Source organism: Meleagris gallopavo, chromosome 7 (assembly GCF_000146605.3).
Source record: "Meleagris gallopavo isolate NT-WF06-2002-E0010 breed Aviagen turkey brand Nicholas breeding stock chromosome 7, Turkey_5.1, whole genome shotgun sequence".
In the NCBI taxonomy this organism is placed as follows: domain Eukaryota; kingdom Metazoa; phylum Chordata; class Aves; order Galliformes; family Phasianidae; genus Meleagris; species Meleagris gallopavo.
The window spans coordinates 26482586-26554305 of NC_015017.2; the positions used below are offsets into that span (position 1 = coordinate 26482586).

Consider the following 71720-nt stretch of genomic DNA (forward strand, 5'->3'; position numbering starts at 1 on the left):
ACTAGTTAAGCTTTAATGAAAAGAGACTTCAGCTCCATGGTATACATCAGGGCCCAGATTGCGGTGGATTCTAATATCTGCAGACCAGAATTAGTTCCCAGAGGATAAATTAGGCAAAAGTTTCTAGCTTTTCCCCTTTTTCTTAGTTCTCCAGCCCAACTGTTGCTGTGTAAGAAGTAATGCCATGAGCACATGAAAAGCAAGATGTCTACTGGACTTTTGTCCAGTACAGTTGAATTTTTAAGTACAATTATTACCTGTTTATCTCTTATTCCCTGTAAAAGTCTTGAACAGAGAGCTGATCACGGTTTCACCTTTCATGGTGAAACCAGTGTCAATAGCTCCCAGATCAGTTTAGTCACTTGTTAAAAAGCAAACTTCTAAATTCCGACTGAGTTTCCAGCCATCATTGTGAAAGGAATCATGTATACACATGTAACCAAGGTCAGGAAAGTTCAATCCATCCCTCTGGGCCATCAGTGAGGAGATGACCAGAATGTAAGAGTCTAACATGGAACTGAGTCAGCTTAGATATTTTGCAAGCCCTGTCTTTCTAAGAGAGTCCCATGGGACCTCTATTGAGGATGAATACACTGAATTCTGGGACTGTAGTGAATGAGAATGACAGCCGCTTCATGTTCCTCACCAGAGCATCATCATGTGGCATTGCCTGGTGAGTCAGAGGGAAAGGCCTGCTCTCACCAACACCACTTCCTCCATGTCCTGGGATTTGCTCTGCAAGTCATCTATTCAGGGTTTGGCTAGGTCTTGACCTCTCTCGGCATTTGAGAGCTAAACCTGGTATGACTCCAGATTTCCCACAACTGCGTCTGGTTTGAATCCTGTACCGCAAGAATAAGAAATCTTCAAATAGATGTTTGTTTGTTTGTTTAAGAGACAGCTTCTGCCAAATGAGAGGAAGGTGAGAGGTGAGAGCACTGGGGTCTGTAGCTTCTTTCCCTTCAGGTCCAGGATCCTATCAGCTTGCTTTCTCCACACTTGATATCTGCCATGCAGGGTTTGTGTTTTTGTTGAAGCATGCGATGGGTTTTGATAAGAATGATGTTGAGCAGAGCAGAGACTTGGGCTTTGTTTCCATACAGAGATTGCATTGCTTCGGGTATATCAAACTGGTGCAGCGTGTTGGTTGTGTGACCTGCCCCAAGGTAATTCAGTGAGTAAATGGAACAGACGAGGACAGAAAATTCCTCGAGATGCCCTGCTCTGAAGAGCAGATCATGCTTCCTCCCATTAAAACTGCACCGAGTTCAGTGGTTTCCTGTTCCTTCATTTGGTTTCTGACTGCATTGCCAAACTGGCCTTTATCCAGATTCTGGTTGCTGTGATTGATTTCATTGCTTTGCCTTTCCTAAACCCAACCCCAGCCCTACCATCTCTATGTTCAGTGGTGGCTTTTGTCCCAGGAAGGGCAATTTTGTGGTTCACACATTCACCAGCAAAATTACTGCAATCTGTGAACTTCCAGTGCAGTGAAGATTTGTGTGTTCGTGTGTTTGTGTCTGTGCAGTTTCAGTGTGCCCTTCTCCATCCGTTACCATCCTCAGTGGGTGAAAACCACACTGATAACCTCTCTGCATATGATGCACTGTGGTCTGTGCTCCTCTGAATGCTTTTAAATTTCAAATGAAAGAGCCTCCAGAATCTGGGAGCAAATCTCAGCACAGTGGAGCTAGAGATTAAAGTGAAACTGGAGACTTTTAGGTGGCCTTATTTTCCTTTGTGCCTTTATTTTTTTTTGGGGGGGAGGAAGGAGGGGCTGGAAGCTTTTACAGCAGGTGTCAATGGTTGTACTAATCTTCACAGTGTTTGTGAGTATCAAATGTGTACTGAGCACTGAGCAAGAGTAAGTATTTTGCCATTACATTGTGAACGACTTTAAAACTTGCACCGTTATGTGATCCACATAAAGTGAATTGTTAATAGTAGAAGTTAGCTTCTGGACAGTTGAACTTCCTTGATTTTTAATAATGCTGTAGATTATTTAAACCATAAAACATTTTTAAAACCTGATTTACTTTCACATGTATGCCCTTTGCTTACTTTAGCAAATTAAGTGGAAGATGCAATAAAAGCAAAACCCCAAACATACGAAGTGCGAGTCCAGTGTAAACTCATAGACATCCAGTCCAGTGGACATTTACGTAGACATCCAGCTCCCATCAGCAGCTGGCTTCTGCTTGAATGCTCACAAGAGCTCACACCCCACTGCAAGCAGCATGGGCTGCACAAGATACTTGAAGGTGCTAAGAGAAGACTAAAAATGGGATTTTCAAAGGCTGCTACCACATGGAAAGCCTGGCCTTCAGGATTTTGGCATGGCTTTGATTTTCAGGGTTGGTTTGTTTGTCACTGATGTCTAAGTAGGTTAAATAATCCACTGCACCTGAGCAAGTCTGTTTTCTCATTCCCAGACTGCAGTGCAATGGCCCTATGTTTGCCTTTTCCAAAACTGGAGATGAATGTTTAAATTAAATTTTGTGCTGAATTATTAAAGCCATTGCAAAATGTTTTCATTAAAATATGATTATGTTTAATAGCCCTTCTTTTGAATTTTAAATAGAACCAATACTTTGTGACTTAATTACTCAGCAATAGCTCTTTTTTAAAAATCATTTTTACCTTACGGTAATAAAATTATTGTATTTACATAGTTCCAACCTAAGCACATCTCATTTTACCAACTAAGACCATCATTTAAAGGGCACACAATGTTAACATCTTTTTGGCTCACGTGAGACTTTACATCATGCTTTTCCCAAAGAGAGCACTTTGGGAATCTGATATCTGAGGCTGGGATGGGCTCATTCAAGGCTCTCAGCTGAGTACTGGAGGCATTGAATTTCCTGTCTTTTCACAGCTGAGCTTAATGCCCTGCTTTTGACTGACCTGAAGGGGAAGGTATGGGGCATCATAAGTTGGTGTGGGGCACCACACACATGGAAGTCATGTGAGAGCAGTGGCTGGGAGAAGTGAGGCCATGACATGTGAATGGAGGTTTCTGGCTCATGGTGGCATGGCGATGAGCTGTGCTGTGCTCACATGTCCCCTCCTCATTGGCTGGTACGTGTCATGTCTACTGGACCCTGACATAGCCATGACGGATGCACGAGGGCGGGCTATTCCTTCCTCCTCAAAAAGCCATGTGTGTGCGTGTATAGCTCTCCAGCTACAACAGCGATCAGTGATGACTCTTTGAATGTTTTTCTGCATTTGCATTTACAAAAACTGGATAAGCCTTTAAAAAAAAAATCTGATAAGTAGCAGGCAATTGAATTAACCACTGTTGACTGTATTGCTGTCTCTTAACAAACTCCATCTGTATGGTCTCCCTTTGTAGACACAATTTTATAACTTAATTTCCCTACCAAAACATCAGTGTTTACTTAGTGAGAAATCTGTTCTTTGTCAGCTTAAAACAGTGATTTCTTTATTACCACTCTGCGCAGGGAATGACAGCACAGAGTTGGCACTGGAGCAAGTCTGGTTGAGTCTACAGCGTTGTAATGGAAACAGGGTGAACTGAGGGTCAAGTATAATGGGATTTGTATACAGAAATGTGTCTGCATAAGGAATAGCTGCATAAGATAAGAGAATGAAAGATGAGGCCCTCAGGTCTCCGTTTGCGTGGCAGTGAGCTGCTGGCAGCAGGAGGGAGGTGTAGGTACTTAGAGCTGTTGACTTGGGGAGATGTGGTTACCTGGTGCTGGCAGAGTAGAGATGACTCCATTTCATGCCTGTTCGGGTACTAGCTGGTAGAGGGGGTTGGTGGATGGATGGGGTGGCAGTTGGTGATTACTCTGTGAATGTCTTCTATGTAATTTTTATTGATATCAGGAAGCACAGGGTCAATGAGGGGTTTTCAAGCTATTACAGTCTGTGGCCTCCCTGAAAATTTTCAGTGGGGCTGTCAAGCATGGTATAGTGAATTTAGCCTGAATGATAGGAGGCTTGCAGGGTTTTTTTGCTGTCTTTCACATCACCTATAGAAGTTCTTCGTGATTCCCAAAGGTTTTGCAAACCACAGGTTGAAAAGCACTGGTGTAACTTTTCAGCAGTAAATAGATGAAGAACATCAGCTCCCTGCTCCTTAACTGAGAAAAATGTAAGAATTTCCATTGTCATTGTTAACTGAAAGAACAGGAGAGCAGCTGTTGAGAATGACACAAATGGATTTTGAGGCGGTACGTGGTTGATGATACAAAACACCGCATCCCTTCTTATCATGGGTTGAAGATCTCAGGGGCAGCCTGGCTCCTTTGAAGTCTGTATGAGTTGTACAACTATGCTGCCAGTGCTGAGGTTTTACCATAGGACTGGGCTTTGGCTTATCACGTTTAATTTCCCTTGCAGTAGAGCCTTCGTCAGTGTTACACTGCAAGCTGGAGATGATAGAGAAAAGCCAGGTGTTTAATGCAGTCAATTGGAATGAGGTCCTGCTTTCTCTGAATTGTGTTAATCTTTTCCCTATGGAAAATTAACTGCTGAGTATTGACCATTTTTTTAAAAACATGCATGTTTCATTCCGCTTCACCTTTTTTTTTTCTAATGAATTAAAAAAAAAAGTTTCAAAAAAAGAGATTAGAAGGAAGAAATTAGTATGGAAGAGTATTGTTAATTCTCTTACTTTGACAGAAAACACAGGGCATTTCAGAGAGAAAAATCTCGCTGGAAATAAAAAGGCTTTTCTCCTTGTAGTTGTTTTATCAGTAAAAAACTTTTGCCTAGTTCTGCTTTTCAGCATGTAATTACTAGCTGTTCCACATCCTCATAGCAAAGGAAAGGATGGTTAGATCAGCCAGCCCGCTGGATCAGATCTTACATTACATCTTGAGCTCTTTGAGTGCCATTAGCATTTCCTTTTAGAAGCGAAGAAATATTGACAGTTTGGTAGGTTATCTTGCATTTTACTGCACGTTAGGGCACTTCAAAGTCTTTATGTAGTGATGGGAACTGTCATGAAGTAGATGTGAAAGGGGCCTTTGGTCCAACTAAACCTGTCAGCAAGAAGATTTAGGGCAGATGGTTATTATTAGAAATCAATGTATTTATTATATATTGTTCGTGAATATTTCCCTTTAGAGGTTTCTGTGAGTGCTGTTGCTGTTTAAAATGTGTCAAATGGCAATAAAATTAATTCCTACTGAAAACCCGTCAGGCTCCAACCCAAAGCTTTGCTATTATAGGAATGTGTGTCTTTTACTTCTTTGTGCTGTGATGCACCAGAGACAGGTACACGTGGCACAGCAGCAGCATATCTGGGGTGTGCGTGCATGAGATATTTCTGTGTGGGTATCACAAGCACCTGTTCCTACAGAACTCCTCTGACTGCTGTGTCTAAAAAGGCTTTGTAGAGATCTGTGGTGTACCTGTCCCTGTTCCTTTTTCTTCCCCTTTGTTAACCATCTTTCTGGTACTTCCAGTTGGTTACAACAGCTTACTGCTGTCTAGAGCAAGCATGGCATCTTTCTAAAGCATGAAGTCCAGTGGTTTTCCCATGTACTTTGGAAGAGAGAAATAAGAAATTTTAGGCATTTTATAATTAATTGGGTGTAAGTTTTCCTTCCTCAGTGTCTTACTTAGTTACAGGATTTCAGGAGGTTGGGTTATGGGAAGAGAACATTCCCAATGGAAAAGGAAGGTATTAGCAGCAATATTAATGCTGGAAGACACTACCTTGGAACAAAGATTCATTTTCCATTCACCCCATGATTTACAGCGCATTCCAACCAAGTGATTTGGCTATGGTCTTCTGGCATAACATTGTTTGCCCTTTCCCTGACATTTTGCATATAAAGAAAAGTTATGAGCTTCTTGGGCATTCAAGGTACCAGGAAATGCAGGAGTCTACCTAATTTGTTAACATGAAATTATAGATGTCTGACATAGACTCCGTTAGTTAACATTGGTTGGAGTAATGCTGCAGCCGGTTGATTGTATTACAGTCATGATGAAGAGGAATGGTCCCTTTTTGCCTTTCTGGGATATGACGGGTACAGAGCCAAGGCAGATTTAAAGTGTAATGAATGAATAAGCGTTTTCCTCAGTTTGCTTGACTCTTCCATGAGCTCTGCTGCTGCGCTGTTGTTGCTACTGATGTACCGTCTCCAGGACAGGTCAATGCCAGCACAACATGGAAAAGGACTTTTCAGAAATACTGTAGGTACAGTCTTTAAAATGTTAAGCTGCTCCATAGCATGTGAATGTCATTTTCTTTTAAGGCAGAAAAACAACACCCAGAAGTAGCATGGCAAGAAGACACTAGACAGGGATGAAAAATTCAGATTTCCTCCCCACATACACGCACTTCCCATTTGTTTTCCCAAGCTTATTGTCTTCACAGCTATGAGCAAAATACTCACTCAAAAGTGCTTATATCGTTACCATGTGTCCCAAGGGAAATCAATCAGATGCAGATAAACAGCTGTGTCACATCCAACACATCTTTCTAGCATCCATTTCCCACACTCCCCTTGGTTGAACATCTCTTCAGATCCCCCTCATCCTCTTGCTCAGCTCTGCCTTTGAGATTTGGTCTGTGCCTCCACCTGGCACCATCTTACTCCTCACTGCTTCCCACTTTGCTAGCCTCCTACAATCTGCAGTTGCTTCCCAGCCCTTATCCCCTCCCTGCCATGAACTCGCAGCATCTTTACCCCACAGCTTTCTTGTGGCTTTCAGAACCAGATTCTCATGTCTGGTGGCTTGAACCAGAAATTCACACACCTCCAGGTTTGCATCACTCCTTCGGTCTGTCACTGGATTGCTTTCATTGGCTCTTCCATGCCATTGACTTCCATGACTTCTATCTGTGCTTCCTTTCATGCCTTTTCTCCCACCCTCCTTCTCTCTCTTCTCCTCAGCCACCTTTCTTGAAGTTCCCCTTCTTAAAATATTCTTCTTCTTAAATATTCTGAAGGCTTTCATCATTAATCTCTCAAGAAACTATCTTTGAGACTCATCTACCGTGCTTTGATTTATTCATTGTGTTGTGTTTTTTTTGGCGGATATCTCACAAGAACTGAGGTGGTCATCCTTCTACCTCCACTGCTAAAGGAAAGCTTGTGTGAAAAGGTGGGCTTTCAGAACGTAAATTAAAAGATCGTGTAAGTAAGGTAATTGGATAAAAAAGTATATTAAGATCTGAAACAGAATGTTTACTCTCTTTGATGTGTTTTGGGAACATATGTCTGCAAAGTGGGCTGTGAGGCTGATTAAGTATAAAACAACCCAGGAAAAAATCACCACTGTTAAGCTTAAATCAAAGATCTCTCCTCAAGACACTAATTTGATTTGGGTTTGAAGGTCCCATATCAACTCTGATTTCTACCTTTGATGTCTGACTTCTTTGTCTGTTGCATAATGGAGGGCAATCTTAGTTATTTAAAATACATGTTTTTCTTCCATTTTAATAGCAAATATTATTATTGTTGTATTGTATTGCGGTTGTGCCTTTAATGTCAGCCAAGGCTAGACCCTCGTTGTGCTAAATGTTGTGTAAATAGAATAAAAATCTGTATGTAGATAGGACAGTTTCTATTCTGAGGACCACTTCCTATGCAGGGTTACTTCTGCTGCCAGCTTTGCTCCTTCCAAGCAATGCTGTGGTCCCCAGATGCTGTGAGCAACCCGTGAGCTCAAGAACATTGCTAACTTCTGGTGGACCTTAGGTTAAAAAAAATGTTGAAGTTCTAAATGAAAACACTTTTTATTTCATTGATTAAAAATATTAACACAGCCACATTGAGTGGATTTAAAACCTTTGTTACATTTGTTCTTGGTTCTAGGTATTTTAACCTAGTCAGGAGTGTCTGAAAACAGAATGGTCTTTCATAAGGCAAAATAAAGGATGTTTGGCTTTATCTTTAGCTTTAGAGCTAAAAAAAACACAAACATCTTTCTTACTTGGAACAAATATATAAAATTGACCTCATGGTATAGAAGTTGCATAAAGTCCTGAATACGTTTTTCTAAGAAATGGAAAAAAATTTACTAAGGAACTGTACCCACCATAGTTTACTATGCTGTTTCCATGGTGTGGCTGGAAAACAGAGTAATCAAACAGTTGGAGGCCCATTCTTGTTCCCCAAGCCAGAGTCAGTGGCAGAGTTTCCTTTGACTTCAGTGGTACAAGATTAGACTTCAAGGCATAATCTTTAAAGGCATTTAGACAACTACCATTGCCAATGGGTGTGCAATGGGATTTTTCATAACGCCTAAATAAATCCTTCTAAAAGCAGGGCCCTAACCACAAATCCACAAATAAGGGTTTTTATATTCAGAGATTTTTGTGTGTGAAGACCCACAGCAGCTACCACAGTTATCTGATCTAACATCTGTGACACCAACCATAGAACTCCTTCCCCTTTCATTTCTACACTGGGATAAATTACTCTTTCCGACTATTAAACTCCAAACCTCCAAACACTTAAAACACATCTTTTAGAAAAACATCTAGTTTTGCCATAAAGTATTGCAGCAGCGCTGTATTTACCACTTTCCTTCATAAACTGTTCTAATGAGAATTTGCCCTCACTGTTTAAATATATATATATGTATATATATTAATTATTTTTCTAGTTTTCAATGCCTCAAGGCCATATTTGAGGGGAAAGAAGAAAATGGGAACTGCTCAAAGCATGCCCCTTACATTTCTGCAGAGAAGCTGTAGAAATTTTTATCCAGCTTCACAGCGAGAGCATTAGTTGCTGAATTGGTAAAGGTAACTTCAATTTTCTGTAATATCCATTTTTGTGAGTATAAAGAAATAATGTATTGATCTCATTTTAAAGCTGAGAAAATACAGGAAAAACAAAGAAACATCCCAGCAGGGGAGGGCTGGGAGTTAGCGGTGATTTGTCTCGGGTCTCCTTCTTCCCAGTGGGCCATGAAGCTGCCATCTTCAGACTTCCAACTCCATCATGCAGCATTGGGTTGCTTTTTTGGACTGTTAGAACTTTGCTGTGGTGCTGGGAGAGCTCTTTCACATCATTGTCAGGCTCTCAGGCAGGCATATAAGGTCAGGACAACTTCCTCCTGGCACACCACGATCTGCGCATCCTTTGCTTTCTAAGTGGAAAAAAATGGGAGGGGGGCAATCTTTGTGAATGATGAAACACCATATGAATTATATCATTGTGGCCCATGTTTGACCTCTGAAAGGTACCTTGTTTTGAGGGTTTCATCCTGAGGGTACCGCTCAAGTCGCGACCTTTCGCCCTTCCTGCTGTAACAGACCTTAAATCAGAAATAAACAGAGGTGAAGTCAAGGGGCTAGCAAGGGCTGTTTAGACTGAACCATTTAACTGGGGTATTGTAGGTTTCCTACTGTGCAAAGCAGTGGCATCCCATACATAGAGTGTCTGCCATGAGAATGGTCCCTTTCTGGGTTTCCCTATGGTTCTTCTACATCTCCCGCGGACCTGGAGAGGTGTTCTGGGTACTAAGGGCTTGTGAAAATGAGACCAGGATGTTTGATTTGTCTTAAGGAACAAAACCAAGGATTTTTATGTGGAGTTTGGATGTGATCATTGGTTTTAAAAGCATTTTTCTTTTTTCTTTTCTCATAGCAAAACTCTACAGGCAGTGTTACCCCCACAAGAGCAGTTCTGTTCCTAGCTTCCATTCCTGGGTAGCCACTATGCACTTTTTTTATTGCACACCAAAACAATTGCCTGTAACTGTCCATATTCCATTAAGCATATGGAAAAGTATTCAGCCCTTTGTTTTCTGCTGAATGAATGCATTTGGCATGTAAACATTAATTTAGACTAGTCATGGGATGTCAGTGTTAGTTAATTGTCCCCATTTTTCTGGGTTTTATTTAAATGATGGAGATTATTTCAGAAATGTGCAACTTCTTCATTGCTGGACGTCCTTTGTGGGAACTCCAGACCCACAGTGAGATGGTTCAGGGTTTGGGGATGGCTGGTACATGGCAAGTAAATAGTGCAAAGTTGTGTGCTCTCTGGGGGGTGCTACCCGTTGCCCTGGCAAAGCTCTGTAAAGCATCAAGCATAGCACACTTCCAACAGCATTACCCCGCAGCCCTTAGATGGGGTCAGTTAATATCTCCCCAGCATCAGTATAAGCAGGGAAGGGAGAGCGTCTTCTGGTGGATGGAGAAATTAATCGGGGCTTGTGCACTTCATCAGAGATACAACTTTCTGTATGAGTCCTGAGCATTGATGATCAAACATGGGCATCTTGCCACTGCTGTGGGGAAAACAGGTCCCCGGCTCCCATTAAATTTAATGGCATTTGGACACGTGATTCCCTTAGCCTGTTTGAAAACCAAAATCCCAGTTCAGAAATCCATTGGAAGAGTGGTAATGGGATGGCATGATCTCGGACTGGGAGTTGGACAAGAAATAATGCCAGAGAGACAACTAGAAAGAGAGGAAAAGACAAGTTCTTAGGGAACTAGGTGCAGAGGAGCCATGGTCCTGGCCTATTCCTGTAGGACACTACTAGAAGACACATTGTTTTGGGATATTCTCTGGTGGAGTTGTACGTGTATCACAGCAAGACGTGATCACTGCCTGATCTCACTCAGAGCCAGGCCTGAATGAGAGCGTGATTATCGTGACACACAGGTGGGGAGATGTGGCAAGCAGAGGCTTTACGCAGAGCCGTCAGGAGGAGCTTGCTCTCCAACCTGGTCTGTAGATGCAGGGCCAGCCTCCTGTTGAAATACTGCCCGGGTCTCCAGCTGCATGTGTTTTGGGTGAATTCTTGATCTTTTTCCCAGTGTTACCTTTTTGGCCAGGGTGGAGTTTTCCTGTTCTGAGGGACTCCAGAGTTTCTGCCCAATTTAGCGCAGAGAAAATGAACAGCAAACCCTTCATATTGTTATATACATTTTAGATGTGGGCCTCACAGTTTGATCCACAGAGGCTCGAAAGGCTCATAAACCTGGTAATACATAGTTCCAAGCCTGCATCAAAGAAGTTCACAGCCCTTTTGGGAGAAGCTGTGAGTACTGATGAAAGAGGGAACTTATTGTATATGTAAGAAAACTTCTTTCATGGCTTATGTATTAAGGCAGTCTCTGTGGCCCAGGGAAGATTGGGGCTGCTTTTAATTTACATCCCCCCTCACTTATATTAAGACTTCGTCAGAATAAAAATTAGTCAGATGTTTTCTTAATGACATCATTTTTTTTTTTTAATCCTGTTTCATTTTTTCCAGATGAGGCAGTGGAGATTATTAGAAATGAATTGAAACTAAATCTGGAACAGAGACTTTGATTCACTTCTCCCTCCTCCCCGGTAGAAATAAATTGGTCGGCTCTGTGCTCGGCCGCCGTTATTAGCGGCCTTGGCAGAAAACAGCCCACAGACTGCAGCCAGGCTCTCCTGACGTCATGGTGAGAGGTGCTGAGCAACAGCTCACCTCGGCACTTTCAGAGGCCGGCGTCAGTCGCCCTGTAAATTGGGTAACAAAATACCGTAACAGCGCAGGTGGGGAAGTTATGAGATCTGAAATAGCAATGCCATCATAAATTTGTCTTCTGGTGCTGTGAAAGAAACCAGGCTAGATCCCGCTGGGGATCCAACAACCTGAAAGAAGGTTATAGCAAGGTGAAGGTCAGCCTCTTTTCTCAGGTAACAGAGACAGGACAAGAATAATGGCCTTAAGTTGAGTCAGGGGACGGTCAGGTTAAATATTAGGAAAAATTTATTCCTTGAAAGAGTGGTGAGGTATTGGCACAGGCTGCCCAGGGTGGTAGAGGAGTCACCGTCCCTGGCGCTGTATAAGAACTGTGGAGATGTGGCACTGGGTGATGTGGTCTGGAGCAGTCACAGATATGGGTTGATGGTTGGAGTGGGTCATATTATTGGTCTTTCCAGCCTTACTGATTCTATCGTTCTGTTATTCCTCTGGTGGAACCCAGGCCTTGGTGTGAGGAGCGCTCAAGTTGGCTGCACATCACTGCAACACCATTGCTGAGCTTTGCTTCACTGCCTTCTATTTCACACCAGCAAGCTATGGTGTGGAGTGCTACAGAAGAGTACTTTGAACTATAAATATTTTAAAAGACATTTAATTTACTACACATCAGCAGAAAGTGTTCAAAAAGCCACAAGGTTTACTAATTTATCAGAAAGACAGAGAAACGCACAGAAGATCAAACAAAGACAAACATGCTCGTAAACTGCTGAATAGGTCTGCAAAGCTCATATTACATTTCTGTGTGGTTTTGTTGATATGCAAGCATTATAAATAAATTACAGTGCACCTGAGCTGTTGATAAGGAGGGTGGGACCTGAGGTGCAGGTGGTGTACCTGAACTTCTCAGGCCCCAGCACCAGCCCCGTGTCTGAGTGGCTCCACTCCCAGCAGCCTGCTACTACAGCAAAGTCTAACGCAAAGCAGATGTAGCTCTTTCATTTAGCCTGCCTGCTTTGGTGTCTAGCTCAAATTCTCCATTTCTCAGGTCAAGACGTTTTTCTCCTCTCCTTGTACCCTCTGTGGTTTGTGTAAGAGGATGGAGGATGTGGCAGGAAGATATCTGTGTGCTTACTATTCCATCCTTGCCCACCCTGTGAAAACCACTCAAGTGCTAAAATGTGCTTCTGACTATCTGTTACCTGCGGATTCCCCAGCCTTTACTGACTGCTTTCTCGGGTAACACTTCGCCTAGGGAAGATCAGCATTTAGCAGTGGTGGCCCCCAGAAAGCATGCAATAAAACCTCTCCTGAACTTTTGCCCTCTGAACCGTAAGGCTGACCTGTCAAGGAGGTTTGTGCAAGCTCTGATTGACGTGAGTGGGAGGGCTATGTGCCCAGGGCTGCCGAGACAGAGCCATTCATGTGGCCAAGTAGCAGGCTGGAGGCCTTGGATGTCCCTGCGTCTTCATCCTCCCCACACAGGTGCTGGGTTGGCTCCGTGCACATAGAAGCTGCTCTAGCCCCAGATAGCCCCAGCACAAGGCACACCATGCAATGTTTAACCCCCCCCCCTCAACCTCCTTCCCCGTGAGTCCAACCAGTAGGGTTGGAGGAAGGACAGACAGCCACAGGTGATTGTATTTCTTTGTTTCCTCTCCAGGCCTCCTCCCCTGAGCGGCAGCCCCGTCATCTCCGACATCTCCCTCATCCGTCTGTCTCCTCACCCTGCTGGGCCTGGCGAATCGCCCTTCAGCCCACCGCACCCCTACGTGACGCCCCACATGGAGCACTACCTCCGCTCTGTACATGGCAGCCCAACGCTCTCCGTCATCTCTGCTGCCAGAGGGCTCAGCCCCGCTGATGGTAAGAGACCTGCCCCACCACATCCTGCCCATCCCACCATGACTGGGATGCACACATCATGCTGTTCGTACTGCAGCAATTTTGTAGGTCACCAGCACTGATGTGCAGCTCAGAGATTTACAGCTGTGAAGGCTCCACAGCTGCTCTCTGAAGTGGGAAAGCTGTCTCCTTTTCTTCTGCATTTTTTTCTTCTCTTCCTCTCCTTTAACTACACATTTGTTTTGTATCATTGCACTGAGAAAGCAGAGCGTGAGAATAGCTATTACCACTGGATCGTATTATAAATATTTTGCTTAAAGTATGTTCCTTTCTGCAGAGCTCTCTGCTCTCTTATGAGCTGCCTCACTCTGATGTCTCTACCAGGAACCTTGCTCCTCTCCAACAGGGTCACGATTGCCTAGGTGCTGCCTGGGATATCTTCCCTTGGTTTCATCTCCTGGGATGTGCAGAGCTCCAGGGCAGAGGAGAGGGCTATGCTTTTTTCCACACTCCTGAGCTGCTTTGCTGAAGCTCTCAGGAAAAGGCGAGGGTGTGTGGAGGTAGTGGTACCCACCCACTCTGGACAGACCACACCATGGTCAGTGTGGATACCAGGTTCCCTGTGTCTGGGGCCAGGGGACAAGAACGGCCGAGCAGGGAAAGGGGAAAACACAAAGCTTTTCTGGGAGAGTTCCAGGACCCCTTTTAAGAGGTTTGTTTTTAAGGACTGAGATAGGTCTTCAAATCCTAGCATCCATCAGCTCCTGAGCCACCACGGGGACAAACAAGGCACACCGGAGTGCAGCAAGGCCCTGCTTTACTGTCTGAAACTAGTAAGCCATTTTCTGTGGGTAAAAAACATTGCTACAGTAATGGGGAGATAGATGAGAAGCCTCCCTCCCTCTCCTAAAATGAGGTCATGATGTAGGGTGCTTCCTCTCCATGGCCTCACCATGATGAGTACCTGAGTTCCTTGCTGCACTGAGCTGTGAGTGCGTGTGCTCTGCACCATCCTCCCCCATCAAAGCTGGTTTTGTTATTTGCTATGAAAAAGAGGCATTGTGTTTTGGGTTTCTTTTCTTTTCCATTTTTATTTTTTTAAGGCTGCTGTAAATAAGTTAATGGGGCAAGCGGGTGGGAAGGCAGGTTTGAAAAATTACAGCTGGAAGAAAGAGAGCGTAATTGGCTTTGGCAGCCAAAATGGTTTTATGCTGCCAAACACTAAACCTAGCTCTATGCATTAGACCTTGGCTTTAATTTCCTCACACCGCTATCGGGAACTGGGTTGCATTTGTCTTTCCTCCCTAATAAGCAGGGATGTGGATGCTGACAGGGTTACTGCTGCCGACGGCCAGGCCCTCTCCCCCCTTCCCAGGGCGACGGCTGCGTCCGAACGGGAGGATTATTAAAAGAGGGAACGAGAGATTGTTTATAAATTTGCGGAAATAGAGGAATGCAGAGGCCCCAGCTTAGTTTCTTTTGTCCACAAAAAACACGCCCAAGCACACGTCACAACCACGCTGAGTGGGGCTGTGCAGAGAGGGCTGGTGAGGGTGCGGGGGGAAGGCGGCCGCCCACCTCGGTGCCGAGGTCTAACATCCTCTGGGAACCTTCTCTCCATGTTCTCCTCTTCACTCTCGGCTTCGGCAGTGGCTCATGAGCATCTGAAGGAGCGAGGCCTCTTCGGGCTGCCCCCACCGCCACCAGGAGCCAACCCAACCGACTACTACCACCAAATGACGCTGATGGCCGGCCACCCCAACCCCTACGGGGACATCCTGATGCAGAGCGGTGGAGCAGCCAGCACGGCCCACCTCCACGAGTACCTCAGCCCTGTTGATGGTGAGTAGCAAACCACGCCACCAGAATCTGGGGCATTCAGGTGGGACTGTCCTCCAGGTGGAGGTTGCTGAATGAGGTTACCCTACCCTGCTGAAACCCATAGGCGTTACACTGATTGTTGGCTTGAAACATTATCTTTTTCCATACATCTATATATAAAATATACCTAATTTAAAACAGATACGCTGCAGTGCTTTTGGAAGGGCTGCTGCACAGGCAGGAGGTAGCTGATCCAGCAGAAGGGCAACGTTGCCGTCCCCTGCCTTGGCCATGGGCAACCACTGTGTGCCCCAGGCTGTGCTCCAGCTCCCACTTCCTATCCCACCGTTTGGTCTGGCCAGTGTCTGGGCTATGGGCTGGTGATGTCCCCTTATTGCCATGTTCACCAACCTCCTCTGAGTTTGAGGCCTGTCGGGGTGGCTGTAAAACAAACCCCCCAAGGAGGAAAAGTATGTTAACAGGGAGCCATGGTGGGGAGGATTGTGTTCGTATTTCGTGGGAGAAAAAAACTGCTGGAATGCTGTATTTATACTACTATAAGTCATTAGAAACCCAGAAAGTTCTGGCTCTGCTAAATGAAGAAGTAAAATGATGTTAGGGACGGCATGCTGAGTCACCCCCAGCCTGGCCACTGCCCTGACATGATGGGTAATGTTTATGTGAAAGACTGTCTGAAGGCTTTTTTCATCTGAGATTTTTAGAGCTGCTAGAAATTTCTTTCCCTTTATGCTGTGTCTTGTAAGAACTGGGGTTGCACAGATATGGAGATTGGGGATTACTTCTGCTGCAGGAAAGAGAAGGCTCAGCTTTCAGCTCCCAGCTTCTGTCTGCTGGATTTGCGTTGTGGACCATTATAATTTTTGGAGTGGAGTTCTGCATCATTTCATTACCGCTTCAAAGTTTCTGTTGTTGAGCTTTTAAGATGAAAGACTGTGGTCTTGCTGCTTCCTAAAGTGACTGGTTTAGAATGATAAAAGCTGCTCTTGGCTGTTCAGTGATAGTGACTTTATGGATATTTCTAACTAAAAAAATCTAGTTCTCGTCACAGCTGCTGCCAAAGTTTTACCTGAATAGTCCTTTTCTGTTCCTAGACTGATTGGGAAATTGTGTCCTGGGTCGAATGGGAGAACATGTGTTCCTTGATGCCATCCTGCTTCTAACACCCAAAATATGTTCAGAGTTTCTCTTCCATGAAGCAGCTTGTCGGTAAAGCTGCTCGCTGTCTTCCATCTGAGGGGTTAATCTCTGTGGTTATAGCAGATGGGTGCAAATCGGCTCTGCCAAGTTCTCTTTGGGCCCTTGAACAAGACTCCTTCCTCCTTGCCTCCTTATTAGTCCATCTCTGACCAGCAGTGCCTTGCTGAAATGCCAGATAAACAGCCAGTAAGAGAAGCAAACACAATTGTTTTCATGCTAGCGCAGGCTCAGTACATCAAAATGCCCATCCTCTGAGTTTGCTGAAAATCCATCTTTATCCAAAGTCATCTGAGCTGCTCCCCTGAGCAGAAGACTCTCTTCCTTCCTGGCTTCTGAAAATGGCTCTAGAGTAAATCACATAACAGAGGTCTTGATTTCATGCAGCCATGCTAATAACCATGACTCTTAAGAAAGCCAGAGCTTGCCAGACATTATTTTGATCTCTCAGTAAAGCTTTGTTAATCAGTAACTGGTAAGGTTTTTCTGGACCTTCATGTGCTCTGAACGAGATGAAATCTTTCATACATCATAAGGATGCAACATGAGATATGGGAAGGCTACTTTTTAAGAATGTGAGTAGGAGCAGCAGCCCAACGTCACATTCTATACATTCAGCTTCACCCATCAGCCCAGAGAGGCTACTGCTTTGGTTTATCCTCCTTCACTGTCCCTACACGTGGTGCTGTTGCAGGTACTGGAATCACCTGTGGCCCATTGAGGCATATAAAAGCATGTTGGAAGTCAGAGGAACTTAAAATCATAAAATCATTAAGGTTGGGAAAGACCTCTAAGATCATCTAGTCCAACTATTCATCTACCACCACTAAACCACGTCCCTAAGTACCACAACTTAAATATTCTGTTTTCCATTTTAGCATTTCTTATCATCAAATCTGCATCCTGAGACATCGAGGTGCCTTACATAGGTTGGCATTTTGTTGGTGGGCTTAATGTGTTATCCCCAGTGAACTGTTCTGTCTGATTATGGAGGCTCAGTGCCAGCATGAAGAGAGAATCGTGCATTACTAAGAGAGTTAAATGAATTACTATGAAGTTCTGTCCGAAGAGCTGGAATATCCCTCTTTGTTTAGAAAGCTATTTCAAAAATTCAAATCAGTAGGGACTAAAAAGATAGTTGAACAGATAATTTAATAAGGCATCCTCTTATGGTGTTTTTCTGAGATGAGAATACGGGTAGCAAGCATAAAACCCCAGTGAGTCACTGTCTTGCAGCATCTTTCACTGAGAGAGCTGTTTTCTTCCCAGAGTCCTAGAATGTAAGAACTTCACAAAAATTATTTTACTAGTTGCTGAAATGCAGGTGGTTCCTGTTAGACCACATGCAGCACATCTGTGACAAATCTGGCACCTGCAGCAGCAAAAGAGCAGATAAGTGTATTAGAATAATAATTAAAAGAAAAGGCCTGTTCATTGTCACATCACCTGTGGAAGTCCACGATAGTGAGCATGATCCTTCCATAGACCTGAGCCCTTCATATTACTCATATCACACTTCTTGGAAAATCTCTCTTCTCACACCTGTTTTCACTGCATTAGGTGTGTAAAAAGATCAGAAAAGTAATTGGGCATCAGTGTCAGTTGCAGCCTGTTGCAACTGACCAACTGTCTGTTGATTGTTTATGTGGTGACTGAGCGAGGATACCCCAGAGTTGCATCTCTTAGCAGGTCTTTACTGTGCCACTGCATCAGTAGTTAAACCACTAAAGTAAACCAAATCTAAGCGCTATGCACCAGACTGCTTCAGTCTGCAGGCCAGTGCCAGTGAAAATTAATAACCCTCCAGTTAGCTGTCCTGTTGCATTCTGTCCATCCAAGCAGGGACTCTAAATCCAAGAACAGAACTTGAATCCAGTCTTAAATCTAGTTGTCAGAAAGCCTGCATTTTCAAATCAAATGTTAACTCCTCTCCAGTGTCACAGCATTCCTGGTGGAACACTTTTGAAACTAACTGGCAGTATCTGCTCACCAGAGCAGATCTCTTTTCTAGACATGGGTGCCATGCGGTGGATTATTCCATGTAATGGGATGGGGAAGGCACCCATGGGGCAAGAAAGTCTGAATGAAGAGCTCTCATTGTTACCTGCAAACCTTCAGGAAATGCCATTTCCTCTAACCTGACTTGATGCTTGTACTCATATAGCTCTGTACATCAGAAGATCTGTGAATATTGTACAAAGCAAAGCTGTTTCACCATTGGAGACCCCGCAGAGAAAGGAGACAATATGATCATTGCTTATTGCATTAGCTACTCCAGGAGCAAGATCTAGGTCTTTGGAATAAGGATTCTCATGGCCAGAGAGGAAAGAAGAGTTTATCTTTAAAGCCATCACTTCTGTTAGCCACAGTGTTGGAAGCGTGTTTGGGTTGTCCTTACTGATTATAGGAATGGTAAAAAAGTGTCCTGAATCCACCTTATGTCCAGGTGGCATGGCAGTCACAAATGTTTTGACTTGATAAAATCGGTTTAATTGGGAAAAGGCTTTGTTGAGCACAGGACAGCCAATGGGCCGGCAGCTGGAACAGTCATCACCTGGGATATGGGCAGACATTCAAGCAGGACTTCATTCCCCCAAGTCAAACAGTGATTCAGCCTACACTGTCTTCCGTCAGTCACTGTTGTTGGAACCTTTCTACTACAAGCAAATGATTTAATAGTCATCAGGGTAAGGAGCTGGGCTGGCAGTACAGCCAGGCCGTCACTGCAGTTAGCAGTGTGAGAGGTGGGTTTAGGACTCCCCTCCAACAGATTCACACAATGTGACTGCTCCATTCGGAGGTTTGGAGCCTCACAGTGACCTGGGAAAAGTGCCTTGTGTGGGCCAGGGGCCCAGCACACGGGATGTGCAGGCTGAGCCTTCTGCATCACAGATGCCATCCCAACCCAGCCAGCTGCCAGCTACTCGGGCAGACGGCCCGCCCTGCGGTTGCTTCCTTAACCACTCTGAGAGATCTTTTTTTTGTTGTTTTCTTTGTCCCAGCACAGAATGGAAACTTGCTGAAGTCTCAGAAAAGGTTCAGAGAATGTGAAACGATTTCCCACCCAGTTCTAGCCAGCAATCCTGTTTTCCTCCCTAGAAAAATATGTGCAGAAGAGAGAAAAAGTCCCAGAGCATCCCATAAGCAGTCTGTCTGGAGTTCTGCTGCGCTCTGGTTTCTAAAGAATTCAATTTACATATGCAAGTTGGGTCATCTAAACAGTTACCTTGTGGATTGGGAGTAGAAGAATGCAGCCTTGTCTTTCAGCGAGGATTTGAGGGAAGCATTAGTATTCCTTGAACTGTGAAGCTGATCAGGCCCTGGGGAGGGCAGAAAGGAGGGTCCCAGGACAGCATCTGGTGCCAGAACAAATGTCCAGCATCTGCTGCAGTCTGAGTGAGACGTGTGCTGCTGCTGCCCAAGGGGAGAGGGGAATAAGGAACTGGCTGTGCACCGAGCATTAGTCTCTTCTTGCTGTTACCTGTTGATGAAAGGACCGTCCGTGGATTTACTCTCATTATGGGAGGAGGGGGTATTCCTGAATTCTTTGGGCTTGGTGCAGGGAAGCGGTGGCCATGATTGTGTTTTAGCAAGGAATTGGTGAACATTTGCAGCCCATGTGCTTTGTGGGCTCAGCTTCTTGGAAGGAAGTTTCCCCAGTGTCCTTCTCTGATCAAGACCACGTGCTGCTGTAGTGTCCTTTGGATGGCCCACAGCCATGATGAATGTTCCCACCACAGGCTGCCCCTCGTGAAAATGTGAGGTGTGCCCTATGTCACTGGCCCCCTGTGGGTAAATCAAAATTTGGGAAGAAAATCAGTTTCTGACTAATTTGTGGATGTGATAATTCACAGACCCAGTACCAAGTATGGGCTGTGGCCCATAACTTCTTTCTGAGCCTTGGTGAAGAAAATTGGCATTCAGGGGAAAGCGACTGAAGGTTAAAAGGTCTCTGAGATAGAGAGGCACGGAGAAGTTTGTTTTAAAAGTGGAAATTCAGGCAGATTAATGAACTTTTAAATCATTCCTTATTTTTGTTTCAACTTCTGAAACAAAGCTTCTGAACAAACCTTCTTTCAGAACAGCAGCAGCCAAATTCACATTTTTGTTTGTTTGCTTCAAGAGTGGTGAAGGGGTGCTCTGACCACCCTGGTGCTGAATACTCTGAGGCACTCTGTCTCCATCTCTCTGAAAAATGGATCCCTCTTCATCTCCTTCTCAGGGCATTCACTGCTGGAAAAGTTTTGTGCAGTTTTTCCTTTGAAACATCACTGGATCTCAGGCAATATAGGATTTTGCTCATGTATTCAAATGACTGTCAGTCAGCTCGCTTTGAGCACCTTGTCTATGTTGCAGCTCCCCTAATGTTTGTCTTTGCTGCTGCCTGTTTCCACTTGATGTTCATGTTTCATGTCCTCAGATCAGGGGATTAGGCCACTTTTATTAAGAATGATCTTAGTGCTGTTAATCTGCTTTTGAGTAATAATTGTGGAAAGATTCCCCCTTCTTAACACGGTCATGAGTGCTTCCTTGTGTGGTTCAGTTCCTTTTACATTTCAAGATGCTTCCCTTCTTGAGTGCTGCTATTGAGAGGAGACGATTGTTCATCTGTAGCACAATTTTAGGTCACAGCTTTCTCTGAAAACTTGCAAGATCTCAGAGGTTTTTGTGTAAAGCATGAACCCAACCTACTGGATCTACTGTCAAACATTCTGTATAGCCCAACAGTACTTGCAGGAGCTAAATGAGAGCAGACACTAATGCAGTGGATATTACTGGTTTGGGGCAGGAGAAGTCCCAGGCCAGCTTGCCAATCTGACAGCTTTCAGCAGAGCTTTACACAGGGAAAGAAGGACTTGCCTGTGCGCAGCCAGGAGGGTGCCCAAGCTGGTTGCACCAGTGAAAGCAGGGCTTCTGTTGGATGTCAGGACTTCTTCCCTCTGCAAATTAATGGTGACCAATGGCTGAACCGGCACTGTGGACATAAATCATTGGAAAGAGCAGCGAGAAATGAGTACAAGGCTTTTCTTTCTATTTAGTAATTTATCAAGGGAAGTGGCACATTAATAAACAGATCTCCCTTGAGGTGTGGGAGTAACAGAGATAAATATGACTGTCAAATCTGGCCTGCTTCCTTCTGTTAGAGAAGGAGAAGACTGTGGGAATGCAAATGCAGAAAGCAATAACTATATCTGGAAAGATGCATATTATTTGTAGGACAGAAACATTGACAACTCAGCCAAGATGGAGCCCCATTGTATTTGGTAGATGCAACACATAGGAAATAAAACACAAACCCTATCTAAAGGAGTTCATCTGAATGTATGGCATTGGGAAATAGGGATGCAGAAAGAAGAAGCAACTTGCTTAAGGCGATGTAGTTGGGAAGGGCTGGGAACAGCACGCAGGTCGTCCAGGGTATGTAATGAATGAGGATGCCTTATTGCCAGGAAAATAAATTAATGAGTTATCATCAGTGATAGTAAATGCATTATTATGTTGTGGACAGAATACTGTTTTCACCTTTACAACTTGGACCCTTGTGGTTGTTGTTCTGGGTCCCTGCCAGAGCCCACATTTCATGAACTAAGTGTGAAATTTGGGTATTTTCCAATCCCAATTCCAAAGTCTTTACAAAGGAACTTTGTTTACTCACTTTGGTCTTGCTTCCATAGCACCTTGGCACAGCGGCGTCTGCTTTTCCAGCTCCTGAGGGAAGCACCACTTACTGTGTAAGAATGGGGCACGACAGGGCTGGCCACAAGCATTCAGAAAGTTTGAGTCTGTTCCCACCAGATCGTGGGACAGCCTTAACAGTCAGGAGGTGATGTTATAGATTACCGTGTGCTCTTTGTGTTTGCTACCTGGTCCTTGAATTGAGTTTCCAAGCTTCTTCCCCACCCCATGGGGCTGCAAAGCTGCAGTGAAGAAATCGCAGCCGGCAACTCTTGAAGCTTCCCAGGTGTAGGACAGAAGTCACAAGAGTACTTGGTTCAGCTTAACCTTATATTTCCAGAGTAACCTCATGCAAATCACTTACTGTGTGCAGAGAGGGACATTATGAGTAGCAGGGGAGTAGTGGCACTAAACCCTATGAACATCAAAGTATCTGGGCACAGCAAGGATGGAGCCACTTGGGTAAATGAGTGACACACTCATTCCAGGTTCCAGGAGATTGAAGCCCATCCACTGGTCTCAGGAAAATGTTGACAAAAACTTTTGAAGCCAATACAAATCAAGGAACACCTTGTTCTTACTGCCAGGTTGTATTTTACCACCTTGTACGTCCCATTCATCCCTCTCATACCAGCACTTGTCTGCAAGGCAGAAAATTTGTGCTCCTGCAAAGTGCCAGCTTTGTATTTGGTGAGATGCAACTGAAATCTATCCCTCCAACTGTCTAAAGAAAGATAGCTTGCATTGCCTGTCTGGGCAAGTTACTGCTTCCTTCACAGCCTTTTATAGGATGTAGCCACAGCAAGCCTGAATGGCAGCTTCCCAGGAGACTACTGCTGGAAAAAACAGGTAGTAATACAGCACTGTGCTCACTTGGGTGGATGATGGGGATTACCACTGGACCCTGTAGCGTATTTCACCCTTAAAAATCATTTTTAAATAATAGCAACTCTTGGAAGCTGCTCTCCTTGCTTTGGAGGGACAAGCCCATCCAGGCAGGGCTGAGGCTTGGCCAGGCATTGAAACCCATACCTAGTTATCAGGATCTGCTGTGATGTTGCCCAGCCCCGGCTCATATCTACACCACCCTGTGACTTGCAGGTCGTTTAGTCTTGGGCAGAGCTTCCTCAGAATAAAGTCAATTGTTCCAGTTAGCAATACCGAAACGTTGGGGGAGGCCAAATTAATACAGTAGTAACTCACTGTGTGTTGCAGATCCACAAACAGGACTGGCAGGGTTGGAAGTGACTTCATGCCTGAATGATTGACAATTGCTAATAGGGTCCAGGCCCTGGCAGATCCCCTTGGAAGAGGAGAGCTTGAACTTTTGTGCCTGAGCTGCCAAATTGGTTTTCTTAAAACTCCTAATTTACTTTTCAGGCTCCCAGAGTCTCTCACCCTGCTTTAATTGGTTGGTCAGCATTGTGCTCACTTTCATTCCTGCTCCCTCTGCGCACCGTTGCACGCACCATGTCCAAGGGCTGCCTTGGTTCTGATGTGGTTCTGCTGGCCTCTACTCTTCACTGAGTCAGTGGGGTGGCTGTGCTCATAGAAATCCTACGGGGCCTTTTCCCTTTTAATTTCAAGTTAATTTAGTGCCAGTGAAAAACGATGACTGACAGGCTTCTGTTTACCCTCTGAGGAGGGCACAGCATACCGTGCTGCCTGCCCTGGGTCACTCATCACTGAGCAGAGGGGAAGCTTCAGCTGCTGCCTGCTCTGCTTCTTATACATCCCACAGCAGTCCCAAGCCAGCAGGTCTCAGCTCCTGCTCGTTGCCCTTCCTAAGCACCCCTCCGTCCCCAGCACACTGATGACCACACCACCTGGCTGAGCTGGCCATTTGCATCTCCAAGTGATGGTGAGAGTGCACTGGGAGGTCCCCCCACACCTCCTGAAGCCCATCCTCAGCCACCAGGCACCTTCCCCTCACCTGGCCGCAGGAAGGAGCAGCCTTCTGGTTTTGGCTGACAAAGTCTATGCTTCATTCGCCCCTCCTCTCTCTTTCCTGCAGTGTCCCGGTTTTCAAGCCCACGGGTGACTCCGAGATTAAGCCGAAAACGAGCCCTGTCTATTTCCCCACTGTCTGATGCCAGCATTGATCTGCAGACGATGATCAGGACCTCCCCAAACTCTCTTGTGGCATATATTAACAACTCCAGAAGCAGCTCAGCGGCAAGTGGCTCCTACGGCCATTTATCTGCCGGGACAATAAGGTAATGCTTTGGGGGCAGAGCTGTCTAACTGTGTAACCACCCTAAAAGAACGAGGGGTGTCCTCTAACAAGGGAGATTCATTGTGCCCTTCCAGTACTTGAAGAGAGCTTATAAACAGGAGGGGGACTGACTTTTTCACAGTGTAAAAGTGATAGAGTGGAAGGAATGGCTTTAAACTAGAGGGGAGATTTAGGTTAGATGTCAGGAAGAAATTCTTTGCTCAGAAGGCATTGAGGTACTGGAGGAGTCTGCCCCATCTCTGGAGGTGCTCAAGACCAGATGGGATGGGCCCTGGGCAGCCTGAGCTGGTGTGGGGCAACCAGCCCACAGCAGGGGGTTGGCACTGGGCAGATGTTAAGATCCCTTCCAACCCAAACCATTCCATGATTCTGCGAAATCCTCCGTTTGAAGAAACTGCCCCCAAAGTATTCTTGAAATTATTGGCCCACATTGTTAAACAAATATTGTCTGGGTGGATTTAAGAGCCTGATTCCAAAACATATCTGAAAAAAAAATCTAAGCCCTTGAGTAAAGTTTTGCTCAAATCTTAATTAAAAAGCACTTACGCTAGGCAGCTTACCGTTGTCAATTCCTGCTGTGATTGCTTAACCCAAGTTTCACAATGTTGTTATTCTTTTTATTACTTAACTGTTAAATATGTTAGTTCTAATTAACATTGTTGTTGCAAAGCAAGGTTTTATAAAGATCCTGTGCTTTTAAACTTGTAGGGGAACACTGCCATTAGTAACTGTTACATTAATTTTATCAGTTACTTTATCTGACTATCAGTTAGAAATTGTAGAATGTAACATACTGCTAGCTTAAAAAAACAGTGGTAGTCATTTTTGGACTTTGCTATAACACAACAGTGCTGTGCAGCAACCTGCCATCACACCTCATTTACTGCAGCACGCTTTTGACTCCTAGAGCTCTATAACACTGCAGTGATTTTTACCCATTATTCTTCTGGTCAAGTTGTCATTAACTAGTTTGGAAGAGAAATACTAATTATGTGATCACCAGCAATGCATATTTTCTCTAAAAACAAAACTGGAAATGAAGTCTGTTGCTAAGTCTGTTGCTAATTATGACTCTATTCCCTGAGGACTTGCACCATGGACAGTTTTAGTAACATGAGAAAAAGTACCATGAGGGGTAAGGACTCAGGGCAGCTATGTTTTAAAGGTGCCAAATAATTGATTTGGGGCTGAGAGTCTACGGTTTGTGCATCCCTCACCTGGAGTAAAAGGAGCAGAGGATACTCACTGCACCTCCTGTGTTCCTCCATCTCTATCAACAGAATCGTAGAATCATAGAACTGTTTGAGTTGGAGGGACCTTTAAAGGTCATCTGATCCAACTCCCTGCAATGAACAAGAACACCTACAGTTCAATCAGGGAATGTCTCCAAGGACAGGGCATCCACCGCAGATGCATCCCTGGGGTATGAAACCCTTGTTTCCAGAAGCAGAGCTTCATTTTTAATGCCTCTGCCTGCTGCACCTTGGCTCCAGCCTGTTGCCTTCAGCTAGCCCCAGGGAGTTGGTGGGGTTTCTGATCACTGCTGACCTAGATTGGGACTGAACCAGTGACCTACATATGAAGGGTGACATACTTCAGCAATCCCCTGAGCCAGCATGTCCCTCACCTGAGTGCAAAGTAAACTACATGTTTTGGACTATGCTAAATGGCTTGCGATTCACCCTGGCTGTGATCTCTGCCAGGTGAACCAGGTGATGCTGGGGTTTCACAGCCCAGGCAGCTTAACCCTGAGCTTGCAAGCCTGCAGAATAGAGTTGGGAAAAGCTGGGGGATGTGGGGCTGTGAAGCCAGATGTGTTCTGAGCTTCCTGCCAAAGGCTTTGGCTGTTTTTAAACATAAGAAGCAAAGGAATTACGGTCAGTCTGATGCATGGGTCAGAAAGTTTGCTGAGGTTCACACGAGACAAAGCTTGTTTTTGCAACAAAGCACAATAGCAAGCTTATTGTTGCACTGAAGCACCTACCTGTGACACTGCATCCTCTAAGAAGTCCTGGCCAAACTCAGTCAGTCACTAGCCAAAGTGCTACATGCTGTTTGAAATAATCCCTCATCGTTTCTTCTCCTCCCACCACTGCAGCCCTGCATTCAGCTTTCCCCACCCCATCAACCCCGTGACGTACCAGCAGATCCTGACCCAGCAGCGAGGTCTGAGCTCTGCTTTCGGGCATACTCCTCCCCTCATCCAGCCGTCTCCCACCTTTCCCCCTCGGCAGCACATGGCCGTCATCTCCGTCAACCCACCTCCGGCACAGATCAGCAGCAACAGCAACTGCATCTCCGACTCCAGTCAGGTAGGGGTGGCTCTCACCTTACAGCACTCTTTATTCCTCCTGACAAAGCATTTCGGGACTTGTCACAGTCAGATTCTGCACCCACTTCCCTCCTTGAACACCCACACACTCACATTCCAATGCAGGAGCCATTGGCCTTGATCCAGCAAAGCACTGAACATGACACACAGGGCCATCTCAGGCAGCAAATCTCCTTGAGCACCTGTCACATGCTGCTGAAGTCACTGGGATTTGGCACATGCTGAAGTGTTTTGCCACATAAGCACATGAATGCTGTGAATCAAGCTTTGTTGGTCTTTCACCTGTCCCTTTTTCCTACTGATGTGGATCATGCAGATAGTTTTAAAGCATGTGGCTCCTTCCCTCACAAGCAGGTAAGTGCATCCTGTGTAGGACCTCTCACCATTTTTAGATATTGTTCCCTTTTTTCAGTTGTCACTTTCTCTCTCATGTCTCTGCTGTTGATTTTAAGTTTTACAGAATCAAAGGCCACATTTTGAGTATTAGGAATGCTGCAATGTATATGAAGTCATACACCTCACCTGGTCCATTCCGATACCTGTGCACTCACACACACACCTCTGTGTGCACATACACTCCCTACACACATATGCAGTGAATATGTGTAGCACATTTTTAATCATTTTTCCTTCTCCTTTTCATTCCTTTGAAGTTTAAATTGCAATTGCTTTTCTCCCCAGAGACTTACTTCACCTCATTTCACACCCGTTTCAAATTGTTGTTTTAGTTGCACTATACTGAACTTTTTAGACTGGTTTATTGTTTTAGGATTTCTCATGGCTGCTGAACTGCAAACTCTGTTTGTTATTGAAGGTTATTTGATTGATTGGTTTTGTTTTCTTCTCACAAACTGGCTACCAAAATAATGTGGCTGGTAGGAGTTATGCCTCTGTTTAATAACTTGCATGACCAATCTTGAGCAATTAGCAAGAGTAGTGTATTTAAAATGTTAATGTTCCAATTTTATGAGCATACAATGGGATTTTTTTCTCATGAAGTTGTTTTCATTTCTTAAGAGCTTAGCAAAATATACACACTGCCTTTCATGCACCCAGCATGAAGGAGCCCTCACATGTAACAGAGGCCCCCACTCTTCTTGGGAATTCATTTTCTCAACAAGTCATTTCATCACATTGAGAAATAAAATCGTGGCTTGGGTGGGTCTTACATAACATTTTCATGGATCTGACAGGGACTGCATCATTCTGAAAGAGCCAGGCTTGCTGATGAACTTGCAGAAGCTGATGGTGCCCTTTATTTTCCCCTCTTTCTGCCTTGCACAAACCCACAGAGGCTAGTTTTCACATGGAGCCCATGGCAGCAGGCCAGTATGCCATTATCGCCATCCACTCTTGACGTTCAACTTTGACTGATTATTTAGTTAACTTTGAACAACGCTGTGGGCTGCATTGAGTCTCTCATCCCAAACCCTGTACCACATCTTGCCTGGTTTTCCTTCCTAGAGCAAGCAGAGCAGCGAGTCAGCCGTGAGCAGCACCGTCAATCCTGTAATTAACAAGCGCACCAAAGTCAAGACCGAAGTCGAGGGCTTGCCCCCAGTATCCCCAACCACGCAGGTAACCTCCTTGGTGCGAGACGTGTTGGGGCCCGAGGCAGCAAAGCTGCTGGGTCTTCTTGCCTCTGGGAACGATGCTCTTGGCATGTTTTGATGCAGTGACTGAGGGAAGCATTCAGAGGGTGCTTAGGACTCGGCATGCAGCTGCTGTGGTTGGATACAGACAGAGGAGGGAGGGAATATTTGAAGCGTGATAACTTTAAAAAATGGCATTGGAGTTTTCTGTGCTGCAAAGCAAGCAATATTGGTGTTTCAGAGCAAACATAGATTACAGGGGATTCTTGCATGTAGGTAGAAAGTTTGCGAAAAAAAGGACTCCTTGATTCAACAAGGAATTGCTCCTAGCAACATCCTTTACACCAGTGTCACATTTGACACCAAGAAGGGTCCAAAGCCACTTGCTTTCTTCCCAGAGCTCTGTGATTGCAAACTGTTTAATGGCTGACAGTATCCATCTGACCATCCTTTATCACAACTGTAAACTATCAGGAGTGCTCTGGGCACTTCATTTTCATGAAATATTAGGCCATGTTATTGTCAAGCGAATGGAAGAGTTGATGACAAATTTCTCCTCCTGCCCTGGTTCAGGAGCAGGTCTCAGCATGATGCATGGGGACAGCAATGTGTGCAGTCATCAGGGGGCTGGTAAAATTGATGAAGATAGCATATCAGGGAAAGATAAACATGCTGTAGTCAGCACGATTAGGGCAAAGAGGCATCTCTCTGGAGCTTTGAGTTTAGGAGCGCATCCACACACTGCTGGAAAAGCACATGCCCCAAAAAACCAATCTGGCCAACACCTAGGCTAATAGACAACATGTTTATTTCCTGCAGCAAATGAAAAAAGATTTGAAAGCCATCACCAGCTTTCTAAAGCATCTGTAGCAGAGGAGCTGTGGGACAGACAGCTACTTCCTTGATGGCTGTCGTTGACAGCAAAGAGTGCCTGTAAAGCACCAGCCTGCTCTCCTTGCAGCTCTGCCCCAGTGCTTCATCCATTGAGTCCCACATGAAATAAGCACTGCAAGAAGGGAGGGAATTGTTTAAAGTGGTGCATAGAGGCTTGATTAGAAGAACAAGATGAAATTAAGAGAAAGAAAATGTGTTCTGGTTATCTAATGGTTCCTAATGAGGAAATGTGTGGAGTAATACCCCAATGGAAGTGTAGGTTTCACATCTTGCAGCATTTCAGTATTGACTGAGAGATTATTGGAAAGTGCCTTGTGAAAGACAGTCCATTCCAGGCAGGGAGAGCAAGTTAGAAGATTGAATGTCACGGGTGTCTCCTTTTAAGCTGGTCTAAGCAACAACCAGCTTTTGAAATGTGGGGATTTCCATTCTGCAGGAGACTCTGCTGAAAACCTGATTACTGAGGAACAGCCATCCCAAAAAAAGCATCCATATGTGTGTTTTGTTTTGGAAATGCTGCATTAGAAAAACCTCATGTGAGTTGTGGTTTGGGTGTCTAAAATCCTTGTCCAGACGGTATCTCCCATGCTGTTGTGTACTTTAAAAAATGTGATCTAAACAAGATCCATGGATCCAAGTGAAGCATCAGGCAAGACAGACCTGAGTTACTGCGCTCTTATGCTACCACAGTAGCTCCAATGCAGGCTCAGATTAATGTTGAATTGGCCAGAAATGAAATGTGTCAATCCTCTTCAACAAATTAAAAAGGTTTCTGTTCAGTTTTTTCAGCAGAAAGTAGAAACATTTTGGCAAAATGATATTTTTAGGAGAAAATTTCACTTTTCCAGAGATGGAAATAAACATCTCAATAGAAGTATTGTTCACAGCTCAATCAAATAGAGCTGCTGGAAAAAGAAAGTGCTGTTTGAACTTTCTGAGGCAATTGTTCAGATATACTTTAAATCTCCAGAAATCTTTCTGTGAATTTCTACAGTTTCCTTTTCCAGGAGCCACCTTGCAATACATATATATATATATATATATATATATATATATATATATATATGTATGTATGTATGTATATGTATATATATATGTATTTAGACAAAGAGCTAATTAAAACAAATCTCTTCCTTTCCATATCTAAACCATTGAACTGAAAAGTCACAGCTGGCATGTATGTCATGAGCTAGTTAATGAAAATTGTTGAACTCTCATACAGCAGATCGTACTTTCCAAGCCATAGAATGCCGTTAAGTCATTAATCATTGCAGCCTCTCGGTAGGCATTGCAAAGATGATGATGGGGATGGAGATGGCGGCCAAATAAGTCCATCTGGGCAGGTCAGAGACAGTTTGAGATGAATCTAGCTGTGGCCAAATACTTATGGGGCCAAGCGGAGCATCAGATCACAACAAAAATGTCTGATGGAGTCAGTCACCCAGGTGCTCCTGTGCCCTAGAGGTGGGATGATCTGTGCTGGGCAGAGGTAGTAATTGGGAGGAAAGGGAATGAAGTGGGTCAAAACCAACAGGGTTTGTTTTGCATTGCTAAATTCCAGAGTCAGCACTGGCTGCTGGCTGCCTTGTCTGTAGTGCAAGTAGCTGTGGCTCACACTGTGACCGTTGTCCCTCTGACTTGTAGTAATTTGCATTCATGTTCTGTTACACTGTTATGTAGGTGTCAATGTTTTAATCCTTGCAGCAGCCATATAAAATATCTTCTGTGATTCATTTAGCTCTGAGGAGTTTGGTAGACAGAGAAGTTCAGGGGAGAGCTCACAGTGTGCCTAGCATTAGATTAACTCATTTATGAAGACTCCATACTGGAGCCAGAGCCCCTGGATCTCTGCTCTGCAATCCACTCATCATGGAGTCTTGCTTAAGATTCTTACATTTGCCAGTCCCAGAAAGTTCTGAAGGCTCAACACTTTTTCCATGTGGAGTGTCCCGCTGCCATAAATTTTTGGGTAACAGTTAAGCATCATTTTCTGATCTACTGAAAGATAAAATATATGCCTCTCTGCAGCCCATATCAGGTGAGACTGATAACTATAAACTTTGGCTGCTTTCTTCATGCTCGTATTTCCCTCACCTCCACAGATCATAAGTGTTGCTCCAGCAAAGGACAAAAACAAACATCAAAAGCTTTTTCCTTTCTCCAGCCTTTCCTGCAGCTGCTCCTGACCTGACTGGAGCCAGCACCACTGCAACCATGGCTTTGGGGTGTTTCGTGAATTGTCATTAACTCTGATCCATTTCTGCCAAAACTCCTAACTCATTATTTCTCTGTAATCAAGGATGCTGTGTTGCTACAATGAGCTCACCTTAGTGATCAGTTGGTACCTGCCCTGTAATCTATGAGTGACAGAGGAATTCAGATGAAAGAAGTTCACCTTATACAATGCACTGTTGTGTCTTGCAGGAGCATCTGACAGACCTGAAAGAAGATCTAGATAAGGATGAATGTAAACAGGAGCCTGAGGTTATTTATGAGACGAACTGTCACTGGGAAGGGTGCACAAAGGAATATGACACTCAAGAGCAGCTCGTCCATGTGAGTAATGACTGGGAGGAAACTCCAGTGATAAATTTGGGTTTCTGTGCACTTGTCCTCATTTTTTATCACTAGCTGCTGTACAGCCAGAGCTCACTCTGGGAGCTACTAAAGGTGCAAATCAGAGATACGATGTGTAAACACTGCCAAAGCAGGTTGCTGCTCCCTGAGGAGTTTAGCTGCAAGAAGCGTCTCATAGATTATTTGATGTTGCTCTCTCCCCAGCTGCTGAGGCTGCAGTTTTGGTCTCCCTCATGCACAATCTAGTAAAAGAAGACCCATGCATAGGACCTGATCAGAAAATGGGGAGAAGAACTGAGTCCTTCTCTCAGGCTGTATTCATTGAGCCTCCTCATACAGCTACACTAGTGTGCCAGGATGATCTATACTATTCACAGATCTTGGCCAGTGGCACAAGCTGTGGGGCTGTGTCACTTAGGGGCTGTTGACATGCCCAGCTCATTCCTCTCACCTCCCTGCCCATAAGCAGAAATAGAGCACTTCCAGAGTGTGGAAACATGCTACAGTGTCTCCCTCAGGGTCTGAAATAAAGGAAGTGGGCTGATTTTTTAAAAATTGGGAAATAAAGCTTCAATAATCACAGTGATGTCCCCAAACTAATGTCAAAGCTGCTCTCTGAAGGATCTCCAAACCAAGTCATTTGAACCAAATTTTCAGTTCAAATTAATTCCAAGAACCTTTTATGTGCTTTGCTTTGTGGAATCCACTGTTTGGTTTTTCTTTGGCTTCTGGGGTTGACAAATCCCTCAAACTCCAAGCAAGTCCCTGAGAAATCTGTCTGAGCCCATCCTGCCCCCAGCCCAGCAACCTCCCAGTCCTCATTTGGGCCTGTGGTGTGAGTCCTGCTTGTTGGACACCAGCCTGGGCCTGCTGGGAATTCATCAGCCTCAGCAACCATGCTGCAACCCTTTGCTGTAGGTCTTCATTTTACTGTAGTCATGTTTAGATGCCAGCAAGTAAGCATTAGTCTCTACCCCTCAAGTTCTACACACAAATGTAACCTTAGCTCAGAGAGACTGTGCTCCAAATGATCATTTGGGGCATTTACTCTTCTTCAACCTAAGGCTAAACACCTGCCCAACCAACCAGATGTCACCCATTCAGAACAACAAGTCCTTGAGGACAGACAGATCTGGAAATTGTTTTCAAGGACCAAATGAGCAATATGCGTTTCTGTTTAATGGATTGCACATTGTATCTCAGGGTGGTGCCTTATTGTAGTTAAACCACAACAGCCATGTCGGATGGGCTGGTCTCACTTCTGTCCAACAGTATTTGTGCACTTCCCTCTCAAACGTAAGAAAAACCCTTTAACTCTGCCCAGTGCAGGGCAGATCCAGGCAGCTCAGCACAATTTATTTCCAGAGAAAAGCCAAAGAAAAATATTTGACAGAATGTCCAAGATTTTCCTAAATTTGGATGGTTATAAAAACGGATATGTCTGTACTATGATTACTAGCAATGTGAGGTTGTGGATTTGGGATGCCCAAAATACACGTGTAAATGAAATACAGATGTCATGAGCCAACTTCTGAGAAGGTGGCATCCCACCATGCATGGAAAAAATGCTGTTTGTGTGCAGAGCAAAGTACTTGAACATGCAGGGCCTGTTTTGCACACGCAGTGGGCAATGTGCTTGTGGGAGCAGTGCGTGTCAAAAAGGAGCAGCAGGAATGAGAGTGTATTTTTTCAAGCACTGCTACTGCTTCCAGCCTGGAAGACTGCACACATCTCAGAGCAGCCCAAGGAAAGCCATAAGCTTGTTAGGGGTTTAGTGGGGGCTGCAGCGCAGTGTAGTTAAGTGTGGTAAGTCGTGTGACTGTTCCTGCACGGTGTGATGGGAAGCAGATGTTGCCCAGACAGTGAGTTCATAAGCCTTAAGGGGGGCTGCAGTCCTCCACCAATAAAAGTGTCTTCCTCTGGCCCAAGGGGAACCCAACAGGAGAGCCCACACGCTTCCTGCTAGCACTGCTTTGCATAGTCTTGGTTGCAAGTCAGATTCCCACGCAAACAGAGCCAGGAGACATCTTTGCAGTCCGGTTTGGATATGGTTTAATGTGTCCATAGGTTTCCCAGGGGGCTAACCAGATCTCTGCCAAAATATCACATCAGTGACGTGTTATAAAATCAGAACCATAGGCAGCTGTGCTCCAGTCTCACCCAAAACCTAATCCAAACCTGTCTGCCACAGCCTCCTTCCATCATCCAGGCATGTGGCAGGTCTTTGTCCCCAGGCCTGGGTCATGCATACAGAATGCCAGGCTTGAGTCAGCCGGGCCAATGAAGGCACACTGCTCTGTTTTCCTGAGTTTCTGTGTCCTCACACTGCCCTGCCACCCCCAACAAATCTAATCCCAAGCCACAACATGTGTGCCTGGCCTTGGCCAGGGGGTGGAGACGTGGACTGGAAAAAAATCTCAGCACAAAAAAACAAAACCCAAACCCAAAGTGGTTTATTTTAGGATTTCCTGTCAGTGAATGTCTGCTGAAAACACGGGAGCAAGGACAGGCATTATTTTTGGCAGCAAGACCCCATTCAGAGAGACAAGGCTGCTGCTGCAGCCAGGCTGCCAATGGGCCAGTTTCCGACTGTTTATTTTCATCAGGGCTTCATCTGCCTCTGAATGGTGAAAAGCAACCCTCATCTTCCTCTCAGGGAAGATGAAGGCATTGTTCTGGGGCTGACTTTTCAGCACCCAGAAGGGGGATTTTAGTGACCCAAGAAATCAGCAGTCACTGGGACCACCAAGCTCTACGTAGCACATAGCTCTCAGCTGCTGTCATTTCCTGCCTACCCCACTCTGAGGCAAGTGGAGGTTTCAGGGCCAGCACCATCTGGCTCATCTCCTCTGCCCCCTCTTTTGGCATCTCTCCAAAAAGGGGTCCTGTCTGCGTGGTGTGGTGTGGGAGGTTTCAGCACACAGAAATGACACTGTCATGAATCATAGAATATTCTGAGTTGGGAGAGACCCATAAGGATCATTGAGTCCAACTCCTGTCAACTAGGGTCCACTGGCATCATCCTCCCTTCACCAATTAGCACTGAGCACCCCCAGGAGACACCAAGAGGGCTCCTTGCTCCCTGGCACTGCATGTCTCCATTGCTTTTGCAGCACTTATGGCAAACCTCTGATTTATAGCTGCTTTGGACCCAGCACCCAGCTGGACATGCCAGACCACAGCACTGATCCCTCTGTCCCTGTGGACAGAGGGGTTATTGGGGTTATCTGTGCACCTGGCACCCAGGTGCAATGCCCAATGACAAGCACTGGGGAGGGCACGGCTGGTTTTGGGAACACCATCTGTGCTTTGCTGGCATCAGCTCTTCCAGAAGTGACCTGTTTCTCCCTTCTCTCCCACTAGCACATCAACAATGATCATATCCATGGGGAGAAGAAGGAGTTTGTCTGCCGCTGGCAGGACTGCACGCGGGAGCAGAAGCCCTTCAAAGCTCAATACATGCTGGTGGTGCACATGCGAAGGCACACTGGAGAGAAGCCCCACAAGTGCACGGTGAGCTGCCGGGGGCGTGCAGAACTTTTCAGCTTGTCAAGTGGGACACTGAATTTTGGGTCACACAAACCTGTGCAGGCAGGGTCATCACTGCTTGCAGGTCGCGCCCTGGGGACAGTGCAGGTGCACCTGGAGGAGGGCAATTGAGAGGTTGGTGGGCAAAACTGTATTTTGTAGAGAGAGTGGGTTCAGCTCTACCACTGAAATACAGAGTGACTCTGGACAGGTCACTTACTGTGCAAAAAAGGCAACTTAGTGCTTGTGTCCAAGAAGAAAACTCAAGAACCTCACACTATAGGGAAGCAGCCAGCCTTGGTTGTGTGTAATTCAGCGTCACATTCAGCATTGCCCAGCACTACTGCTGGGGGCTGCAAGTTTCCTGCACACATGTACCCGGGCGTGCACACATGCCAGCTCCTCCTGCCTCCCCTGTCTTAATTCAGAGGTGATGTAAACCCTGGGGTGCTTAAACCTTGGGAGGAGCTCTGTTCCCAGACCTTTTGCATGCATACAGCATAGCACCTAGCATTAATCACTCACTGAGGAGCAGTGTAGGGTGTCGTTTTGTATCTCAGTCCTGTGGGTAGAGGTTCACCTCTTCCTCAGCCTTGAGGGATTGAAACCCATGTCTCCCATCCCGTGTGGAGTCTCTCCTCAAGCCACTGGCTGATGTGGGGCAGCCAAGGACGCATGAGAGGGAACACTGGAAAGAAGGGAGCCACGGAGTTCAGTGGCTGTGGCCAGCTGGTAGGAGAGGAGCTCATCATCTCTTCCCACGTATACTTCAGCCTTAGGGTCCAGCAATATCTTTTGCTATCTTCTGCTCCCACCCTTTTCCTCTTGCCTGTATCTCTTCCACTGCCAGTATTGTGCTGTTCCTCTCCCCAGGGTCTCCAGGATGAGCCTCTCTTTCTGCTTGGCAGATGTCTGAGCCCTCCTCCAGTATCTTCCTCCTTTTCTGCTGCATTAGTCACTTCCAGCCCTGCTCACCCCAGCTCTGTCCCAGCTCCTGCTTACAAATACTAGGATATGTATTATTTGCTTGCTGCACAGCTCTTTTATCAGTCTTCCAGCTCTGTGTTCATTTAATTTAGAGCCTAAGCTCCCCAGGGCATGGGGCCTGTCTTTTGTTTTAATCTTCTAAAGCACCTTGCTCAGTTCTCGTGCTTTACCAATCTTACGTTCGAAAGTATCAAGGTGTATTGATCCATGGTGTGCTGCAAAGTAAGCAGGAAGGGAAGATTAGCCCTGCCCTCGCAGGTGGAAGGACTGAGAAGGTGAACAGTAGCAGGGACTTTTTCAGTACTGAGATGGAGCAGGAAAATCCTGTGCTGCTCAATCCCACCTCACTCCAGTCTTGATTTTCTCTCACTGGAGCAATAACAGGACTGTGGGAGTTTGCAGTCTTGAGCCATCCTCTGCCTGCAGGAGAACTTTGGTCTTTCTGTGTGTGATGTGTCAGAGCAGCTTTCTCTGAAGAGGAGTGCTGACCATTTCCAACTGCCTGCGATACATGGAAGCTCTGCAGATAGTGCCCTTCTTTGGCACAGCATTTCTTGCCCAAGTCTGGCAGTGATTTTTCCAAGTACCATTCATTTCAGACAAGAAGTCTGTGGTGTACATAAAGCTACAGATGAACCCCATTGCAGCTTGGGATCCGGTAAAGAACTGTTTCAACAGATGACAGCCAGAACTCCCACCGACATAATCAAATCCACGCCTGAGAGTGGGAACAACCTCTTTGAACGAACATGGGATGCTTTGCTGAGAAAATCTTATTTGAAAACGGGACCTCAGAATTTTTCTTCTTTAAATGCATGTTTTGTGTCAGTATCCAGCAAAACCAGAATGGACGCTTGAGTTGAACTCATGCTGAGTTCCTTTTGTTTTTCAGCAAGTGGAATGATGTGTTTCAGTAACCATAAATGACTCCAGTTGTAAAGGACTGTCTGCCTATGCTGAGGGAAGGAAATGCTATACTGTGCTACTTCATAGTAACAGCATGTTCCATGGGTCTAATGGGCTGAGGAAGGTTGTCTGAGGAAGGCGCACCAGATTCATCCCACCCAAACATACCTACAGAAAGGATAATCTCTTGAAGGATGTTCCTTGAGGAGATCTGGGTATCAGAAGATCACAGATCCCTTATTTCCACCATCCCCATGCCAGACCATAAAGGGATACCCGAATAACTCTGTGTCTTTTTCAGCACAGTGAAGCTGTATGGGATCATCCTGTGCCCATGTGCTGGGATCCTAGATAATAAGGAGAGAACCTAGTTAGAGGAGCCTTATCTGGGCAGAGCCAGGACAGCAGCACTACTTAGGTGCAGGAACTGCTGCACCTAAGTTCACACCATGGTTGGTGTGAGGGCTGCATTCAGCCAGAATTTGGAAGGAAAGCCCTGCATTTCTTAAAATTCAGCATTTGTAAGTTCCCACATGCTTCATCAAAGAGCATTTAAGACAACCTCTTGGATTTGAGTGACTGGTGAGATCCTTCATGCTGCAGATGGGGCAGGTGCAGGGAGAAACTTCCAAGCAGAGCAGAGGGTGGCGGGACTACATCTCCTGAAGTCTGACTGTATCTCCCAAGCTGCTCCTTCTCGTTGTGTGGGCAGCTGGTTTCCTTCCAGGAGCAAGGCTTCTGCCCTGTACTCTCGTCCAAGAATCCATCTGTCTTCAAGATTGAGAGCCTTGTTTTTTAAACTGGTAATGTCAGACAGCCTGACCACAGCATCTTCCGAGAGTAGACCCAAGCTGTAATTTGGGAAACTTCAAAGCTTGCTAGATTTTTACTTGTGTGTTAGAGAATGGTCTGATCTTTCCAGCTCTGGAGCTAGGGAAGCTGCAAGGCTGGTCAAGCTGTCGAGAAGCCATCAATTCTCTGGATGAGAGGAAAGGATCTCCATCTCTGAGTATGTTAGTTGCAAAGGGATGGCTAAGAGTATAGAGAGCTGTTCATCCCCACTGGAAAAAGCAGTTTCTTGTTGAAATGTCAGGTGTGTACCCGACAAGGAGCAGCACCTTAAGTGTGAGTCACCACTGAAACTCTCAGCCTGCCTAGGGAGGGGAATTCTCCCAACAAAGTGGATGTTGTTCCCTAAAACACAAGCCCTTTAAAGGGAAGGGAAAAAAAAAAAGAAAGAATGAGAAACAGATGAGAAGGGTTTAGGCAGGAGGGAAATCAATTTTTTCTGGTTAATTAATCATCCCTCTCGTGTTGTTTTGGTTTTTTTTTTATTTTAGTTTGAGGGTTGCTCCAAGGCTTACTCCCGCCTGGAGAACTTAAAGACACACCTGAGGTCCCACACTGGAGAAAAACCTTACGTCTGTGAACACGAAGGCTGCAATAAAGCCTTTTCCAATGCCTCGGATAGAGCCAAGCACCAGAACAGGACACATTCCAATGAGGTAAGCCTGGGCTCACCGCAGCTCAACGGAGGGCTTTTTTTTAATTTTGCTGACAATAAACATGCACTTTACATGCTGGATTCATGTAAAAAGAAACCTGCTGTAATGAGAGGTTTTTCTTATTTTTTAATGGGATTTATTTTGCTGAAGAGCCAGACCATATTAGCTTTATATTTATGAAAGCCATGTTTGAAATCATAAACAGATGTTAAAGTATGCAAACTTCTTAATCGGCTTTGGAAATTAAAGTGAGCATTTTCCAAATTCATAATTTTTAATAGTGTGAATAGGACTGTACGTTTGTGCATGTGGTGTTTCATATTAGTGTGGCACAGACTCTCAGTAGTATAACAGCTACCCGGGATTCTGACACACTGGAAATAATACTTCCTCCATCGTTTGATGTACAATGATAGAGCACAATGCAATGCTTTGTTAACCTTGGCTAATTAAGACTCACTATTAGTACTAGGGGAGCAGAGGAAATTGCCTTTATTGTAACGCATGTGATGGTCTGTTGCAATCAACCATAGCTGACGATTGAAATTTATATTACCACTAATTAGCTGACGGGGGGAGAAAAAACAACACTCTGAAGTTCTAATAATGTTTGCAGCCATGAAGAATTCAGTCTGCAGCCTAATTTGCAACTGTTAAATATAGACTATTGGAGAATGGAATGTCATGGATGAGAGCTTTTTAAAACGATGCTGTGTCTACAAAGGACTTTTGGGGAGTATTTCTATCTCTGGTATCATAATATCTGCCAGTAATAACCGCAGCTCGGTTGAAGCTCTTCTGTTGAAGTCAGAATAAGGATTCAGACTCTAGGGTACCCGTTTGTTCTGTGTGATGCTGAGACCTGGATCCCAGTACTATTTCAATTTGTTTGGGTATGATCCCAAATGCCAGGTTTGTCCATTGCCTTCCTTAGCAAGATGAAGGTTAAAATTAACCTGTGTCTGCACTGGGGTTGATTCAAAGCTGTGCAGACACTGAGGTCAGGAGTGACCAACAGGACGTGCAACTTCCCACTTGCTGAGCACACTAGTCTGCGTTCTCAGTAGCTGGTGTTTGGTTAAAACAAAATTTGTTTTCTGTTAAAGTTTCTTTACTGAGTGGTAGATAGTGTGATTTATTCTCACTGATAAAACTTCATGTGTTAGAAATAGCTTGTTTTCCAGCCCTGGAAGCTTCCTATGCCTTCCTCCAGAGTTGGATGCAATGTCTCTTTCACTTTTGCTATTTCCCTTCCACAGCACTATACTGCTAAGCCACTCTTCTTTCTCTCAAGTTAAGTACGTCAGTCAAGACACTGAAGTCTCCTGCTAGTACAGCACTGTTTCCTATCTTAAATCAAATTTGTGTGCCTCTTCCATCCCTAAGGATCCTTACTTGAATGAACCAAGACTTCTAGTACAACATTCAGTACTGGATACAGACTCTCTGACCAGTTTGCGTGCATTGAAGCACACGTGAACTAATCTTATTATGTGAACTATTTTTTGCCCATAGATCACTTGAACTCTGATCCCTAGAGCTTTTCCAGGATCCCTCCTAGACATGCCAGAGTCTTCCCTTCTCTTTGTCTGAGAGATGTCCCATATTCCTACATATGGAATTTTGCCTTTGGCTGTATTATTACATTACATTTCTTCAAATAGGTTCAGCTTCCCAAGTGATCCAGATCAGGAGCTGCACAGAGTCTGTGATGACACGACTCTTCATTTGAGCAAAGCTTGAATGCAAGGTGCCTGCTCCTCTGCTTTCCCATTTTGCACAGATGTGAAACTATAGGGCAGTAACATCCAGCTCCTTGTGCTCCTGACTTAATGTGCTGATACCCTACACAGACTGCATCCAACAACACAAAGTAAAGATTCAGATAACAGATAGGATTCTTTCCTCTTCTATTGCATTCTGTAGCATTGAACTGTTTAATGTTGCTTTTTTAGCACAGGGTGGTATCTGCTCTTCAGAATCAGTTTTAGTAGCAGTAATAATATTTCTATAATGCCTCATAGGAGGAGTTGCATGAGATTCATAAACAATTTTACTTTTTGTGCTTTGGCTTACCCAGTGTTAAAATATGTTAAATGTTTACCTCAGTGTGGTGTTACAAGCATTTAGTTTATTCAAATGACCTGCCAAGATCAGCCAGGAAGCATGCTTTTGAATAAGAAACAGATTTTGGGTGATTTTCATGTGATTATAGTTGTGATTATAGTACACACTCCTTTGTATTTTTTTACGCAAGCTTCTGGATAACATTGGAAAACAGATTAAAAAATGAGTAAGAATGGCCATTTTGGGAAGCCTTCAAACAGCCTCTATAGGAGTGTTTTTTTTTGTGGATCTATTCCAGTGCATTGGCAGAAAAATACTTAGAGTAGCTGTGAGGCTGAAAGTGGAAATTGTGATGAATTCAGAGCTTCCAGTACAGCAGCATCAGCTCAAAGAACTGTGGTGCTAATGCTCTTCGAATTGGAAGCTCAATAAAAAATAAAAAAAAAAAAAAAAAAGTTAAAAAGAAGAAAAAGAAGAAAAGTATCCATTTGCTGACTTCTGTTTTCAGAAGCATGGCTTCATCCTTGTTTTCCTGTGGCAATCAATGATTCATGAATTCAGGACTAGAGCACTATCGTCTGTAAAAACATTGCATGTCTGTGGTTTGTTTTGCACAATAACAGATTGCAAGGTGACAGGTGCTGGAGTGGTATGATAGATTGTCTAGGGTTACTCTGGTCCGGCTTGGTTTTGCTGGAATTCCATCAGCCAGGTCTCAGGCATTTTCACGATGCAGACCCCACCTTGGCAGAGACAACGTGCTATGGCCAGTCCTCTACATCACCTCTCGCCCATTTGTAATCAGGAAACATTCCTGTGGTCACCCGAGCAAATACATACATGGGAAAGTAATATTAGGAAAGTATTTCATGAATTCTTAGCTGTCTTTTAATCCAACAACTGAAAACAAGGAGTTTAGCCAACATCAAATGACTGGCCAGGTCTGTGTGGATCAGCAGCAGCCCATATATCACATCGGGAGTATCTTGGTCTTGGACAACCCTGTGGAGCAGATGCCCCATATTTTGTTGTTGCCAGCAGCCATATTCACTATATTCTCTTAGCCCATATAATGCACCTGGAATATTTGGGCTTGCTCTAAGTATAACACAATATCTGCTTTTATTTACAGAAACCCTATGTCTGTAAAATCCCTGGCTGCACAAAGAGGTACACAGACCCTAGTTCGCTCAGGAAACATGTCAAGACTGTACACGGACCTGATGCCCACGTCACAAAGAAACAGCGCAACGACGTGCACCCAAGGCCACCTCCTCTCAAGGAAAATGGGGACAATGAGGCGAGTGCCAAGCAGAGCAGTAAGGTGTCAGAGGAGAGCCCCGAGGCCAACAGTACCACAAGGAGCATGGAGGATTGCTTACAAGTCAAGACGATAAAAACAGAGAATTCTGTGGTAAGAGCAGTTGCTCTTAGCAGAACTCACACGGTTCCTAATTTCTCCAGTACAGTGGGGGCGTGAAGCATTGCATGCCATTTACAGTTGCTCTTCAGCTGCCCACACCCTAGAGTTCAGGTTCAAAGATGAGATTGCAGGTCAGGGCACAGTCCAGAACATTTTGTACTTTCCTACCCAGCAGCACAAATTTCCATCCATGGAGTCACGGGGGCTATGTGATATCATGCTTGGCCCGCCTATGTTGTACACTTGGGTAAAATGTGGCAACACCACAGATTTGCAGTACCCTCCTCACCAATTTAAATTGCACAAGAGATGTAGGACACAGATTGATTAATGTATCTTTAGGCAGAAGTCCATCCCTTTTCTCCCTCCTCCTTCCCCACCTCCCTCACTGTTCTTCTTTCACTGGAGTTAACTGGAGGGGCCTCTTGAGATCATCTTGTCCAACCCTCTGTCCCAGCTAGAGCTAATTGCTCAGGGGTACATCAGTTCACTGCAGGACCCCCATATGTCAGGAAGGATTGCTGTGGGATGATAGGGTGGGGAAGTGATGCCTGCAATAATCAGGTGAGCTGGAATGAACAGTCCTTCTTATTTGACTCACAGAATATGAGCTTGCAGTCAACCGTGATCATACTTTACAGCCCTGTGAGTTGCCACAAGCTGAAACAAAGACTATTTAACAACATTCCAGCCATTACAGCAACTCCACAGTAGGCAGTAGCATGGTCAGTGATGCTAACAAAGTACATACAGTGATGGGCCCAAGTGCATTCAAAACTCATCCAGCACATGCAGGGAGCCCACCTGCTCCTCTGCATACTGCTGCTGGTGAAGGAGATGGGGCACTGAATGCATAGGAGCATTTTTGCCTTTTGATAGTTCTCTTCACCTTCATTCCTGAAGTCCTGGTCTCTTGCACCAGCTCAGAGTGTGGCAGAATATGGGCCGGATGTGGCAGAAAGAAAGGCCTTCGCCTTTGAAGGAGGATGTAAATACAGTCCCCAGACTTCTTGGTAGAGCTGGAAGGACTTTGAACTCCAAAATATATATTTTCTTGACTTGAATCCGGCTAAAAGATCACTGTTCCAACCAAACAACATACCCTGAAAGGACAAAGATTTTCTGAAAAAGGCTAAGGGATGTAATTTTTAACAAATTAGTAATGAGTTTCATGTTTTGTTTATGAAGGATTTGAGCATTTTCACATCCAAAATGTCTCTGACTAAAAGAACAGTTTTACCTTAATAACACTCTGCACTGGGTTATAAAAATGGTCCGTGAGAATTGGTGAACAGAATGACCTCTCTCCAGTACTTTTCCTCTGTGTGCTTTTTTTAATAATGAAAAAAAAAACAAAACCGCCACAATCACAGCTCCCCACCCAATTTCTTCAGAAAGTGTGGGCTTGTTTTCCTAGCTCTCTGTGCTCCCAGGGCTGCATCCAAGATATCTTACTGACAGCAGGACCCATGTGTCCGCTGCTCCTCTACACTCTCCCTGTCCAGCACCTCACTCATGCATGAATAATGAGCAGCATCTATCCTGGAGGATCATCTGATGTTTCCTGGTTAAAATCAGTGGTGAGAGGGGTGAGATGTTTCACTACTTCCCTTAATTCTGAGGCCCTGTGTGTCGATCCAGCTTTGGTCTAATCCTAAACCCACAGAAACTGGTGGGAGGGCTTTCCAAGGGGCTTTTGTCTTGGCCCAAAAACTGAAAAAGGGCATTTAAGAATGGTGGAGAGAGAAGTTTTACCAGGGTCTGCAGTGATAGGACTAGGGGTAATGGCTTTACACTAAAAGAGGGGAGATTTAGATTAGGTATATCCAAGAAAATCTTTCCTCAGAGGGTGGTGAGGTGCAGGAACAGGCTGTCCACAGATGCCCCATCCCTGGAAGCAGTCAGTATCAGGTTGTGTGGCACTTTGAGCAGTCTGATCTTGTGGGAGGTATCCTCATGGAGGGGTGTTGGACTAGATGACTTTAGAGTTTCTTTCCAACCCAAGCCATTCTGTGATACTATGGCAGGGAAGGCAGGGTATGGAATGAGGAAATATTAGCAATTTGTGTTGTATTCTGCACTCCCCTCTTCCTCCATATACTAACATGGTCTTTTCTGTCGTTACTGTCTTTGTCCTAACAACCTGTTCTTTATTCCTGCTTACCCTTCCTTACTCTACCTTCCTAAGGACAGTCGGTACTAAGGTGAGCAAAGAAATCCTTTGTATTAAAATTGCTGAATAAAGTACGGTCTCTAGCAGACCTCCTGTCTCCAGCTAACCCTGCAGAGAGGAGGTGGAGGCATGCAGACTGAAGTGATGGTGGGGAACAGAGGATATTTATTCAAACACAGAAAAAAGAGAACGTAACAGTGTCTCAGGACCCTCACTATCCCGTTGTTCTGAATATCACAGCTCACCATTAAGTCCCAGGATTGCAGTCTCTGTCATCCTGATTGAAGGGCTATGAGGCAATCAGAGCCAGTCAGACCTGCCAGTGAGAGCTGCTGTAAAACAGTAAAACATCACCGTGCACTCCCACCTTGGCCTCAGGCAAAGTTTGTTGCCTTTTCAGTGCTCCCACTTTCTGACAGTTGCTGGAGCATGGGCTTCAAGCAGAGAAGCTATGTGTGCTGTCAGGTAGCACCAATGCTACCTCAGAGAAAGTTCAGACCTTTTAATGTCTATAGCAAATAAACTACCCAATTCTAATGCAATTTCCAATGTAAATAAATTAAGTATTTATGCTGCTTATCTGTCTTATCTGTAAGTGGGAGCTTGCAAACAGTGAATGAGGTTTTTACCTAGGTGGGAAATTTGTCAGCTAATCCAATTATATGATAGAATGGACAGAAATACGTTGTCTTTGAAATATGTAGGCTTTGATCCTATGTTAGATAAGCCAGTGCTTGCTGCCATATGCCTTGCACCAGGTAACATGTGCTGCTTTCCTTCAAAAAGCTTCTGCCCCTTAATATTTTACTGGAACATTGTTTTGTTCCTCTCCATCCTCCACTGGAACACACCATAGTTTCTCCAGCTGGAGGTGATGCCTTGCTCTCCTCTCCAGGGAAGCTGTCCATGTTCTCTGGTAGAGCTGAGATCCTATGGTAGAGAAGGGTAACATGAGGGGAAACCCATTGAGGGGTACTGAGCTCCTAGTTTCTTTTCACTTGTCCAACTCCTCCTCTGTTCCTTCCCAAGATGTGTCAGTCCAGTCCTGGTGGCCAGTCATCATGCAGCAGTGAGCCGTCACCCCTGGGCAGCACCAACAACAATGACAGTGGAGTAGAAATGAACATGCACAGCGGGGGAAGTCTGGGAGATCTGACGGCGTTGGATGACAACGCTCCTGTTGTGGACTCAACGGTCTCATCTGGTAATTTGACAGTCAGCCTGCAACTGAGGAAACACATGACAACAATGCAACGACTTGAACAGCTCAAGAAAGAGAAACTCAAGACAGTTAAGGATTCTTGCTCATGGGTGAACCCAGCTCCACAAGGCAGAAACACCAAGCTGCCTCCCATCTCAGGAAATGGTAAGCCATGGGCCTAGGCCTTGTCCTGAAGGAATGCTCCAGAACTTGTCTCAGGTCTCATAACCAAAAGTCTGCCCTGTAGGATTGTTTCTTATGATGTCTGAGTCAGTCCTTGCTGGATAGAGATGTTAGGTAAAATGGAGAACTTGAGTGGAAGCACAGCTGTCTGGTTATGTGCAAAAGAGACCTGGACTGCAGAGCTGTGAAGGGAAGCAGAGGAATCTTATTTCTGGCATGTCCAGAACCCAATTGCAGAAGTCTTTAGCATCCTAGTGGCAGCCACAAGACTACCTGGATTTGTTCCAACAGTAACAGTTCTCCAAGGGCTGGTGTGTTTCCAAAGAGACTGCTGGAGCAGAGCAGCAAACCAGCCAATTCCTCCATACATTTTCTTGCCCCAGCAGGCTTTTTGTTACTTCAAGAGTAATAGCCATTAGCAATAATGGCTACTGCCTACAGGTTCATGTACTAGATTTCCACTGGCTGGAGATTCTTGATAACGGTGTCTTTATGATCCCTTTTGTGCTCCTCTAGTTTCTTTGCCAAGAAGTCTCAAGGTCCTTGTTTGCACTAAACCTCAGGCTTAGTATATTGAAGTTTCTTGGTTTAGTGTGGGAAGAACCCTTGACTGTCAGTTTTTGATCTGGCAGCCTCCTGTGCCTGACTGTTGTGTTTCTGTTCCAGTAAGCAGCTGCAATTGTAGCTACTCATTTGCCCTATGGTATGGTTCAAACCAGTCCTATTTTTTCCCCGCTAAGAGAAGCTCATGTGAGGGCACTTCCTCAGCAGCTGGGCTTAGGGGTGCCTTAATGTGTCTCTGTTTTGGAACTAAGAACATTATCAACTGGAATTTCTCAACTGACTAAATCTTCTCCTTCCCCACAATCTTTCTCTTAGGCTCTATTCTAGAAAACAGTGGTGGTTCTTCTGCTACGCTGCCTAATCCAAGAATAATGGAGCTGTCTGTCAATGAGGTTACGATGCTGAATCAAATCAATGAGCGCCGTGATAGTACGACAAGCACCATCAGCTCTGCCTACACCGTGAGCCGCAGATCATCAGGGATTTCCCCATACTTCTCCAGCCGCCGCTCCAGCGAGGCTTCACAGCTCGGGCACCGTCCCAATAACACGAGCTCTGCTGACTCTTATGACCCGATTTCAACGGATGCTTCTCGCCGGTCAAGTGAGGCGAGCCAATGCAGCGGGATGCCGGGCCTACTCAACCTCACACCAGCTCAGCACTACAGGCTGAAAGCCAAGTACGCTGCTGCCACAGGGGGCCCTCCTCCAACACCTCTTCCAAACATGGAGAGGATGACCTTGAAGAACAGAATCTCACTAATGGATGGGCCAGAGCCCACCTTGCCCTCCATTCGCCTCCCACCAGGCCCCAGGCGTTGCAGTGATGGCAACACCTATGGCTATACATCCGCTGCAGCATTTCCCCATGAGGTTCCAGGCAACTGCACGAGACGGGCAAGCGACCCAGTGAGGAGACCTGCTGGAGAGCCCCAGGCCCTCCCAAGGGTTCACCGCTTCAACAGCACCAACAGCATGAACCCCTTCCATCCTCCACATCCTGCAGACAGGAGGAATTTCAGCATGCAGAGCTATGGGCGCTCTGATGGGAGTCTTGCCCGGCACAACTACTCGCCCCGGCCACTGAGCATCAGTGAAAACATCGCCATGGAAGCCATGTCTGGGGAGGCAGAGGTGCCCGTTGGAGATGATGACATTATGCTGCCAGATGATGTGGTACAGTACATCAAATCTCAGAATAACGGGACAGCAGCTGAGAGCACTTCCATGGGGTACAGCAATGAGATGCAGAGCTTCCAGGGAGGTGGGAAGCTGCAGCCACCAGCCTTTCCCAACCAGCGCAGGATGGCGGTGGCCGAGGCGAGCGTGAGCCATTTGGGGCCCATGATGGCAGAATGTCCCATGAGCTTTGACACGGCCTCAGACATGAATAAAAATAACATGCCTGTCCAGTGGAACGAAGTAAGCTCGGGTACAGTTGATCTTATGTCCAATCAATCAAAGCAGCAGTTTTCACAAGGGAACTTAGCAGTGGTCCAGCAGAAGCAGAACTTTGGTCAGTACCAGAGCTACAACCAGCAGCAGATGCAGCTACCAGAGAACAGCATGAATGTAACACAGCAGAGCTTTATGCAAAGAAATGTGGGCATGGATGGGCAGAGGCTAAACTGTATGCAGCTGCGGCAGCAGCCGATGAGCCTAGGCCCAGGGATGAACCCTGATCTGGGCTCGCAGGCAGGGTATAACCAAGCTCATCAGATGCTGAGCCCCAGTGCAATCAACGGAAACCCAAATCAGCTCTCTCCATCTTGTAGCAACATGGCGACAAAGCCTGGGCCCCACCTCCACCCTCAGCAAATAGACATGGCGACCGACCCATCCTTAATGGTCAGCAGCAACAGCGAGCGCACAATGCTGAACCAGGTCATGCACGAACCGAGCCAGCAGAACTACTCATCTCAGCCAACCCACATGAACTTCCCCATGGCTCAGGAGGCTTTCCATCAGCCCATCATGCCCTCCAACCAGCAGAGCTTTGAGCCCCAGCAGAGCATGATGGGCTCAGCGCAGACGTATCCAACTGGCATGGTCCAACCTCGTCCCCCCGCTGAGCCCAGCCCGGCCAACAGGCCTCGAGGCCTCCGCACCGTACAGCAGCTGGGCTACATGAGAACTCCTCACCCTACAAACACCATGAGCCCAGGCCAGGAGGCGATGGAGGCTGTGCATAAAAGAACCGGCGACATGTTGCCAGCATCAACCCAACAGTGTGCAGATGGCACGAGGGAAAATAATTTGATGTACTATTATGGTCAAATCCACATGTACGAACAAAACAGCGGCTTTGATAATCACTCGGACTGCAGGGTCAGGCAGCAGCAGTGCGCACTGAGCAGCAAGCCGGCCGCTCTGCCATCCCCGGGCACCAACCAGGTGTCCAGCACGGTGGACTCGCAAGGTCTTGAGCCGCCCCAGATAGATTTTGATGCCATCATGGACGATGGGGACCACTCGAGCCTGATGTCAGGAACCCTGAGCCCCAGCATCCTGCAGAACCTCTCCCAGAACTCCTCTCGCCTGACGACTCCACGAAACTCTCTGACTCTGCCCACCATACCCACGGGAATAAGCAATATGGCAATAGGAGATATGAGCTCCATGCTGACCACCCTGGCAGAAGAGAGTAAATTTCTCAACATGATGTCCTAACAGTAAAGCACAAGGCCTGAGCGCTATCCAAGGGGTCTGTGTAAAGCAGGTTTATCAATGTGCTTTTGAAAAATAATCTGTTCCAATAGAGTAGACTTGTTTGTTTTTTTTTGTTGTTTTTTTGTTTGTTTGTTTGTTTGTTTTTTGTAAGTATTAAATACCTTAAAGGGATTTAAAGTAAAAAAAAAAAGTAAGTCTCTGTACAGAGCTATGTAAGCTACATCCAGGCAGATCAGCACCGCAGAGGTGCATCTCTAGTATTACTTTTGGCTTTGTTCCCCAGAGCACTGAACAGTATCGCCACCAGGCTAGGAGACTGCATGGTTAAAGACGAAACCTCCTTTCCTCCATCCCTGTAGACAGCACTCCCCATCATTTCCCATTAGTTATGTTTGCAAAAATTCCAGTTTCAGCCCACCCCAGAAAAAAAAAGGGAGGACGTGATTTTGATCAGAATTAAAGCCATACTATGTATACCACTCTGATGAGAGCAGTGGTTAGTTATGTCTCCAAACAAGCCCTCTGCCAGCAGTATTGTTTTGTACCATAAATACCTTTGTACCTTGCAAAGAACATGGATTCCAAATGGCTTCTCAGCAAAGTGCCTTACCGTGCTTTCGTGTTTAATAGCTAAGGCCTCTCTTCCTTTAAAAATCAAATATAGTGTATTGCCAGAAGCGTATATGAAATGTACATTTATAAAAACATAGCAGTGTTTCTGAGAAAACATTGGAAAGACGCATTGATGAGACACTTGAAAGGTGAATGCACTCTTTGATCAGATGTGTTTACAACATGGTTTATATCAACTGCCGAGTGGAGCAGAGGCCTGGGAACAGCAATCACTGGGAAATAATCCCCTGTGGCAGGAAGGCTGCAGTGTGCAGGCTGACACACGCACAGCTGTGCCCTCTGAGCGGTGCTGGGACTTCTGTAGGGTCCTGAATACCTTTTTAAGCTTGTGTTTCTGAAGCGTGCATTACCATATCCCCATGCAGCTTTGCCACAGCTTTGCTTTCCTTTGGGTTTTTTAAGATAAAGTGCTCACACATTAAAAAGTGGTAGAAATGGAGGGTGTTTGGTTGTTTCAGCCGAGTCTGCACTGTAAGAGCAAGTTGGTCTGGCCAGGGTTTGGCTGGGTGATGTACTCCACGCAGGGCTCTTCCGAGGCTCCATGTATGTATCAGGCACGTGACAGTACTAATGGGAGGCCAACCATGAGCTAATGCACACTGCCCTGCAAGGAGGCTTGTTGGCACCCACCCAGTGCTGCGTTAACCTGTCTCCCAGCTTTAGTCAGCATGAAAAGAGCTGCTGTATTCAAAAAGAACACCCTGGCCAACCCACAAACTGCTCTTTGTACCCAGACTGGTTCAGTTCAGCACTGCACCTGCAGTCTGCAATGTAGGCAAACATCTGGATAGTCTCAAAACAGGTATTTGAATCAAAATACTGGCTCTGTCTGGGAGAATGTCTTGCAAACATTCTTGGGGAAGAGGTGGGAGGAGCAGGGCTTCCCAAAACCAAATCCTCCACCAAAATATAACTGCTTCTAGCTGTTTCCAGGCCAGACTCACCTGGCACTGAAGCCAATCCTGGTAGTATTATTTATTTTTGTTGTTGCCAGACAAAAGGGTAGAAGTGGTGGGTGTGTGTAGGCAGGAGGCCCTGCTTAAATCCTGATTGTGTAGGACAAGGATGATTCTCCGCATCCTGCTCTCATAGCCCCATATGTTAAGGGAACAAGCATGGCATCCTCCCTAGGTTCTCACAGTTTGACCAAATGCATCTTCAGGGCCTCACTCTCCCCTTCTCATCTCCCCTCCATGCCTCTGTCTCCATCCCCTGCATCAGACGACAGCAGGTCTGTAAAGTGCTTTCTGGTTTCCCAGCATCCCTGCTTTCCTTTTGCAGAAGCTGATGTGTCAGGCTCACTGCTCCCAGCTGCTGTGAAAACATCACATGCTATCTCCAGGAAAACTTTGTGCTGTTTCGTACCCCAGCAGTTGGGGTTGGCAGTGGTGGCTGGGACAGCCCTGCTGCCCGATAGCCCTGAGCACAGCCAGTGCAGGGAGGTGCTGCTCAGCATCTTGCAATCCCATCCAAGCTCATCTCAAATGCAAAGAGTGTGCACAGGATGCTCTCACCTTGAGGTCCCACATCTTAGGTGCATGAGGACAGGAAAGCAAAGCAAGGTGTCTGGCTGTTGGTTTGTGTCTCTCGTGAAAGGTATGTGTAAAGGGATTGTTTTATAGTCTGCTGTATATATTCTGCAATTGCTGACCTTGCCCTTGCCTTTGCATTTATGAAAAGAGGGCAGTACGTATTTTAGGATGTTGTATGTTGTCCTGGACACTTGGAGTGCAACTGCGCATCCCATGTGATGAGTCACTTCAGGCCTTCGTGTGTCCTTTGACTGCTAATCTGATTTTTTTCAACAGCCGCATGGGGCAGCAGTGTCTGCTGAGTCCCTCTTCACAGATGTCTCATTAACAAAATATCAAACTCAAAAGCAAAACCAAATCTCCAATGACTTGAGATTTCTCAGACTTTCCAGACATGGTCTTCCTTCATTTACTGAAATAGTATTATAATAACCATTCCAGCACTGTATATATTATGTATAGAAGACATCATTACTAAAAGTACTGTAGGTGAATTGTTCTGTCAAATTTATATCTTAAGAACATTTTTAGCTGTTTTCTACATCGTAAGAACGGAGGTAACATGCTGAAACTGTATATAAAACTTTTGTACATTAAAAAGTAATTTTTTTCGTAATTCCTTGTGCCTGTTATCGCCTCTTATTGATAACAGTGGCTGGCATCCATCTGTCATCGCCACAGTTGGACTCTGGTGGTGCCTAGGAATGGATGGTAAGGAGCTGGATGGGCCTGGTGTGTACCACTGCATGGATGTGCAACGGTTCTGCCTTGAAGAGCTTCCAGTCAACAATGCAATGGAGATGGCAGATAGAGATGGTGAGGCTGGGGTCCTGCAGAGAGTACAGCCACATTGCCCAGGTCTCAGAAGAGGTGGCTTGATGGAGGTTGAGGTAATGCAGCTCAGAGTGAGCTCTGGAAAAATTTAGCAACTGGAAGGTTCATGGCAAAACAGCTCATTAGCTATCTTGATTTGTGTCCAAAAGGAGGCAGATCAGTAAAGATGTGATGGACACTGACACTGACTAGTTGAAATTTGGCTTTGGAGAGACAAGAAGTTAATTTGTCCTCTATATACATGATGGGAAGTGATACAGTGAGGAACAGATACATCAGTCATGAATCACTTAGAGCCTGGTCTGGCCCATTGATGAGAAAGTTCCATTTAACTGCAGCAGGAATTAGCTCAGCCACTCAAGACACTGATTTTTCAATTTAATTGTATAGAGGTGGGTGGACGTGGACAGGGCTAAAACTTTGGAGGGGGGCAGGAGGCAGTTAGCTGGTCATAGACTTTGAATTAAGTTGGCTCTTTAGTAAAGCAATTGGCCCATGAATCAGTTACGGGACTGTGCACAAAGGAACCAGAAGTTTCATGCAGAAGCATGAAATGTCCTCATTTTCCTTCAGGCAGGATCCCTGGTAAGTTTGGGGCAAATCCTCACCCCTTCATCTGGGTTGCGTCATAGTGACAGGAGATTGACATATCCTAAAATGCAATTAATTTTGCCTGTTCTAGATACTTAGTGTAATGTTAATCATCCTCTAGAAGACACCTCTCATTCTCTTCATTGATTTGAGACCCTTCACTGATTACACAGGTACTTCCACAATTGGATGAGATGAATCTTCTGATTCCTCCTGTGGTTCCAATCTGGGCATCTGCAGCACATTCTGAGGTTGAGCCAAGGAACAAGATGTTGATTAATGCGTTAATGATCCTGCTAGTCTGCTAATCCAGTGGATAAATATCACACCCTTTTGTACTGTCCAAGAACTACAGAAATCACGTTTAAAAATGCAGTAATATTATTAAAGGGAAATTGTTCAGAGCTTTTTTATCGACAAAAGGCTTTGGAGACTTAAATCAGCTCCTACTGCTTTTCTACTTCAAACATTTAAAGTGGGTTTCTAATCTAGATCAAATGCTGCTTCTAGCTGATATTTCACTTTAGAGTTTGATCAGGGCACACCTCTGCCTACGTAAGAACATCTTTATTACTTAAACTGGGCCAATATTTCCTAGGAGCCCACCCGAGGTCAGGTACCAGCACACACATTTTTACTGCCTAGCCATCCTGGAATAAACAGAGATGGAAAGGCTCATTGCTTCAACTATAAGAAGGCAATAAACCTTCTGCAACAACTGTTGTTTATAAGTCAGACCTCTGGTGTTTATACTACTGTGAAAGCATCACAGTATTCAATTAACTCTATTTTTAATCAAGCTATCATCTTCTTTATGAAAATGAACCATCCTAAGAGGGCTGATTTTGACCCTCTGATGAGCGTTACTTCACTGCATTCCCTAAACCTTGGGGGCACAGGAGGACTAAGACCCCACTCTGGATAAGACCATCACAGCTCTTTGAAATTGCACTTATACTGAAGGTTTTCCTGGAGGGGAGAAAAAAGCCATAAAAGCTACTGTTGCTGGATCTGATTGCACTTACTGAGTACAGAGTCATTCCAATGGCTCTTTATTGCAGTGGTCTCGGTAGGGATGACATAGGAGCTCTCGTGCTTTACGAGCTGTTGGATCTACTTGGAAGAGCATACATGTTGTAAATAAATGGTGTGTTTTATATTATTGGAAGGACAATTTATGACCAATCGAGGCCTCTTGCAGACAGCTATTTAACTTGTAAGTAAAATGACCTAACACTTAAGAAATTTAGAAGCTACAAAACAACCTGTGTTGTGGCTAATATACTTATTTCTCCCCCTTGATTTATGCTTCATGTAAAACTTGAAATGGCTGTATTAAATATGTTTGCTGTAAAAAGAAAATTAAAAAAAAAAAGCAAACTGATGCTTTCACACATGGTGAAGGAACTGTAGCTTCTTCCAATTGCACTAGCACCCATGATTAATTGCACAGAACCCTTGACCTCCCTATTTCCATTTTCCCCTCACTGACATGTCAGGCAAATAGCTATGAAGGGGGCACACTGGCCCACTAGTTGTCAACTTTGAAAGAGCTGCTGCACTCAAATACAGTGCGCTTGCTGGAAATGTCTATGTATGGATGCTTATAGAAAAGTAAACAGTGGCCACCACTTCCATGGGCCTTGTGGACACTTCTGTGTCAGAGAGGCCGTTCTGCAACCATAACCATGCTCACTTGAAGCAAGCAGCAGCAGACATGGCAACCTACACCAAAGGGAGTTCCTGCATCAGGAAACAGGGCATAAAGCTACCTAAATCTTTGATCTAGTCTTGACTCAGTAAGTACAGCCCAGTTCAATCTTCACAGAGAAAGAACTCGATGACCCCTATGGGTTCCTTCCAACTAGGGCAGTTCTGTGATTTCTAAGGAAGGACCTAAAGCAGAAACTTGGTCTGATGTTCTTAACACCTAAAATAATCTTTCTTATTCACTTCGCCTTGTCTTACCCTCTTCCCTTTCTTCCTTTCTCTCTCTCCTTTTTTCTTTCCGTTAGCTATACAGAAAGACTCCAGACTTTAAAGACACCCTCCACAAATACCCATTTCTCTGTCAGTGTGCGTCTTCTGTTCCTCTCCAGGAAGGACCCCTCAGGCTCTGCCCATACAACCATCCTCTCTGCCAATGTTTGACAGACAGACGTGAAGAACAGCCTGCAGAGGGAATCATGCAGAAGAAGAGCATATATTGCACAGCTGGATGTTGGCTGAAGCACCAGATTTGTGCTACAGTGGTTAAAATAGATTGAACTAAATGAGGGCAGCAGGGAAGGAAGACAAACTCATGTCAAAGCAGGGATAGTTTTCTACTTCAGCTGTAACGTGACTGCAGAGCACAGCTGGGACTGACTCATGGCAGCTTGGAATGGCGACGCTGCCCCAGGCCTGCAGTCTGTAGGTGGCCTGCTCCACCCTTGGCAAAGCCATCATCCTGCCCTTGGCTGCAGCCTTCAGAGCAGCGGCACTCCCAGCCCCAGCATCTCAGCCAAGCTGTAGGAAACAAACGTGCTGCTCGTTTCTGACACAGTTATTGTAAAACAAGAACCTGATAATCTCCAGGTGAGTTAATTGGCCCCATTTCCCAGCTGGCAACACAGCTCTCCAAGAGGGTACCTGGCATCTGAGTGAAGTGTCTCAGCTGACTGATAAGTTATGTGTTACTGGTAAGAGATGTATTAATTTTTCTTTTTTTTTCCCATCTTTTATGAGGAAAATGTCCTGATGTAAATCATTTAGCCTCTGTGTCACTCATCAGTAATGACAATAAGTGAAAGTCAATCATGTTCCATAAAATGCACAGAGGATTAAACTTCACTTCAGGCATGCTGAAAATGGGCAACATTACTGTATCTGGAAGATTTAAGGGGGAATGAAAACATGGGTTTCCATAGAATCATAAAATCATAGAATCATTAAGATTGGAAAAGACCTGCAAGATCATCCAATCCAACTGTCAACCTGTCACCATCATGCCCACTACCCATGTCCCCCGTGTCATATCTACCCTTTTCTTGAACACCTGGGCTGGTGATTCCACACCTCCCTGGGCAGTCTGTTCTGGTTTTCCACTCTGTACAAAGAGGCTGCACCTGTGTTATATCAATACTGATGAGGTAGGTGCACCAGGCTGTGATCTTCATGGCTGTCTGCAGGCCATTGACTTTCCCAGGTGAACAGCCATCCAGGAACCCAACAAGTCTCACCTTGCTGGAGGAAATGATTACTTGTCATAGCAATGTCTGGAGACGTGTCAGTGAAAATGAAAAATGTTTTCAGGGAACAGGAGTTGGGTCTGAGCCAGGTGAGCATTTCTATTTAATTGGAAGAAAAAAAAAATAGATTCTAGCATTTCCATCACTAACTGGAAGCAAGTGGGAGTGTTCTGAACAGTGGTCCAGCAGTCGTCTTACATATTGAAAGCACTTAAGTATCTAAGAGGGCTTTTCTTAGAAGAGAGCTAGCTTTGTGGCCACTGAACTTCAAAAAATGGTTTGTAAATGCCCAAATTAAAGATAACTTTAAATGCTGATCCTACTCAAAAACTCTTCCCAAAACTCAACACATATCAACAGAGCATTAACAAGTTTAGCCTAAAAACCTTCCAGACGTAAACCTTGGATTTAGAACATGGAGCTGAGACATGACTTCAAAGTAGTCTTGAAAGGATTTTCAGCTAAAATATTATCATTACTGTATGGGAACTGTTGAGTCCCAGCCTGAACCACTGATTGAACACCTGGGAAAAGGATGGGGTCAGCCCTGGAAGCACAGGTGAAGGCAATTCAGCTGTGTGACTGGAAGGGGTGGAGCCTGGTTGCACCTCTCTTGACCCCATTTAAGGGCTGACTGTGGGGGGGAGGGGAATGATCTTCTTCTGGAGATCCCTTGGTGGAGCTTTTCTCTACAAATTTGGAATCTTCTGATGTGAGTAAGCAGTTTTCCCCCTTCTTTTATAGCACATTTCTATTGTGCTGATTCTTCTGCCATCACATCTTTGTTGTAACACCTTTCCAACCGTATTGATCTGCTGTATTGATACAGTTACATTTTTTTCAATAATGTTTGTGTCTGCTGTTTATCTAAAAAAAAAACATAATAGTAGTTGTATGCAGAGAGCTGGGCTGGGTTAATCATGGGTGACTCAGTACTAGAGAGTCACATCTCAAGGGACCACAAGGAGCTGTTTCCTACCCCTGCTCTTCCTTTGAAGTTCTTTCATGTGAGATGTTGGGACCAAGCAGAACTCACAGAATGTAAAGGTGCAGACTAAAGTCATAGATTGAGGGCCTTTTAGGTTACTGTGTTTCTTCCTTATAACAGGAAAAAACCCATTGTTAATGCTGAGTAAGATTATTCTGGCTGACACACAAAATATTGTATTGTGGTACAATTATATGAGCTAAGGTAAAACATCTTTCCCAGCCTTCATTTCAGTACTGACGTGAGACCTCAGGCGAAGTGCTAGTCCACAGATATTTGAGTAGATTCAGCAGGACTTAATAATGGCTTGTCTGGTAATGCAACTTGTGAACAAAGAGAGTCTTATCTCTCCTTGGACTAAGATCCATAGACAGTTCAGAGGAGGTTTTTTAAGATGTTTCAAATGCTTGTACTACTACTAAAAAAAGGGGGGAGGCATCTGATATTTCTTAAATAAAAATAACTGCAGAACAATCAGGAGGATGTAACTGTAAACTTGGTCTTGTGGACGTGACTCAGTGCTCTCTATTAGGCTGAATTAAAACTGCTCAAATTAGAAAAATCAATCCTCAAATGAACCCAACTATCTATCATACCAAAGAAGATTGTGAAGATTGTCTTCTAGCATAAATAGCACAAGCAGGGTCCAACATAATTCATCTTGCTTGGTATGTAACCACAGGAACACCCTGTGACATGTGAGGGCCCAGGGGGAGTGTTTTGATTGGGTAAGATGGCAAAATATGTGAAATCTGGAAAGAACGTATTTTGACAGCATTACTAAGGAGGAATGTGAGTATAAGGATGGAGGGAGAGCTCCAACTACTGAGACAGAACTGATGCACTGAGGTTCCCTTTCCCTGTGTAAGCACACTTCTTCCCATCTTCCCCAGAGTGGGCAGTGGCTCATGGCAGGTTGACTGTGTGCTCCTTGTAGTGGTGGTGGTTTGGTTTAAGACATTTTTCACAGCCTCAGGGATATGGCACTCACAGACAAAATTAACTGGAAGGTGGAAACTATGGCCAAGAAATAGCTCACTGACCTCAAGAAAGGATTTGAGCTGCTTCTGTCCTCAGCGGACTTCTTGCTGGATGCAGATGAGCATAGCATTTGAGCAGAGCTGCAAGATGAGGTTGTACGGTGCTTTACCTGAGTGTGGCAGCTATATAAGAGCCAAAATGCTTCTGTAGACAAGTAGTAGAGATGTTGATATGGCATTGTAGGAGGAGGATAAGCCACAGGGCTGTGGTTTGTCTTCACTGGTCACGATTGCCCCATATTTCTGGGGCTTTGAATGTGTTCCTTCTGGACAGAACATGCCACTTCTTAGGCAAAACTTGTCCTGGTTGATATTTGCAATTCCTAGCTCCAAGTAAGGCATGAGACTGCTCACTGTAGGTCTATGCTGAAAGGTGTGGGGCTGAGCTGGTCAAAGTTATATGAATGGGCTACTTCTTAAAATGATTTCCCCAATGTCTAGGCCCAAACACCTGCTGTTTCTTACAGGCCACTTGCTTTTTTCTAGCTGCCTTACCTAGAAATGTCTCGTAGAGCACCATGCTGCTTCTGTGAAGAGTGTGTTAGAAGTTTGAGTTTTCTTGCTGTATTCTGGAGATGTTTTGGGGTGTTTGGTGGACAAATATCCAACAATGTTGCTTTCCTTCCAGCTACCGAGGGAAAAGCCTTTGTCTGAGCTGGCCAGCCAGCAATGGAAGATGCCTAAACCAATGTTGTGTGAGTTCATGGCCCAAACATCACCCGGCTGAGATTCCTTAAGTGGAGAAGCCAGAGCTTTACATCTTTGCAAACAAAATTCAGCTCTACAGTGTTGAACATGAAATTTCTGTGAGGGACAATGTGAATGTTACTGAGAAAATTATTACTGGCTGAAAGTCATAGTGCAAGAGCCCATAGCGTTAAGCGGGTAACAAACAGGAATATATGTGAGCTGAGAGAGAAAGCAAAAAGCTACGTTGCACAGGTGGGAACACTAGTATGTACAGCACTGCAGATGATAGTGGTGTGCTTGAGGTCACATGCAGTGAAGCACAGCTTGGTCTGTGCTCCATGTGTCAGGAAGCAGTGATGGAGCAGGTCACGGTGTGTTCCAGTTATGTGAGACATCTGAAAGACCATATGGAAACACTGGGTGCAGACTGACTCCTTGCATAGTGTTCTCTGGCAGCCACGCAAGCTCTGTTCTATTCTGTTTTGCAGTGTATAGGATGAGACAATGTTGGTACCATCAATGCTTCAATCAAGAGGCAAATATCTCATTTAAAAGTTTATTTTAATGAAGGCCTCCAGCTGGAAAGGTTATTTATTAACCTCTTATTTACAAATTGAGCCCTGATTTGAAAATTAAGGCATTGTAATTTAATATTAACCCACATGTCAGAAAATAATGAGATAAACTACAGGGAAAATTGCATTCCATATTGCAAAAGACCCATTTTATTTATAATGACCAGGATTACAAGTCATGCCAACATTGATGGATCGTACTTTAAAAATCTTGATAGCTCATTCATTTCTATAATTATATATATTACAAATTAAATAAGTTGCGGACACCCTTGATATACAAAGAGACAAAATTAATTTGTGAATCAGTATTAATCTGTCATCAAACTAAATGAACTCTCTTTCTGGCAGCCTACTGAAAGTAATGTACTGTACCAGGTTTTCCATGATCCTTAGGACATGAAAGTTGTGGAAGGGCAAATATGAGCTGTTGAAGAAACATGTCTTCACTTAGATATGTCATTTCTCAATATGGCTTTTAAAATCAAGAGCTGAGATGGCAATAGAAACCATTCTTGGCCATAGAAATCAAAACTGTAGTGGCAGCAGTGTGATGCTGTGTGCAAGGGGAGGCACACTCATGCCTCTCAGTAAAGGGAGAAGCAAAGGCAACTGCTGGGATGCTCCTGGATCAGATGACAGACCCTAATACTCAGCAACTGCTGCTGTACTTAGCCAAAATCTGTGCCCATCTGCTCTGGGGTTTTGTGCACGTTGACAACGAGTCCTGCCAGCTTCAGGAGGACTCAGGCTTTCCTCCAAATTAGTACATTTGGAGACAGGGAAAAATAATCTTCGTGCTGCAGGTTAGAGTGCATGTTCTCTACAGATTAAAGCAAAGCTTTACATAGGAAGGGTGGGTGGCTCTGTGGTTATCTGTTCCCTTGCCAGCAGCATCTCCAGCACCAGGCCAAGTCATGGAATCATGGAATGGCTTAGGTTGGAGGGGACCTTAAGGCCACCTGGTCCTAATCCCCTGCCGTGGGCTGGTTGCCACCCACCAGCTCAGGCTGCCCAGGGCCCCATCCAACCTAACTTTAAGCACCTCCAGGGATGGGGCACCACAGCTCTCTGGGCAGCTGTGCCATTGCCTCACCACCCTTCGAGTAAGTCAGTGATGCTGAGCTGGTTTTTCCTCTCCTGAGCAGTACATAGCTCAGTGCACACAGAGCTCTCCGGGGAGCAGGAAAATAGCCCAGTGTTTACACTTTTGTTTTTAATTCTTCACCAGTCCTTTTTGCTTTCTGACTTCACTGCCCTCCCCAAGGGAGGTGCACAAGCTCATCATCTCAGAGGCAAATTTCCAACTCCAGAAGGTTGGACCCCATCCAAAATTAGCCAAAACACACTCAACTCCCCCGCCATACTCTGCTGCGCTCTCTGTGTAATTTAACAGCTAGGATCAACTAATAAAGTGCAAGATGTAGAAATGTCATTTAGAGTTACCTACCCGTAACTAAATAACTTTGTAATGAAAGAAAGGCCATTTTGAGCTGATGCCTTAAAGACTAACTTCATCTCCATAAAGAAAGAAATATGACTCAAACTGAGGCAGCCTGCATGTGGCAACAACAAACCCTCTTTGTGTTTCCACAAGGAAGGCTGACACCAAGTGAGCTGTGTCCTTGCATCTTCTTATTTTTGCTCTAATTCTTGTGACTCCACTTCAGAATATTCCTTCAGCTTCAGGTCAGCTCTCAGGGAGCTCTTGGGTCTCTTCTCCAGGAAACCAAGCTGGAAGGGTGTTTCTGTGGTGAAAACTTTGTCTTGGGTTAACTGCAGATAAAGAGGAAGAATGGTACCTGTTTTAGTAATAAAACAGTAATTAATTCCAGCCATTCATAAAGGAAACCTCAGTAAGCCGGAAGAAATTATTTACACATCTTTGTATTACAGTGTTTTTCCATTCACCTTTTTTTTGGAGTGTTTCCTTCAAAAGACGTTCAGTCCATACATTACTATTTAAAGAGTCTAATTTGACCCAGGCAATAATGACCTATAAATATTCATGATTTTGTTTAAACATTAAAATAACATCTGTTTCAGAACATCTGCAATCTGTTTTCAATGCTTCAGTAACATTTAAATTAACTGTAACTAATACAATAAACCACTATTAGGGATAATGATAATGAAGGATCCCCTATTAAGAGACACGGACAACATGGAATTGGATGAAAAACCAAATGGGGTTGTGGGGGAAGGAGAAAAACCCAATAGCCAGATCTCAAAGTTCCTTGGAACTCAGATTCACCATTATGGGAGAGTTTCCTGTGTGTAGGACTATTGTATAAGGGTCTCAGCTGTTTCCTCTTAGCTTCACTTGGGTCTTGTTCCAATTTTCACTGTGAGAGCAGTGATTTATGGCCCCTACAGTGGGGCTTTAAAGGCAGGGGGAGGCTCTTGCTTTCCAGCTGAAGGGCCCCACAAAGTATTTCTGAGCTGGAGAGGCTGGTGCAGCCCATGCAGTTGTGGTTAATGAGCCCAATAACCTCGCTGCCCACCAGGCAGCCCTGCTGGGCCACGGTACTCAGTGGCTGAGCTCGTGGTGCCCACCACAGCTAACTTACTCCCAAAGAAGGTCTTTTGTTTCCTGCTATGAAGTCCTCTCTCTTTTTCTCTCAGTTGCCAGGAGGAATGACATCATGTACATCTGCATATTGCTGTGAGAGGAAGGTGAAGGTCGGGGAGGAAGGCTCACACCTCCCCACTGGTGGGCTGACACCAGACACCCACCTCCACCAGACACAGGGCTGGAAAACTGTGCCTGCATGGAAACTCCTGGTGGGTCGGGCCATAAATCATAAATCAATTTGCTCAAAAATCAGACCTAGTGTTCTGTGGTTTGCTTTGGTTTTTGAGCTAGCACTCCCTTTTCCCTTCTCCCACTCTGACAAAAATCCAGGAGATGGTTCTGAGTCGCCCAGACCAAATGCAAACAGCCAGAACAACAAGAAGTGAGGATTACAGCAGCTGGGTTTACTCTTTTCTGTTTGTTTGGTTGTTTTTTTTTGTTTTGTTTGTTTTTTTAAAGAAAAGTCTATATTCAAATATGTTTTCCAGTTGAAACAAAGTCGGGAGCCAGTTCTCAACACTGTAGGAGCAGCACCTCACCAGTGGCACCAAGCTGGAGGATGGGATCCTGGCAGGCTACCACCTTCCCTTCCCAGCAGCCTGTGGAAAGCAGAGCATAAATTCAAACCATTTAAAGAGTGATTAAGACTTCTCCTGATTATTGCTCTGCATGGTATTGAATGCTTTGGATGGTGGTGATTTATTGAAGTAATATATAATATGCTGCGTTCGGTTAACGGTCCCCATCAAGCACAATCCCGATGAATAAAAAATAAAAGGAGGTAGAGAGTGTGCTCTAAGAGGAAATCTCCCTGGATTTAAGAGAAATTGAAATATGCACATGGTAATCTGTGTCCAAAGCTTTTAGCACTTCAGAAAGTGCCAGTTGCTAATACCCCTGGCTAAGGGCAGCGCTGCATGGATGGCTGACAAACCGAGGACCTTCCTCTCTCCTTTCCTCCACCACTGACACCTGGCTCCTCCACCTGGCCTACTTTGAGGCAGATGCTTGGTTTTTTGTTAAAATCTGTTTTATTCCATGATGCAGGACCAGGTTCTTCAAGGAAGGGCATGGCCACCTGTAGTGGAAATGCTGAGTCGGGGCTTGAAGCAGTGATAGAGCACCTGATGGGAAGGCAGGGGCACACCAGGGGAGCTCAGGTACATGTAGACCTCATTTAACAGTTGGCAGTGGAGGTAAGGGTATCTTGCTAGAGATCCCTGCCTACAAGAGGCCTTTTAAAGGTAAGCAGTCTTTTTTTTCTTTGTTTCTATGTCCACAGCTGCTGCCTAGGATTGTCTACCCCATTACTATTGCTGCACTTTCCATCACATAGTATTACAGCATTACACCAGCTCCCAATCAACCCCATAGCAGCTGAACAGAAGGAAACACTGGGAACTGCAACCTGAAGAGGAAAAAGCTGGAGTTAGCAAGTATAGGAAGGAAAACAATGGCAATGTAAGTGCTCAACCTAGCTCCAACACTTATAACACTTCAGCTTTAATAGTAGAAGTAGCTCATACTTACGTTAGGCAGAGGTTTATTTATTTTCATATATGGCATTTGATATATTTTCACGCCTTTAGGATCTGAGTCAATGAGATATCTCCACAGTGGGCTAATTTTAAGGCATCATCTTCAATTAACACTGATCTCAATCACAAGCTTTCCAATATAAGGTAGCTGTGTTAGAAATGATAAGATTATTAATCAAATATTTCACCTCAAGCTTGCTTTTAAGGATCCATGCCTCCAAGTTGGTTTTGTATTCCCCTGAAGGCATGAGAATTGGAAATAACTTTTACAAGCCAGCAACAAGGAGAACAGAAACTCTACCAGAATACCTCTGCTCCACAACTCTGGGCTTTTGTGAAACCTGGAGAAGATATCCAGAAATTACAAAAGCTTTTGAACTTCTCTAGTCACCGAAAGAGCACAGATTGGGATTGGTTTCACTGTCTCAGTTTCTAAAATTGGTGAAATTAGATTTAATTCCCAATCTGCTAATAACAACTTTTCTTCAGATCTGATGTTTTTCATGAATGTTGCAGAGTTGCTCTTTGTCAAGAAGGCAAATTGAATTGTGGTTGGTATGCATACATGTGCCTGTGCATTTCTCTTGTTTGCTCTAAGCAAATGTTAGCAAGCAAGGAAATACTCTTGGCAACATCTTGGCTCAATCAAAGAGCTCATGTCTCCAGTCATTCTTCATCCTTTTTATGCCATGCAGATGTCCTCCACATTGGCTAAAGGGACACACTTTTACAACTTTACACAACTTTTAGTCTATGCTCCAAGCACTACACACAGTGTGTGGAGATGCAGAGTTGGGCTTTTGGGTTCTAATATATCTAAAGTAGAACCATAGCATCATTAAAGTTGAAAAAGACCTCTAAGATCAACTAAGTTCAACCATCTACCTATCACCCATGCTGCCCACTAAACCCCATCCCTCAGTGCTGCATCTCTAAGGTTCTTAAACACCTCCAGGGACAGTGACTTCACCACCTCCCTGTTTCAATGCATCACTCATCTTCTGGAAAAGTTTTTCCTAGTATCCAACCTGAAAAATAACACACCAACAAAGATATGTATGTATATATACACACATATTATACACACATGTGTATACACACACACACACACATCCCCTGTAATTGATAGTTTGGCTCCATGTGAGTATATTTTGATAGGAGCAGTCAAATGCTTGTCCCTTGGCTCAGGGCAGGCACATGCCAGCTGTAGAGGTCTTGCTCCAAGGCCCACAGGCACTAGTGCTTCTCTGGAAAATGTCTGTCAGAATATTTTAGCCTGGGCTTCACATTTTCCCTTATTCTCACTCTCAGAAATGACGGCACCATTTTAGCTGTAACTTTCCAAGTCAAATTCAGCCTGATGTATGGAAAAACCTGTACTGACAGTCACAAGCCTGGCAGAGCTGTAGGCTGCAGGGTCACCCAAGGGGACAAATGAGACACTCATATAGAATGATAGAATGGTTGGGTTAGAAATGACCTTGAAGCACATTCAGAGCACATCCAACCCCCTACCATGGGCTGGTTGCCACCCACCAGTTCAGGCTGCCCAGGTCCCCATCCAACCCAGCCCAGGCTTGAACATCTCCAGGGGTGGGGAATCCACAGCTTCTCTGGGCAGCTGTGCCATCACCCCCTTAGTGAAAATTTTTCACTGATATCTATGGTGACAGCCCCACCACTGCAGAAGAGCTACACGCACCTCCTGAAAGCCAGAGCAGCTTCACCAGCCCAGAGTCCTCACACCACAAACCTCAGTGCTGCAGGTGCAAAATTACCACTACTTTTCAGCACAATAACACAAAAGAATGCATATGCAAGAAACTGCCTTTTTTGTTGTTTGTTTTTTTTTTTTTTTTTTCCTACAGTTTGATTATCCGTCATGATAAGACATTACTTAAAGCAGCGGTGACACTGTCTAATCATTCTTGTGAAATATAGAGTTCTCCCTCCACTTCAGACAGAGCAGACATTAATACACATTTATGCAAAGCAGAGCTGGAGCTGTCAGGGGCTAATCTTTACAAGTATGATAAATGATGTTTATTTTCAGTGATGGAACGAAACACCCGGGCTGACAATAATTGTAATAAAAAGGACAGATCAACTTCTATAAAGTGATTGAATTACCAGTCTATTGCATTAATGCCTGGTCTTGGCTCTGTCATAAACCCGCTTTAGGTTACCAACAACCGTGTATTAGGAAACATCCACCTTCAGCCAGATATCCTGCCCTTGACCTGCGGGGGCATGCTGGATGCAGGTTTTGGCCAGGCTTACCTTCACTCACTCACAGGAAAGCAGCATTTCCTCTTATCAAGCCACCAGTGAAGCATCCCACGTCTCTTGAGCCTTGTGGAGGAGTTAGAGAGCTACAGCTCAGTGGCCACTTGTGCCTCCTTGGTAGAGATGCAATGCCTGAGCTCCATACCCAGGGATATCACTGCTGAATCTGTTGCTCGTGGCTGCAACCCATGTCAGCTAGGTCACTCTGTAAGTCTGTAACAGAAAGAAAAATACTTTTTCAGTCTTCGGAATGGAATAGCTATTGTGGGAAGAGGGAAGGGCAGGCAAATAGCTATACAGCACAGTTATATTTATGTGCATCTATAAACACGTTCATACATCTATTGTCCTGTGGCAAGTTGGTCAGCATGAGTGCTGCCCTTCAGCTGGGAATTCTGACATAAAAATAAAAACTGAATGCAAAAGGGAAAATGGAATTTGCAACCAATCCCTCACACTTTGGAAAACACTTTGGTTCAGGTCAATTGAAACAATTGTTTTTACATTCATTTTTATTATTACTTGTATAGGTTATCCATTCCATTATGTTTATATTTAGTATGTATTTCTTGTTTAGAGCATCCCATGTTTCTTTTTCAGTCCATACTTGCATAGTAGCATTCTGTCCCATAATTCATTTTGTATGTTTCATACAATGACTTACACTGCAGTACACATTAGTGCACAGCGGTGCCAAAGAGAAGCCATTCCAGACTGAGAACTTGCACTGCCCATCCTGACAGCCGGCTGCTGACTGCTGTGAGTTCCCTGAAATGAGTTATTCCCATTTTTGTCGCCCTAAAACTTCACTCTGTCCGAATTGACACGCTCCCAAGAGAAAGCTCAATTTTGGCAGAGCAGCATTTTCTGACAGCAGAGGTTCAGCAGGAAATCTTTCAGCCTTTCTAAGAAATGTGCGTACATCTGTACATGAGCGTGTGTGGTAACAGTGCAGGGACCAGGGGCTGATGAGCATGGCATAGATTGGGCAGCAGGAGGCCTGCTCACAGCCAATCCATGCTGTCACTATTATTGCCAGAAATAATCCCACCCCTCAACACTGGGGGCTCCTGTGCCATTTTGGGTGGGCAGCTTCCTGTCTGATTCCCTCTCACCTGGACCAAATGTGCCTTCTGGCTGTGCTGGAACGACCAGACCTGCTTGTTCAGCAGGGACTGCAGTGCAGTGAGTTCAAGGCTGTGGTCATTTCCAATCTTAATTATACTATGAAAGACCTTATTTGCCTGTGTTCTGCTAGTGAAGATGCAAAAATTGCCCAGCAGTGAACATGCAGCCAAGGCAGCAGTTAAGCCTTGCAATGAGGCTCTCTGAAAATACTTCTTGGGATTAGTACTGGAAAATAACTATAGGAGAGCTGCGTATGAAGGTTGAATCTTTGAACCACCAGGGTATCACTCCTGCCCAAAGGATCATGAAAAAGAGATATGAGTGCATCTCCTTCTCACTCCTGCAAAGGGCAAGGAGAGCTCCTACCCCCTGTGTTTCTCTCCTCCTCATTCCCTACTTTGAGCCCTGAGATTTTTAAAATTATAGAATCATTAAGATTGGAAAAACCAGTAAAATCATGCAGTCCAACCACCAACCATTTAAGACACGTAACTCAGAGTCACATCCACCCTCTTCTCAGACATCAAGTCTCCACCACCTCCCTGTGCAGCCCGTTCCAATGCCTCACCATTCTTCCTGAAAATAATTTTTTCTTAATATCCAACTAGAAAATCTTTAGCAACCTGAGGTTGCTACATCTCTGTATCCTTCTGCCTGTTAAAAGGGGCTGTGTCTATAGGATGTGCATCACCAAAGAGGGCAAAAACTTCTAAATTACATTACATCCAAATTTAGCAGCTCACTTAATGCTCTACACTCTCCAGGCTGACCTATTCCTGGAGTGAACATTAACCTCACTGACAACTAAAGACTATTTTCCCATTCAGCAGTGAAGAAAGATGCAGCACAAACTGATCACCCAGTAGTCCCTGGGCCCACATCTTGATGGCAGAGGTGAGAAGAAAGCAAAGATCCAGTGAAACCCTTCAGCACTGGGGGAGATCCCTAAAATGGCGGCAGGGTGGGCTGCGCCATAGCAAGCAGGGATTGTGCTGGGACTGCCAGACAGGGAAGGGGCTTCCGATGCTGGAGAATATAAAGAAGGCAGCACCATGATAAAAACTGTGCAAATAATTTTTGCACAGGAAGAACGTTCCTTTAATAAGTCTCCAGCCAGATAAATCACAGTTTAAGGAAGGATTGTGGTGCCATTTATTAGTCATTTGTGCATGATTTGCTCCCACCATGGGTAGTGGAATTTCTTTCAGGTATTTAATTTTGTCAGAAATGATTTGCACACTGCACAGCCATTCATACCAACGCCACCGCCCTGCAGTGCTTGGGCACCTGTTGCTGTACAAGAACAGCACTGACAGTGACCTCCTAGAAGAGATACCCTGGTGGTTCAAGGATTCAACCTTTGTACGCAGCTCTCCTACAGTTATTTTCCAGTACTAATCCCAAGAAGTATTTTCAGAGAGCAAGGCTTAACAGCTGCCTTGGCTGCATGTTCACTGCTGGGCAATTTTTGCGTCTTTACTAGCAGAGCATGGGCAAACAAAGTCTTTCATAGTATAATTAAGATTGGAAATGACCACTAAGATCATCTAGTCCACCAACCCATCAATGCCATGGTAGCCTGAAGCTTTCAAGCTCTCTAAGACCAGCAACAGCAAAGGCTGATTGCTTGGAATATTTTAACTTACAAGTTAAAAATGATTCCCATCTCTTGCTCTTGTGTTAGTCCAAGAAGCATTCTCTTTTTTTCTCAGAGCCCCACTTGCCAGAAGTAGCCACAAACCAAAGGGTTTAGGCTTTGAAAGCAGTTATCGGAGAAGCACTATGAATCCCTGATGGAGATTCTGCCACTGTGTACAATCCATTTTTTACCTTATTCAGACACACTGAGAAATTCAGTCCCCAGATGACTGCCTGCCCAAGTCCTTGAACTTGCAAGAAACACTGGCAGATGTTCGTTAGTGCACTGGTAACTAGAGAATTGGAGGCACTTGTCGAATCCGTCTGCAATGAATAAATGTTGGAGAGCTTCTGTTGGGGAATAAGACTTTTGGGTTGGGGCCAAGTAGCCATGTTCAAAGAATCTTTCTGAGGAGCAGGGGTGTTACGGCCAGCAGTTCAGGTTGGTTGTTTCTTTTATTATTAAATAGAAATGTAACCTGAGTGTATCTACTCCCTACCTAAGCATAACAAATAGCAAATATTTGGATGGGATTAATGATTTTGGAGGTTTCAATACAGATTTGACAATTGAAAATGGTAGATGGTGTCCTATAGCTGCCCTATTTCCTGGAGCACCACACACACACAAGCAGGCCCCTGCAGCCCTGTGCTCAGAGCATCCCTGACCCTCAGCCCGTCACCATGCCCCGATGAATCCAAGTAACGCTTGATGATAGAGGCTGTTGACACCATCACTCACCACTTTGCTTTGGCAAGGCCTCACCCAATATCTCCTGTACTCATTGGGAAATCTGCTGACAGCTTCCGGGTCAGGAGTTTGCTGTGGCTCTCCTTGGAGAACTGACACCAAAATCCTTGCCAATATTGCATAAGCCATGGGAAGCAGCTTGGGCACTCATGAGCAGCCATGTGATCTCCTCCTGCTAGCTACCTGGTGGTTTATGACCATGGGCTTCACAGTCACCTAATGAGAAGAGCAGAGCTGCAGAAGGAGCATCAGCATCATTTGGTGCAACAAAACATCTCCTAACCCCATCCTCTGCCTCGCACTTACCTGACAAACTCAGGATGCCTTCCTTCCTTGCAAATGCCCCTCCAGAGCCTGAGTTTGCCACCTCTAAAATTCAGCAAACATCTCCTATGCTCCCTACAGCTGTTGCTCACACCATCCAGACCCTCTTAGCAGAAAGCTTCTAATCTGGTTCATGTGCTTCCCAGGCTGACCTGGGACAGTGAGCAAGGTAATCACACTGCAAGGAAAACTGTGCAAGAAAGTAAAGGCAAGAACCAGCTTGTTTGTGAAGCAATTGCTTCAATTTGCAAAACTCAAGCACTTAAGCACTTCTTGTTAAAGTCATTCAGAAATGTAACACTTGCCCACCAGGAGAAAAGCCAATGCTTCTCCCAAGGCAACTGTCTGGGCCAGAGCTCTCACTGAATGTGGGAGTGAGTTCAGTTCCTCATCTGTGAGCAGAAAAATAACCAAAAGTGATCTGCTGGCAACTTTCTTCATACATGCAGACACACACACAGCTTTGATATGTGGGTCTGACTTAATTATAGCTGGCAAACGTGAAGGCAAGATATGCTTGAGAAAGATGCCTGACAAATCTGTACTCCACAAAGAAGAACTTGGTTTCCCAGAATCCAGTAAAGCAGATAGGGGCCGCGTCTGGATTTTTCTTGCTCTCTCATCACTCTGTATTTCCTGGTCAGAGCAGGGATCTCCCCAAGAGAGGCTTTTCTTGTGGTATTTCTGGCTGGGAATGGACACACCACAAATCTCATGAGAAGGTCTTTCCTTCCAAGATTCACGAGCCTCCAGCACAGATAATTTAGGGAAGGAACTGACCGTGCAGACGCTTTCCAAACTCTCAGCCTTTTGGGGGGTCCAGTAGCACTCACAATGATGATGTAGAGCCTCATCCTCCTCCCTTTCCACCAACACAGACACTTGATGTCACAACCGTCTGGGAAACTCCTTGCTTTTTAAGAAAGAAAAAACTGAAGGAGTTTTTTTTTTTTGGCCCCAAACCCTCAGGCCAACACAGAGCACTCACCCTGGTTGTGTAATCCAACTCTGTAACGCTCCTTTGGAGCTCCGCTTCACCGTTGCTCACATCCATCCATGGTCTGCCTCTGGATCCTTTGAAAAGGTACAAAGAAAAGCACTTTGGAGGCCGTGGGACACCTAGGACCTTTGTCCTGCCTTGCCATGGGTAGTCAGCTTAGCTGATCTGTGCCTCAGTTCCATACCCATACAAACAGGAGGGGGAAGAGAACAGCACTTCCTGGCTTTGCTGGCCTGTTGTCAAGATTAATACATTAAAGAGCAAAGTACTTTGAGATGGTCCAAAAGAAAAGCAAGCTGGAAGGTGAACACAGTGCTGAGAAGAGCATTTTGACACAAGTTTTGTTTATTCCTTATTGCTCCTGTCCAAGGGAGAGTCAGAGCCTAAAATTAGAGCAGAATAAATGCATCCCTCACTGTACTGAAGAGACTGCTCCATGTGTGGCACACAGGAAAGCTCTCAGGAGTAGGAGGTTTGGAAACTATTGTGAAAATAGAGATCACGAAGGATTGAAACCAACTGAATCTCCCAAAGTGCCTTAACTCACATAGGGCTCCCAACAGCCACCACTTCGCACAAACCCACTGCAGGGCCAGGGTTAGAAACATCTTTGCAACGTAATCCTCTTCCTCAAGCACACAACTCTTCTTCCTTTCACTTTATCATCCTTCAAATCTGAAGGTTTGCATATCTGCTTCTCCTGAAGGAAATCTGACCGTAACACTGCACACGGGGACTGTGGGATCATGTTTTAGCACAAGGTGATGGGGCTTCCAGTGCCTTCCCTTTTCACACAAGACAGTCACTGTGTAGGAATTATGGAGCCAACTGAGACCTGAGTACCCTTCAGCTCAGCCTGTGGCCACAAGGCTCATTTGCCTCCAGGACCCATGAGAGTCATATTCCTGAGAGGGGACCTTTCTCTCCAGAGAAGCTAACACCATGTATTCAGGCCTTCTTGAACAAAACAAACAAACAAACAAACAACAACAACAAAAATTCAGGCCTGCTGTCTCCTAGACCCTATTATGAGATGACTGCCATTACCACAAGCCTCTCTGAAAAAAACAATAAGAGAACCATAGAATGATTTGGGTTGGAGGAAACCTGAAAGATCACCTAGCTCCAACATTCATTATCTAGTTCCAGAACCCAAAATGATAATGTTCCTACTCAAGCATCCAACTTTGATGTCTAAGAGCAGGACACAATGTTTCTGAATCCTCACGCAATGGAGATCACCACCTAAGGGCTTCAGGGACATTCTGAAGTAGCTGCAAAGACCTTCTGTTCTAAACACACTGGAACATCCTTGCAGCTAGGTTAGATCATCATTACACTTTTCTCCAATCCAGCTATTGTATCTAGGATGCCCACATCCTGCATCCCAGCCTTGTGCTGGGACCATGAGCTCTCCAGCCCTACCTGCACAGCTCCTGCTCATCCAGTTTGCCCAGGGGAATTTGAGAGAGCCCCAGGTTTTGTGTCATCATGTGCAGCTGCTCCACTTTGGGCTTTGAATTATCTTAAGGTCTGGCTCTGAACCCACAGAGGAGTGCAATGA

The 71720-nt window shown here is 45.0% G+C and overlaps 1 protein-coding gene and 1 long non-coding RNA gene across 3 annotated transcripts; one reads left to right on the top strand and one right to left on the bottom strand.

The window, feature by feature from the left end:
- Window positions 1-13046: 13046 nt before the first annotated feature.
- Window positions 13047-48993, top strand: GLI2 (GLI family zinc finger 2). 2 transcript variants are annotated; one of them, XM_010713898.3, is made up of 11 exons: window positions 13047-13275; window positions 14905-15096; window positions 23981-24182; window positions 26301-26514; window positions 27999-28112; window positions 31445-31576; window positions 34961-35110; window positions 38359-38523; window positions 41723-42004; window positions 45216-45552; window positions 46450-48993. In XM_010713898.3, the coding sequence occupies exons 1-11, from the start codon at window positions 13194-13196 to the stop codon at window positions 48801-48803; spliced, it is 4224 nt and encodes a 1407-aa protein (XP_010712200.1). In that variant the 5' UTR covers window positions 13047-13193; the 3' UTR covers window positions 48804-48993. The 2 variants fall into 2 exon arrangements, with proteins under 2 accessions (XP_010712200.1, XP_010712199.1); XM_010713897.3 differs by lacking the exon at window positions 27999-28112.
- LOC109368604 lies at window positions 20918-25780 on the bottom strand. Its single transcript, XR_002116802.2, has 3 exons — window positions 25420-25780; window positions 21947-21999; window positions 20918-21265 (listed from the first exon to the last, which is right to left on the bottom strand). It is a non-coding gene; the product is annotated as an uncharacterized LOC109368604 (long non-coding RNA).
- Window positions 48994-71720: the final 22727 nt, after the last annotated feature.

Bases quoted from the DNA above. Each gene is read 5' to 3' on its own strand.
- GLI2 (XM_010713898.3), top strand. From the start codon at position 13,194: ATGGAGCACTACCTCCGCTCTGTACATGGCAGCCCAACGCTCTCCGTC. The intron at 15,097-23,980 runs GTGAGTAGCAAA...TCTTTCCTGCAG, and splicing joins GTACCTCAGCCCTGTTGATG to TGTCCCGGTTTTCAAGCCCA. The intron at 26,515-27,998 runs GTAGGGGTGGCT...TTTCCTTCCTAG, and splicing joins GCATCTCCGACTCCAGTCAG to AGCAAGCAGAGCAGCGAGTC.